Source organism: Phodopus roborovskii, unplaced genomic scaffold (assembly GCF_943737965.1).
Source record: "Phodopus roborovskii unplaced genomic scaffold, PHOROB, whole genome shotgun sequence".
Taxonomy (NCBI): domain Eukaryota; kingdom Metazoa; phylum Chordata; class Mammalia; order Rodentia; family Cricetidae; genus Phodopus; species Phodopus roborovskii.
In genome coordinates, this window is record NW_026126434.1 from 4,649,144 (window position 1) to 4,721,232 (window position 72,089).

General features: G+C 43.0%; 1 pseudogene; it reads right to left on the reverse strand.

The window, feature by feature from the left end:
* Positions 1 to 18,076: 18,076 nt before the first annotated feature.
* LOC127223887 (replication protein A 32 kDa subunit-like) lies at positions 18,077 to 55,550 on the reverse strand (annotated as a pseudogene).
* Between the last annotated feature and the right edge of the window lie 16,539 nt (positions 55,551 to 72,089).

Consider the following 72,089-nt stretch of genomic DNA (forward strand, 5'->3'; position numbering starts at 1 on the left):
TTTTTTTCCCAGTTCTTTGTGAACCCACAGCTGGAGTACACACCTGTTTATTCTGTTCTGTTGTTCTTTCAGACAAGAATATATATATCTTTTGTAAAGTAAAGAGCTCTAGGGAGAACTGCCCTGAGTTACCAGATGGCAAGGAGAACAGATTGGTTGAGCCAGGAACCTGTCACTTCAGCACTGGCTGGAGGGGAGCTGTTGGCTAAGTAGGTACTTAATGGATCCAGCCTCATCCAGTCCAGCTTCTTTAAGACAGCACATAGATCCTGCTCGATTGTTGCACCAATGTGATGAATGGCCCAGCTCTGCCCTGGGGGGCTCTTTTTCACTGCCCCACACAGCACAATAGCAATCCTGTCTATGTGGCATATCTGCCAGTGGATTTATAAATCCTAGCTAGGTGGGGCTGGGCTCTCTCTGGAGCCTGAAGCAGACTGGGAAGGACAATAGTGAAAAACAGGTGATAAGATGCAGGCACAGCCAGACAACTATAGAAGTGAAGAGAGGAGGGTGCCATGCTTTAAGTCCACAATGTTACCCCAGCATTCCAGGGGTGACATCTGACCATCTGGTCCCCGGGTGGTTCTGCTGTGCTGGATGGTTGGAGAACCTTTGGAAAGTGGGTTGCTGGGGTTGGTCTTTGAAGGTATAGCTTGGCTTCTTCTCACCCAACTCTCCATTTACTGCCTGCTTCTGTGTGAGTAAGCGGCCACCTCATGCTCTTGGCAGTGCACACTGGGCGTGGTCATCTCACCTTTCTGCCAAGTTGGGCTGAAAGCCCCTGAACTTGTGAGTCAAAATGACTCCCTCCACAAGTCACTTCAGTCAGTAGTTTTATCTCAGTAACGGAGAAAGGAGCACCGAGGGATGGAATTCCATGAATGGTGATCATGAAGGGGAACAGACTTGGGAAAGTATGAATTACTTGTGGTGGAGATTAGGCCAGATCCTTCTCTTTTTTGAAAAAGTGTTCTTTTTATTTATTCTTCGTGTCTTCACACCATGCAACTCAATCCCATTCATTTCCCATACCTGTGTATTGCCCTCTGCCCTTACAGCAACCCCCTCCCAAAAAAAAATTTAAGAGAAAAAAAGAAAAGAAAAAAGATGAATTTGTCATGGGAGTTGTAGTGTGACATTGTGAGCTGCACAGTAAACACCCCCCCCCTTTTTAAATCCATATATCTGTACTCCCATGTGTTCATTGCCCTGTGTTGTGGAGACCCTGCAGCTTTGGGTCTACAGGACTGGTCTCTTCCCCAGCTCCAGCAGATCACAGATGGAGTGGGTAGTGGGGTGGGCCAACCCACACCCTTGGTAGTGGCAGGGTTGGTCAGCCCACCAGCTCTCCCTTGTCTTCGTCAACAGGGTGAGCTCTCCTGCATTTAGATTTTTACACTGCAGTCAACAAACCTGACTAAAAGTTTGTAAGCATTTGTGGCACTGAAAGAAAGTGACATCATGATTTTGCATTTTGGGGGGACATAGGAACATGGCCTCCTGTCATCTCCCTTCTTCTTCCCTTCATTTTCTTCCTTTTTCATTTAGTTACTGATGATGAAATGTAACGGACACTTGAGCTTCAGCCATCCTCAGAGGTAAATCCAGAGATGCAGCTTCAAGGTGGCCAGCTAGTGAGAAAGCCTTATAATCTGTTTTATTCTCCATTCTTCACCTCATGGATCAGTATATGACCCAGGGGAGGGGGTTCACTCTGCTTGCCAAATAGTAAATCATAAAAAAAAAAAAGAAAGAAAGAAAGAAAGAAAGAAAGAAAGAAACAAAACAGAAACCATCTTGTTGTAGAGGAATGAGGAGATCAGGAGACAGAAAGGCCAAGTAGGTGACAACATAGGAAATCGACCGTGGCACTGTGTGCAGAAGACTTATTATATAGTCAGTACTCTCCCAGATTGCATGCACTACAAAACTATTTGACTAAGCGTGGGTGGAAAATATAGTATCATATCATGCCAGTGCTATGTGTGCTTTGCTTTCTATCACCATCACAAAACACTTAGGCCAAACAACTTGAAAGAAAAGTAGTTTATTTGGCTGGTATTCTCAAGCTCTAGTTCATGCTGGCAGTGACCGTATGGGGGAGCCATCAGCTCACATTGTTAATGTACATATCATCTTTCTGTTTGCTGCCCATGGGGTAAAGTGGCCAGAGAGGGTAGAATGTTAAAACAAAGTTTAATTGGAAAAGGGTAAGATGGAGGAAGGAGATGGAGTAACTCCCACATATTAGGCTGGACCAGCAGACAAAGGACCATGGAGGTTTATTTCTGTACAGCTTTCATACACATGAGTGAGCCAGAGTTGGGAGTAAGGAATATTTAGGTTTGGAGTGTGGCATGTGTACATATACTAGCTTTGAGAAATGAGCAGTCAGCTTATCCCAGGAGCTGCTGTATTTCCTCTTCTGACTCCCTACTCTATTCAAATTCCTGTCTTTGTGATAAAGATGGGTCCCTGCAGCCCTTGACAAAGTTCCTGAGAGGATGATGGTGGCAAACACACAGCTTTTTTTTTTTTTTTAAAGGGCTCAGTTTACTCACTATGGTATCCTTAATTTTGGTGACACTGAGGGAGAGGTATCCCAGCTCTACTGGCCCACCTGGACTTGAAACAAGTAAGATTGTGTAGGAGAGATGGGGAGGAAGGGACACATGTTAGTTTTAATAGCTACCAGTCTGCTGGCTAACATTGTATTGCTCAGGAAAGTGATATGATAAGGAAAGGCAGACCACCTTTTGTTTAAATGGCTCTGGTTTGAGGATTTGGTGTCTGTATCTGCTTTCCCTTGATGGGGGTCACTTTCTATCTCAGTATCATGGTGGCCAGAAAACAGAAAATAAATCCCTTGCTAGTTGTCTTTGCCCTTCCTCTCCAGCCTATGGAATAATGTCATGCATGCTCAGGGGGGTCTCACCCCCTTAGTTAATATTGGATACACCCTCCCAGATTCACTAAGAGCTGTGATTTTTCTAATCTCCTGGGAGCTTCTCAATCCATGGATGATCAAAATTAGCCATCACAATCTCACCCCTAAATTTCCTAAATCATTCCATTCCCCATTGGTACCCCAAAGTTCCTCTTCTTCTCAGGACAGAATGAGATTTAAGGTGATTTCTCACCTGTGAGCCACTGCAAAAGGAAAGCAAGCTAGTCTAGTGTGAACCTTCCCATTCTAAAAGTGAACCTTCCCATTCTAAAAAAAAAAAAATCAAGTCTAGGAGACCAAAGAAAGACTCAAATCCAGCAGAAATTAAAAAACAAATCCTTCAGTTCCATATCATGCATCTGGGGCACTGGGTCCTATCATGTGGGCTCCATTGGGTTTGGGCAGCTCTATCTACACAGTCCTTGCCAGTTATAGCCCATATGGCCTCTTTCTATTCAGCCAGCTCTGCAAACTGCCTGCAGCTTTCCTTGGCAGACAGTCCAGTCCCTGACTTAGTTCCCAAGTTTACTATTCCATCTCCAATGTCTCTGTCATACTTTACACATCAGCCTCTCAGGGGCTGTCTATGGAGTTCTGACCCTGCTATTCATTGCCTGGCCTCCAAAGCTTTCTTTGAAGCTTGAGTGGGAACTTCCAGGACCCAATGACTCATTCCTCATGTCTGCAAAACATGTACCTCCTGTATGGTATTATAGTCTGTTTCCAGACTGAGTTTCAGCCAGGGTGCCTTGGGCCTAGGTGGCTCATCAATGGGAGCACTGCTTAGGTGTCTCAGAGGTACCCAAAGCTTTTTTTTTTAACAAGTAAAGTCTTTGCATCCTTGATCCCATGATGAATGGAGTCTGGGCATTTATGCCCTCAGGCTGTCTTTCCCAAGGTATTCAAATTGTTTTGAGCATTCCTAACACTTTTCTTAGCTGTAATTTCCTTAGCCTCAACTTTTTTTTCCCCATTTCTGGACAAACTCCAAGTGGCCCAGACCCCTTTGCTCTGCTTTTGTTCACAAATTGTCATCAACATTGCTAAGCGTGGCTAGCAACAACCATGCCACAGTGACTGCTTGCTGGAATATATGTGAATATGGCCAAGCTGAGTTCCCATGCTCTTCTCATTCAACTTTATAGGAGCATTTGCACCCACATCTGGGCTCTCACTAGACCTGCCCATGAACTCTGCCTACAGCCCTGTAGCTATTGTCTAGTGCACAACTCCAGACTTTTCACAAATTCCTCTTGTGAGCCAATCCTGAAGGCACCTAGACCACATCATCGGGGACAGTGACAGGAATGACCCAGTTTCTCAGTCACGACTCACACCAAGCACCACTTCAAGGAGGAAGATTTGTTTTGGTTTACAGTTTCAGTCTGTCATAGGCAGGGATGATGTGTCAGAGAAGAACAGTTTCATCATGGTGGCTGGGATAGGATGAGGGCACAGAGAGGTACTAGCTGGCTTTCTCCTTTCCTACATTTTCTTCTTTTACTCCATTTATGCCTCTAGGCTGGAGGATAGTGGTACCCATGTAGGGTAGATATTCTCTCTGTTAATTTTCCCTGGAAATATCTTCACAGACACACCCATGAATTTCCTAGTGTTCCTCAAGCCATCAAGTTGTCAATCAGAGTTAACCATCACATACCCCAGACAATGTATGCAGATAACTTCTGGTTGGTGACTGTCTGGCCTGATCTTGTTCTCAGTTATACTTTCTCTTGGGATAGCAAGAGAGCCCCCAGCATTCCCTGCCTCAGACTCTGATGTCAGCAAAGGATTGGGGGAGCTTCTATTATACCCCCTTTCTGGACTTGCAGCCATATCAGAGGACAAGGTATGTTCCCTGTGTGAGAATTGGCTAGATGTTAGTCTTGGAACTGGGAGTGGGATCAACCCTACTCAAAGAACATAGTCTGAGAATGAGCAAGGACTGATTTTCCTCCGAAAAATGGGAATCTTATTTTCAGACTAGGAAAGATACTGGCAGGCAAAAACAACAGATGTCTACCTCAGGTGCCAACAAAAAGTCAAAATCATAAAAATTAACCAAGCATAGCTCTGCACTAGTTTCTGGAATGTGCCAGGAGTGGGTCACATCTACACAAGGAGGCATTGCTTAAAAGAGAACAGTTCAGACCACATTCTACAGGAGAATTCTTTCTGATAAATGGCTCTGGCCCTTGCTGGCTTTGCTGGCACCCTGAAAGAAACTGACCCTTCCTAGGCCTTGCCACAGGCACCCTGTTCCAGAAGGCAATTCCTCTTACATCAGTTTTAATATCCCAACTATCTTTTCCAGTCTCACAGACTCTGGTCATATGCTAACCCACACTACCTGGCTCCTGCCATTCCTATGTATTCTTCTCCTCTTGTGCTACAGAAGAGACCATTCATACTGATTTCTGATGAACATGTCCATCAAAACATCCTCACTTTGTAAAATGAGACATGAGAGTCTGGTGTGAGTGGGATGGGAACCCAGAAAGTGGCCCCGCGAGGTAGGGAGGAGGTTACAAGTAGAAGAAAGGGAAGAACTGAAATCTTGAAAATTAAGGAAGAAAAAGAACACTTGCTGATTACAAGAGCAAGCTTTATTACATGAGCTCACAGAGCTAGTGGCATCACCCACATGCCCAGGGCTGATGAAGAAAACACCAGAACAATCCTAAGAGCCAGAACAGAGCTGTGGGCTAATAATCAAAACCTCTCCATCCCCATGATAACAATCCTGGCAGGCCTTGGTGACTGCTGCCAGTGGAGAGAAAGAAATTACCCAGGTTGACACTTCTGAATAATTGATAATTTGCCTAAATGAACAAATCAAGTAAGATTTAACTGTTGGCTGGGACTGCCACCCCATATCAACAAAGTATCCAATCGCCTCGGCACCTCACATGGCTGTGCATGTGTGTCCTCCTCTCCACCCTCCCCCCTTTTTTCTCTAAACCAAGTATAATTGTTTAATGGCATTGATAGGGAATAGACTTGGACATTATAAATGACACTGTGACAGAACTGTCAGCTGGTGACAGCTCACTGACAGCCCCAGTGAGAAATTAATCATTTGAGATGCTTTGTGATTTGCTCATTTAATGGCGCAAATAAGATTGTGCTTTCTAATCACACACCGTCTTTTACTTACAAATTCTCCGCCTCTCCCTGGGGATAATTTGGTTGTTTTCCTGTCAGTGGGATGGGTGCTGGTTGGGGTTAAACTTTGGGACTGTTTGGTGGCAGTTCCCCCCCCCCCCCCGGCATGGAGCAAGGAGATGTTTTCCCTCAGGAAATTTTCACTGGAACAGAGTCTGAATTTAGTTTACTTCCCTTTCTACTTGTTTAAGAAGGCTTTCAAGGGGAAGACCTAACCTGTTGGGATGGATGCTAATGAATATAGAGAGGTAGGGAAGCGGCTGGGCTATTTTTAGCTAGGTAATGGGGAGTAAGCGGTACCACCCTGTGATACGCTAAGAGATGCCTCACTCATTTCTGCTGGAACTCCCACACTGTCTGCTGGGCAGACATCTGCTAATTGCTTTCTCTTGGACTTCATGCTGACATTTGGAGAAATAGAAGGAGACTGCCTAACCATTCCCCTTCCTGACACCCCTAAATGGTTTCTCTGTAGGGTTTTGGAGCCAGGCAGGAAAGGAGGCCAGGTAAGTTTGAAACCAGCTGTTTGCTGGGGTGTTTAGAACTTTGGACATGATGTGCCTAAGGCATTCTGACCTGGTTTGGTTGGGAGGCCTGTGTGGCTCCAGGCAGTCAGAGGCAAAAAAGTTCCTCCCAGCTGCATTTGGTCAGAACATGTGCTTAACCCTACACATCTGCAGATGTATACATATTAGCCTGGTGAATAGGATCTTAAGGCACATGGAGAAAACATGTTCAGTGTTAACAAAAATGACCTTATGTAACACAGTACCACATACAACAAATACATGCAATAGAAATTTAAGACAAAAACAGGAAATTTCCCATTTTGTACCAAAATGCCTTCTGCTAGTTGTGCTGCCATTGGTGCTTGCCTTAGGAATAGCTACTGCCCACCAATCAGGAGTCAAGGACTGATGGCTGTGGTTTCTTTTCAAAGTTTCTCCCAGCACTTAATTGCTGTATAGTGTGACCAATGACCACTGGGTGGCGACAAAGGCCCTTTTGGACTGGCCGCTGCCAGGCAGTGACTGATACAGGGGAAATGGGCCTGCCTTTTGGCATCACAACAAGGACAACTTAAGTGAAGCCTGGAAACACTGTCATAAGCACTGTGCACATGTTTATTCTTTTATCCATGTTTGCAATCATCCCGTGAACCTCACAGAAGTTTAGGAGCTGTCTCCCCAAGGGCACAAGCCTACAGTCATGGAGCTGAGATGTAACCACAGTTGTGACAATGAGGGAGGCTGAGTTCTAGATGCAACACTGCTTCATACCCTGAAGTCACTGCACTTCTAGTTCTGGGGAATAAAATGGTTAAAACTAATGTTTGTCCCTCCCCACCCGAGTTCTGAGGTTTTTCTCATCACAAGATGAAGAAAAAGGATGTGAAACAAAACAAAACAAAACAAAACAAAAAAAAAAAAAAAAAAAAAACCAAACCAAAACAACAACAACAAAAAACAAATTTACTAAGGTAAATAGAGTCTTCACATTGTAGAATTTATGAATATAGTATAGGCTTCTGTCCAGCCTCTCCCAGGCATGTCTCTGGAAATCATTTCATAGTCTCTGCTGGGCCACCTCTTACCTGTTTTTCCATAACTACCTTCTGTTCCAAGAAGGAATTCAGAGGGAAGTGAGCGGCCTGAGGATGTAGCTTAGTGGTGGAGTCCTTGCTTAGCATGCACAAGGCTGTGTTTAGCCTCTAATACTGCAACAAGAAAACAGAAGGGCCTTATAAGACCCAAAGAGGGAGAGGGTATAAACATACAAAGCTCTTGTCCATAAGAAGAGTTCTAGAGAACTCTATGCATTGCAAGTATGACTGGGCCATGGGGCCTGCACATTGGGCAAAATGGTGTGGTGCACAAGACTAACATTTGACTGAGACAGATGACATTTGGGACTCAACAAAACACTAAAAGACAGTTCCTTTTTTTATGTTTAAGAGACACTCCATTTCTGACCCCTCATAATCTGGGATACTGTCTTCACATGCAACATGAACTTTGGTCTTGAAAAATTCTGGTGTTTGCACTGGAACTGAGACCATTAATTCCCAGGCTCTCTAGAGGATTAGCTGTGTGAGTTTTATGACTAATCAGCCTCCATGGTTACACAAGACTCCTCCTTACAGTAGATCTGTTTATGTGTGTATGATGTCTTCCCATCCTGTTGATTATATATAGATGTGTACATATTCACATATGTACACATGCATAGATGGAGAGAGAGACAGAAACAGAAAGACAGAGGGAGACAGAGAGGGGGGGAAAGAGAGGTAGGGAGGATCCTCGTGGTTCTTTCTTTGGAAAATCCCTGACTAGTTCTGAGGTTGATGACTTTGACAAGGAGACCCCACATTAAGAAGCTCTCAGCTCTGCATCCTCATGTCTGGTTCTGTGGCTGTTGGCATCAGACCAATGAGCTTTTGTGTTGGCTCTGCTTCATCTTCATTGTTTGTGTTTTTTGTAAGTCTCAGTGTTCAAGTATTTGTAATGGGAATAATTATAAATAACCACAGTGAAGATAATTATGAGATGCATATGATGCAGACATATCTCTCAGCATAGTGTTTAGCAATCAGTTAAGTGTCTGTTGTCTTTGCTAGGAAGCCATTGGCTTCCCAGCAATCTGTTATCAACAATGTCAGTAAAGTAAGTTGCTCTGTCCTTTTCATAAATGGAAAAATTCTATGTAAGAAAGGAGGAATGACACACTTCTTACTAATAATATCTATCTATGTATCTTACTCGTCTATCGTCTATCATCTACCTATCTATCATCTATCATGTATCTATTATTTATGTATCTATCTATTATCTATTATCTATAATCCATCTACCTATCTGTCTGTCTATCTATCTGTCTATCATCAACCATCTATTCCCTTTCTGGAAGGGATGTGTGGTATCAGGATGAAGAAGTGAGAATGCCCTGTGTGTAAGCACCAAGGCTTGGGTATGCAGCAAATACTGCAGGGTGTGGCTACTGAGCTGGGTGAACAGGTGACAGCTAGGAGTAAAATTCCTGGGTAGCCTCCAGTACAAAGCCTCAGGAATTTGACCAGAAAACTACAGGAGCAGAAAAGAGGCTTTCCTAGGAGAGCCCAGCCAGTGACTATTTCTGGGGTGACAGTTCTTGGCCCCTTAAACAGAAATGCAGAGAGGTAGAGTACAGATATGCCAGGGAAAGGCTTTGTAGGAGGCAACAGATGGGGCTTGGCATCTTGATTCACTGGTTAGATTTTTAACCTCTCTTAGTCTTAAAGAGTCTTCCTTAAGAAGGAAAGAGGTCTGTCTGATGGACATACAGTTTGATGGTGGAGACTTGAACATCAGGGTCAGATGTTGCAGCAGCCAGTGTTCTCCCTGCCTGAGTTCTGACCCTTCTTATTTCTCTTACCCAGAGAGTGTGTGAAGCCTCTGTAGTCTCATGGCTTTGACACACACCACTCAGAAAACAACAACAGAATCTTATTCATACATACAATTCAATATTAAGACTGTAACACAAAAATTAAAACCCCAGAGATAGATATTGGTGTTCAAGCTGATGGTCAGATAAGCAAAGCAGCCAACCACTAGCTCTTATCTCTACCTCAAACTAACCCTTGAACTGAGAGTGTCTCCTGAGTCCTTAGATTTAATGGTGTGTGCCACCACTACCTGGCTCTATGGCATTCTGAACCCATTGGCAAGCTTTAATAAATCACAAATAATTTATCATTACATAAGATAGTTCCAGAACCCACATTTTATTTCTGCTTTGTTCTATTAACACACACTAATTGTCCAAATGAATGTGATTCACACTGTTATGTTCATATGCCTATACAGGTACACATATCACACACCTTTCTTCCCTCTTCTGTCTCATATTCCTTCCCTGAATACCCTCTCTAGTCCTTAATAATTATTCTTTCAGGTATGTTTTTCTTTTGTATAAAGAAGACATGTGATTTTTGTCTTCCTGTGTTGGTTTACTTTGTTTAACATAATGGTCTTCTGTTCTATTCATGTTCCTGCAGAATGCAGAAGACAGGAATTTATTCTTTATGGCTAAATAATACTCCACTATGTTTATCTCTATTCAGTCATCTTATGACAGGCACAGATGTCAACTCCACAGCTTGGCTATTATGAATATCATCATAACAGACACCAGACAGACATTCAGCATGCAGCTGTCTCTTTGGTGTGCATGACTTTATTTACTCCATGTTTATACCCAAGAATGAGATGGATGGGTCACATGGTAGAATTGTTTTTAGATTTTGAGAACCTGAAATACTGTTTTCAATAGTGGCTCCCCTAATTGACATTTCTTCAAGCAGTGTACAGAGGTTCATTTTATCCATACCCTCACCAGCATGTTTTCTTGCTGCATTTAAAGTTGATTTCTCTTGATTTTAATCCTTGGAGTAGCTTGCTGCCTATGTCTATGCTTCTGTCTGAGGTGTGGCTTCCATGGCTCTAAGGTCCTGATGCCCCAAGTTCGAGCCCCATTGGCCTTACCCTTCCTTAGCACTTCCAGGTATCTGAGGCTCATCTTTCTCCTCCAGTGTTCCCAGGGTAGGCATGTAATAGCAATACAGGTGTCCTTAGCCACCTTCCACAGTTTCCTTTTCTTTTTTCTTTTCTTTTCTTCCCTTTAACTTTTCCCTTTCCTTTCCTTCTCTCCCCTCCCCTTCCCCCTCCTCCCTCCCTCCTTTCTTTGTTTCTTCCTTTCTTTCTGCCTTTGTCACATAGCTCTGTTAAAAATCCTCTGAGGAATTTTGCACATGGCCACTGACCCCACAATGTACACATTTCTCACTGTCATTGGCACTCCAAATACAATTCTACTTCCTGCATTCTGAGTTATTCCCCTGTCTGCAGTTATGTGACTCCTCTGTCCTGTTTTTTGTATTTCCTCCAATCCTTTGCTCCTGTATTCAGCAGGCTGTAGTGAGTGTGCTTGTGTCTTAGGGTTTCTATTGCTGTGATAAAACACCATGATCAACAGTCAAGCTGGGGAGGAAAGGGTTTATTTTATTTCGCTTACACTTCAGCATTGCTGTTCAACACTGAAGGAAGTCAGGACAGGAACTCAAACAGGGCATGATTCTGGAGGCAGGAACTGATGCAGAGGCCATGAAGGAGTGCTGCTTACTGGCTTGCTCCTCATGGCTTGCTCAATCTGTTTTTTGTTTTGTTTTGTTTTGTTTTTTTTTATAGAATCTAGAATCAGCAGCCCAGGGATGGCACCTCCCACCATGGGCTTGGCCCTCCCCTATTGATCACTAAATGAGAAAATGCCTTAGAGCTGGGTCTGAAGGAGATATTTCCTCAGCTGAAGCTCCTTTCTCTGATGACTATAGCTTATGTCAAGTTGATGCATAAAACCACCCAGTACAGTCTGGTACCTCTCTCCTTCCTTGCTGGCCTTCCTACATCCCACAATTATCCCTTATCTATTTCATCACATATCTTTTCTGCAGTTTGAATTACGCAGGTGGCATGATGGAGTGAACTTTACAAACAAGGCTGAGGTGCTCAGGGAAGTCTGGCTTGATCCCTTCCTGGCTCAAATAGCCTGGTAAAGAGGTTAAGGGGTATACATGTATATCCAGACTTTTAAATGTCTGTATGTATACATACCATGTCTCTGTGTGTATGTATGTATGTGCTTGTGTTCTCTATGTGTTTCTATATATGTGAATACCCACAAACCCATGCAAAATATATCATATTTATCATATTTCCATTGAATGAGCCTATTTTTTTTTTTAACAAAGTGGCATTATGCCTGTCCTACTATTCTTTTGCTATAATAAAATGTCATACCCAGGGAACTTACAGAAGGAAAGTTTGCTCTGGCTTATAATTCCATGGGGAGAAGAGTCCATCATAGGGGAAGCATGGCAGCAAGCAGCAAGCAGGGGAACTGGAACTAGATGCTGAGAGCTCACATCTTGAATTGTAAGCACTGAAAACAGGACAAGTCTTTAAATGCCCAAAGCCTGCTTTTAAATTCCAGTGGCATACTTCCTCCAGCAAGGACACAAACCTATACCTCCCAAAACAGTGCCACCTATTGGGGACCAAGTCTTCAAATGCATGAACCTATGGGGGGCATTCTCATTCAAACTGCTGTCACACACTTGGCCATAACTGGATGGTGGTGGTGCATGCCTATAGTCCTGGCACTCAGAGAGGCAGAGGCAGGCAGATCTCTATGAGTTCAAGGCCAGCCTACTTTACAGATTGAGTTTCAGGACAGCCAGGGCTACACAGAGAAACCCTGTTTGGCCCCTGGATGAGGTTTTCTATCTAACCAGTGGAAGCTGATCTAGAGCAATCAAGACCAAAACTTTCAAGCTTTTGCAGTTGTATCCTCTTTCATGCAAGAAATTTCTATGCTACTCCAGATGTACGAAATAGGATTACAAATCAAACACTGACTGATTTTAAAAATTAATGAAATTTATATTAAAATAATTCTTTGATATACACATAATTTTACCATTTATCAAAGATTAAATTTGCATACTGATGAGATGGATATGCTTTTTGTTTTTACATAAAGGATTAAATCATTTCCAAATATCTGACACCATAGGCATATCGCATCCTCACTATTTCCAGAGATGACTGATGCTGTGATTTTATAATATTCAATGTTGAGAGCTTTGATTTTCATAAATACATAGTAAAAACTACCAGAAGTATGTTTAGGGCTGTTTCAGAAATGGTTGGAAATTCTATTTTAATCCAAAGACAAAGTTTAATTATTGATTTTTTTTATTTATAAAACTCAAGTCAGCAATTCAAATAGCACAGTTTCAAATCAAATAGTCCAACATAGTACAATCCAAAGATAAACTAATTTGTGTGCTGAGGAATGATGGTAGAAAAATATTAAAGTCTTTGGTGTCTATAATTGCACCATTCTGTTTCCATAAGGGAGAAACTTTTGCATGTTCAGTAAAATCCCTGCAAGTCTCAAGTTTGAGTTAAAAAGCCTTACAGACAGCATTGACTGGTGCTGTGTGATGGCCCATGTAGAGGGAAGAGTGCATGTGGCATGCTCAGAATGCCTGCGATGAGGTTGTGTGGTGTGGTGGTTCACATAGAGTGCATGTGCCCAGAACTATGCTTACAGTGTGGTTGTGTGATGCAAAATAGGTGAAAACCTCTAGAAACTCCTCAGATTTACTACAAATTGGACTTCAAATTAATTTCAGGCTGCCATGCATGTGACCATTATATTCAGATTCTTGACTCCATGTGGGACAGAGTCATGAACCATGGTTAGCTGATTTGGCCTTTACCTTTCTGATGATCATTACAAGGTTCTATGCTAAGGTTTAGCTACACAGCTTCACCGAACTCACAGGAAGGACTCCTCCATTTGTGCAGATGGTATTCACTGATCTGTCTTCTTAAGGCCACCAGTTTGTTGTTGCCTTGCTGAGGAGAGTAGCCTCAGCAATCCCTAGGCAGCCCAATCTTTGACAGGAACACTGAACAAAGTAGGTGTCCTGTTGCTCCTGTTTACAGAAGAAGCGAGACTGCAGAACTAAAGTGAGTCTGGGAGTGGCTTACCCCTTGCTTGTTTTGCTTGTTTGCTTTTCACAGTGCTAGAGGTAGAACTCAGGGCCTCACACTTGCTAGGCAAGTACTCCACCACTGAGCCCTGTCATCAGCTAATGAATGACCTTGTTAAATGAGATTAGCATACTTTCTCACCCCAGTTCCTCAGGCTCACCCTCTCCACTCACAATACCACCAACCCCAAGGTGGACGAAGCTGCAGGTCATAATTCTTTTTACCCACTAATATATCCTAGTCACACAATAAATCTTAACAAAGCATGATTAATTATTTGGAAGGCAAATTAAGGCTACTGTCTTAGAAGAGTATTTTATTTAGGTAGTTGAGCGACAATAAGAAGATGCTGGCATCCTAGATTAGCTGGTTAAAATATTATTAGAAGTTAATTCATATTTTAGCAGATAATTCCTAATTAATTTGCTGTAGTTATCTTGTTAAATGTCAATTAACTCTCTCCACATCCCTTACAGGTTTCTGCCATTCCTAAAATGTAATTATGCAGCTATTGCTTGTGTACCTTTACTGCCTGTACAATCTCCCAGTTAAATATAAGTCAAAAAGATTTATCTTCCAAGTACTTAATAACATCACTAAATGCTTTAATTAATAATCAATAATCCATTTGCATAATTAATTGTTGAAAGAATCCTAGTGGGATGGTGCTTGTGGCTAGCTTCTCTCATGCTGGAACTGCTATCTCCTGCAGCAGTCCTGGCCCAAATGGAGAGTTTATCTAAGCCACTCAGATTCCTCCAGGGCAAAGAGAGGGAGTGTGGTGTTTTGTGGGAAGTCTTTATTTATGCAGTTACTTAATGCTATGTAATATAAGTGTCTCTATGGCGCAGAACCTATTTGTTCGATATGAATTCTCACCGACATAGGCTCCAGTGAACAAAAATAAGTTAGTTCATTTTCCTAAATAGTGATTTAATTTTCTACATCTGAATTCTCATTGTGCTTGATACAGAAACTTAATACAGCCACATTCAGACAATGTAGCATCTGCTAAGGCAAATGAGGTGGAGATCAGTTATATTGAAAATGTCTCTTAGGAGGGGCAGAGTATGAGATCCCCACCACAGAGTTCTGGAGAGACCTGCCTTAGCCCTAGGCTGCCATCATGAGAGATGTGGTGGAAGTCTGGCCCTGCAGAGTCCCTTCACTCAGCTTTACCACAAGGTGCTCAGCCTCATTTCATTATGATTCCCCTTGGTGCCAACATCACTCTCTGAAGCTTATGGTTTTCTTCAGCTCACCAATCACCCTTCATTTACCTCATTTCCATTCTCAGATGCCTGTCTCTATCGGTCCTTCCCCACTATTCTTCCTTCTCAGACAGGCTTTCTGTGACCCTAGAAAGACCAGGGGGTGGTCAAGAGTCTTCCAACTCTTCCTCCTCTCCCTCCTGTTTAGGGATCACCACAGGACAGAGGTGATTCCACACAGGGAAGTCCCCTTTTGTACATTTCCTGGTCTGGCCAGAAATCCCTGTATTATGTTTTGGAAACTACCATTGTTGTTCTTTTTGCTGTGGGGAGAGATGATGGAACAAGGGTGGTTACAAGGAATAAAGGAAACAATAAGCTGGATGTCATCTCCAAGTGCCACTCAGCCACACCATTATCATGTCAGGACAGCCACACCATTATCATGTCAGGACCGAGACTGCAACACAAAGAGGATCAGATCAAACATGCTCCATTGAGACAGGGAGCCACACAAAGTCCTGAGGGTTCTGGGAGGTGAGATTCAGCTGTTAAGTCCACAAAGTGGGGTGGGTGAGTGGACCACAGTCCCCACAAGTCTTCTGTCTAACGGAGAGACAATGTTGATATAATTTGTTTTCCATCCTAATTCTCTGGCTCCACTTAAAACATAGATTTATTATATGCTTGGAGCTGAAAGCCAAGTGTCCTAATGTGTTCTAAAAGGCAGGAAAAAGTGTATTAACATACAAACCTGCTGTTGTTCATTGACCTACCAGTTGCAAGTGGTAGAAGAAATAATGTTTTAATTTGAAGTTGTGTATCCAAACACATCCATACCTGGATGCCATTGTCAGATGAGACTGCCAGGATAGTCTTACAGCAGGTCAGCAAGGCTTGTCACCCCACAGAAAGGGGATCAAACATCCAGGCTTCTCACAGGGAAGAGCTGTTCTTCATACCAAAAGAGCAAGAGTGAAACGAACCATGACTCTTGCCAAAGTTTCCAATGGTCTACCTGTTGTTTCAGCACCAGCATATTGAACAGCGGCTGGACACCCCTGCAAGGGCTCCCTCTTCTTCACCATGCCCTGCCACTCCACCAGGCCTTTAATGGCTTATCCACAAAATAGTGATGAAGTAAGTAAAAGTTGTGTGGGTGTCTTCTAGTCTTTCCTCCTTGATGTGTTCTCTGCTCTTCCCACCCTTGGGGTTTTCTGGTGATTAACTGCCAGAGAGGAAAGTATAAAGATCCTCTTTTCCCCCTGAAGATGTTGGACTCTTGTAAAATAAACCCTCCATCAGTAGAATGATATTAAATCCAAAATGTTGATAGGTCATCTTTTTAGGGAGTGGGGACAGCTGTCAGGGACTTCAGAAGAGGTGTAGGAGGCACTCCTTAGGAGTTGTGACACCTGGTTCACATCAAACCTCTGTGAGCCTTGTTTTCCCTGTTGGTAAATTGGGGGGCAACCAGTGAACTTAATAGCCTGCTTTGCAGATTCAACAATGGAATGGCATAGACAGTGTGTGCAAGATGCCCCCAAGGGACTGTCTTAATTCACACAGCTGTTATCACCTGTGGTTACTCTATGGATTCAATCAAAAGATTTTCAGATGGGTAGTAGAATACTAAAATGTGTCAGTGGGAGTAGTTACTCTTTCTACTGACCTGTCATATACAATAAATACCTGTTTCCCTCAGTTAGGCAAGTGCTGAGGAGAGAGGTTCTATGGAGTGGAGTGGGAGTGGCTGGCCAGTTAGTGTGTGAGGAGAGCTCTGTGCCCTCTGTCTGACTACACATTGCATGGCTTTCAATAACTAGTACCAGTGTCAGCAAGAGCTAAGAGCTGGGTTGAAGATGTACTCAGACCACATCTCCATATTTTATATTTCCCAAGACTGACCCATGTGCAGCATACCTTCATTCTGAGACAGGTTTGCATAGCATATAGCCAGGTACAGAGACACATTGTGAGTTGTTGAGACCTGGAAGAATTATGAACTCTAGCAGAAATAGCCAACTAAGGAATAGCTAAGGAGTGCTTTCCCTCCCTCCATCCCCCACCAGCATCACTGGGTGTGAGCATCTTCAAGCTCACAGGAACAATCATGCACTCCATATATTCTCTTTTTATGGTCCTTACTGATGTAGCAGCAGCATTACTCAGGCTTGGCTGTCCCATCTCCAAAGCTGATTTCTTTTGCATCTGTGTTTATATGGATATCATTTGAGCAACTACCCCCCCACTCCTGCTGCCAGCTCCCATTCTGCACTTCACGTATTAAGTTCACTTAAACAGAAATCTTTCTCTCTGGGTGTGTTTCTTTCCCATCTGCTTCCCCCCCCCCCACCTTATCCTAGCAAATTTTATTTTTTGTAGCAATCCTGTGATATCATTCACTGTTACTCCTTACTTCCTAAGTTGCTTCTATACCTTTCAGGATGGAAGTGGTTGGGGACACAGAACACTGTGGTTGACATTTGCAACAATTCTTCTTACCTCTAGTATTTCTAGAAGTGTTACATCAATATTTAAGAGCAAAGATCTCACCGATGACTGTATTTCATATGTGTAGGATGATTTACATCTGGTTTTGGAATGTACTTTAATTTTAGGGAGTTTGGGAGGCAGGAGGGAAAATGTGGCTTATTATGCAGCTTTCTCTAAATGTGCAGACTTCAGCTGCATATTGTGTTGGCACATGTGTGTCTTCTGAATGTTAGAGTCACAGTGAGGTAGGGATTGTGTAGAAATGGTTTTTATTTTACTAACTAGCCAAAATATGGTGAAGCAAGTCTGTCTCTGAACGTGAATATGTTTTTAGGTTAGTAATATTTTTCAGTGGTTTCTATTGGGTCAGAGACTGTGTTCTCTCTTGTGGATTCATGATAATCTGTTACAAACCCTCCAGTTCTGTCCAGTTCATATAAATGTGTCAGGACAAAGGAGAAGATCCATCTACTTGGGGTGAATGTTCCACCTTTCTACAGCAGCCTCATCCGATGAGAGGCCCAGAGTCTTCTGTGTGCTCTGGAAGCTTACATGAGGTTAGCTGACATGTATGAGGGAGAAGGGTAGGCAGATGCCACACTCTGGGGGCAGTTTCCCCAGGTCACTGCATCTGTATTATATGTGGTATTCCTGGCTCAGCTCTTGTGAACAGGCCACATTTTCACCTATAAAGAAGAGAATGGGTAAAAGATTATCCAGCAGAACAATGGACCCTGAGTTGAAAAACACCTTAATGATTACAAATCTTTTCAAGGGTCAACAGGCTGTATTAAGCCTGCGTCATCTCTAAAGAACATTAGACTAATACTGAGCTGGACTTTACAGCCCACACCATGTTGAGGCTCTTACTCCTTTTTTCCTGCCTTGAGAAAGTAAAGGGGTTCCAATAGCCCCCAGTAGAACTGTTTTATTAAACATAGGGACACATTTATTTTTGCAAAAATTGTAGTACAATTTCTTATGCATTCTGCCCTGTGATGCTACCACTTTGGAACTGTGTTCACATAAAACCACTTTAAGCCACAGGCAAGACAAGAAGGGAAGGAAAATGCAGTTTTGAAAGTAAAGCTGCAGACCCAGCATGGAAAGCAAAAGTGGGAGAGTCCTTTCCTGGCTCTCAGCCCACAGGACTTAGTATTATTGTTCATCATCCCAACAGGATGCCTTTCAAGAAGAGAAGCATTAAGCAGCCCTGTCTCACTCTCCTAGTACCATCCCTCCTTCAATCCTGTCCATCCAGGGGGTTCTAACTAGCTCATTTGGAACTTCTGTTATGAAATCGAAGGCTGGTTTACTCCTTGCCAACTGACTACCTTCTTTTGAACCATGAAACAACAAAACAGAGCAGCAGTAAGTTTCTAGAGGATGTCAGTTGAGACCTTTCTTCTATTTGAAACCTCCTCCTTAGAAGTCACCATCCAAACCTGCACAGCTGGAGACAACAGATGATGAAAACAGATCCAGTTGGAAATATGTCAGGTACCCAAAGAGCTACAGTTGCACTTTTGGAGTTAAAATGATTAACATCCACAGTAGAATAAAGATGTCCCTCACTGCTCAGAAAACATACTGCTTGCTGGCTTGCTTGAGGTCATAGGTGTGTACTGGAGCTGCCTCCTAAGATCCTTAATGTTCAATCCTTATGGTTTTGAGAAACCTTAATCAAATCCAGCACTTGTTTTGGGGCCATAGTGGGGACATTTCCTGGCATGAAGTTATCCCCATGCCTCTGACAAAGTTTCTGAGTTCATCACTCCTGGTCAGCTGCTAAACATCCTCCCTGCTGAGACTGGTTGTTGGAGTTGCTGATCATCACATGAGTGAGAGTTGATTGCCCCCAGAATATGTTTGGTGAACTCATTCATATCTTCCAGGGGAATAATCTTAAAGGTTACCAGACTCTTCTTATTCTGAGACCTGAAAGAGCCAACCACTTTCACATATGTTTCTGGAGGAACCATAATGTTTTCACCACTGGCAATATGTGGGTCAACCCACTGGTGAACACCCATGGGCACAGCCTTCATAGCATCTATTGTTGTATTAGTTGGAACTTTTTCTGTATATCTGATTATTCCCAGAAGAGTGACCTGTGAAATCTCAACATTCCCTATTTTGAACACTTCATCAGTCAAAGTAGCAGAGAGCAGCTGAGATATGGTACAGGCATGGTGTGCTGGCTTCCTGGGCTTTATTTCCTTTCTATCTTAGAAGGCATCAGTGACCTGAAGCTCCCAGACTGCATATGCAGGCTCCCCCATAGGTGGAGCTACTGTAGCTTTGGCATCTGCTGTTCCACACTGTAGTCTAGGCTCCCCTGAGAAAGTGGCTCAGAAAGCTCCAGTCCAACAGTCTTGGTGAATACCTTACTGTTTGCTACCCTGGTGTGGTGGTGTAACTACTTTGGCACCAATAGCTGTTTGTCTGTGATGGTTTCACAAGTGGGAATGAGCCCATGACTGTTTTCTATAGTTCATTATCACCCTGGGGAAACTTTTGAGGGCAGTGAGAGGCAGGCATATTTGTGTTGATGAAGAGGTCATTCATCACAGGTCATATAGCCAAGGCCTTTGTAGTCACCCACCCCATGCCTTTATTTCCAGAGTTTTCCTCTTCCTGGCCTCTGAGGTCTGACTGATAACCTCCATAGCAGATGCTACTTCTGTAGCCCTTCTTCATAGTACTCTTATACCAACTTCCCAACCTCCATGATCAACCCTTCTCACACAGAGGAAGGGCACTGTAGGATGTTTCATCCATGGGAAGGAGCCCATCAGTTTTAGTTATATAAATAGTAATGTTTATCACATGTATCAGAGGCAGGGCCTCTTGCAGAGTCCCAGAACTGTGTAGAGCCCATGACTGTCTTCTATGGTTCATTACTACACTGGGAAACGTCATCAAACCAAAGGAAACATATCAGAGGAAGGTCAGACTTGGCAAAGGGTAAAACCATTTCGAAGGGTAGAAAACACCTGAAGTATCCAGATCAGATACAAAGACTTTCAACTGATCACTTAGTCAGGATATACGCTTGCCTGTAATTTGAAGGGAAGTGAACAATTTTAGTTTTAGATAGCTTTCAACTCTGTCTTGAGCAGGTTCTTGTCATTTATTTACTAAGTTGATTTTGAGCCAAGGGATAGGTCCAGCAGCTTTTGGAGTTATTTTGAGCCGGGGGGGGGGGGAGGGGGAGATGGTATCAAGTTCTGTTTGGTGACTCCAGAGCAGACTTTCTCTTCTAGATACTTGTTTTCTGTTTGGTAAGCCATTCAGTAGCTTGGGTCATGTGGAAGTGGGTTTGAAGGACCTAGGAGGAAGTCAAATAGTTGATCAAGTGTAGCTCAGAGTCCTCAGAATACCTTGCCCATGTGGATCTGTGCTCACCCTGGCACATGCTCTCCAGTTGTCCTAAGAGAAGAACAGTTGACCACATGTGTTAACATGGCACTGGGTAATCCTGAGGGGCAGAGTTCTGCACTTCACTTTAAGAAACCCTGCAGGGGAGTGGGGAGACAGAATCACAGAGACACCCATTCTTGTGTCTACTATCTCATTGCTGGCACTCCAGATGTCCTTGTGGGGCACACAGGGAAGACTTCTGATGGAGCTGAGAGATGGAGTGAAAACTGTCACAGTAATGCATTGCCAACAGCCAGGAGTCCTTTCTTAATTATATCTTGATTGGAAGCAGAGTGCTGGAGGGCACTGAACAGCTCAAGGGAAATACCAAGGCAACTCAAAGACAAACTCCACCGACTGGAAGTGTTGGTGAGATCCAGTCTTTGGCTAGTAAAGAAGTCAATGAGGGTTAGAGGAACAGAAAGTAATTGTGAGACAGATTGGAAAGAAGTCTCCAGGAAATAAATGCATAGGAGCTTTGAAAGACAGACACATAGGTAAGGAGTGTGTGATTAAGAGGTGGCTTTGGTGGCATGTTTCCTAGGTGCCTATCTGCCCCCTAGGATACAGAATCATGTGACATCTATGGAGGATGTAATGGTAAAGTCAACACTAGAGTGTGTGTGTGTGTGTGTGTGTGTGTGTGTGTGTGTAGGGGAGAGGGAGAGTTGCTCATCATGTTCTGGGGAGAGAACAATTTTCCTGATTTTAGTTTAATGATGAGAACACTGTGACTGTGAAGACACTGCTGTTGTTCTGGAATCAGCCTTAAGTATTATTTGTTTGCTGTCATCTAAACTGATAATTCCCTCCCCCCCCCATTCCTCTCTCTCATTCCTGGCATGTCAAGTGCCTACCTCTAATCTATGCTGATAATGACTTAGGTAAACAAGTTGAAAATTTCTCACTCTTCCCTAAGGATGTACAAGAGGAAGGGAAGGAAAACAAGGCAGCCTTTTCATGGTTAATCAAGGAAGACAATTACACCATGGATTTATTCTTCTCATGTTCTCATTTTTCCTATCTTTTACAGCTTTGGAATCTTAACTGGGCTTGGAGAGGATAAGGGTAGAAGATGGAAACTTATTCTTGAAATTAAAAGTTCTGTTTTTCACAAGGCCTTGGTTGAACTGTCCAATGGCTGCATTTAACAAACATGAGTTAAAGGAAAGTCACATTGTTCAACCTTCACAGAGCCAGTCTATGAATAGCCATGCCTCTGTGAATCAAGTCTTACAGGCAGCATGGTGATATAAATTTTTTTCTTTTTCCTTAAATGCTTGATTCTTTCCCCAGATTTATTCTCATGGATATCAGGTCACTTTTGTAAGGATTCAGGCATTATGCTGGCCTGCCCCTATCACCTGGTAGAATGCACTCAGGAAGCACCCTGGTCAGCCCAGCATTTCATGGTTGTATAGTCTGCACACAGAAAGAGCCCTACCTGTTGTTCTTTTGCTGCAGCTATTGCCTATGAAACACACACACGAGACTCAGTGCCCACATGGAGTTTATTGGTAGAGGGGAGAGAAAGGTGGAGTAGCTGGTGGCCAACCGAAAGCTGGAGAGAGGGGGTAGAGAGGAAGGGCAAAAGAGAGCAAAAAAGGAGCACGCTTGGTGCCCTTGCTTTAAAAGGAAAACTTGCACATGTGTAACTGAGTTCCCTGCACAGCCAGGTAACTCCTGACATAGAGATGACATGGCCCATCATCAGGGGGCGGGGCAGCAGACTGCTGGTTTTCAATACCACCCACTCACACTCTCTTTCCTGTTTCTCTCTTTCTGCTCTCTTTTTCCCTCTTTCTTTCCTGCTGTTCCCCTGGGGGCAACAGGGCTTTTCCTGTCTCCCTCTTCTCTTCTGTCCCCTCTCTCTGTGTCTCTTTATCTCTTTTCTCTTTCTTCCCCCTCTCCCTCTGCTTGCCCTTTCTAATAAAACTTCTCACTAAACTCTGTCTGCCTGGCATGTTTGTCCCTCATCCTCAGTCACCCTTGCCTAACATGGAATCTGCCAAGGTCCCCCTCATGCTTTATCATAACAATTGTGACAACTGTTGAAATAACACATCTTCCTTGTGAAATTTCAACCACTCTCTGTCAACTCGTTCCATTGTATTTGGTCCTGTTACATTTTGTCTTGTTCTTCCCCTTCATTTTGGAAGGGATCTGAACCCTGCCTGGAAGACAGAGACCTCTGTGAATGTTCCAGGTCCCTCACCAAAGCTCTATTTTGGTGCTTTAGTCAAATCTTTGTAAGTGCTTATTTGCTTTTATCCTCCTACTACCAACCCTTTTCCCTAACCTCTAACATTTGCCAACCTGGAGTAAATTCAGTGCACCCTCTTAGAAGGCTAGGATATGGGTATGTTGATAGTATGGGACATTATCAGAGGGAAATAGTAAAAAGGAATGATGGTCAAGGAAAATTTCAAGTGCATGAATTATATTTATATTTCTCTCTTTACATCAACACTTCTCTCCCCTCTTGTGGGTCCTTATGTGAACAATTCCCCTTCTCTCTCTCTCTTTCATTTTTTTTTTTGAGTCACAGACCACACACATTAATTTACTGTGATATGCCTCCAAGTGTGTGTGTGTGTGTGTGTGTGTGTGTGTGTGTGCGCACGTGCACATGCTTCATGCTCTGTATAGCCTCATCCAGGAGGAAGCCTGAACTTCCTTCTCATTCAGATATTTCTGCCCAACTGGCTCTCATTTCCAAGGCAAACACTACTTAACTGATGAACTAAAATATTCTTGAAGGGGAAAAAAATAGTGTTCTCTTTCCTCTTCGAATCTTTGACATTTAAAAGGAGACTTCAGAAATTATTTTAACTCAAAGGAATGGTGGAAATCGTGATAGAAATATTTTTAACTAAGTGTTTCTATTGTTCAGTCCGAATATATATGTCACTCTGTTGTTGTTGTTTCTAAGAAAAGTCAGTATTGAGGTCAGTGAGAGAGAAATTTTGAATACATGTGCCTGGAGTGGATTAGCAACATCATTCATTTATAAAATCCTGCAAGTATTGGTCATTCATCAGGAGGCATTAACTGAACATCTACTGTTTTCCAGACTACGAGATATGCCTAGGATACAGATGATAAATAGAGCAATATGGCAGGTAGTAAAAAGTAATGACCAAAGCTCAAGTCCTGACTTCTAGGCCAGGAACACTTGCCAGCCCTATCCCATCCATCAAAATGGGGAACAAAAAGAAGGGGGAAGATGTAATAAAATGCATGCTTGAATGTAATTCATTCTACTCTCTGACTGTGACTACAGAAAAGGGTTGGAAAAGCAAGAACAATACTTCAGTCAGAGAAAGCTGATCAGCATATTTAAAAATCAATTTCCATTTTAATAGCATGTGTCTTTTACATATCAAATGACATGTCTGGCAAACACTAGAAGGCAACATTTTTGGAGGCTTTAAGCTTCTCAACAGTAGATGAAGTCATCTTACAGGGACCACAAAGTCACTTAGCATCTGGCATTCTTGTCTATCCTGATGGGGACAAGGGAAAGAGTGCTTCCAAGTAGCAGAGTGAACTTGGCTCTTGTCTTGATGGTGTGCAGGCAGGGAGACCTGTTCACCATCTGACCTTCTTACTGAGCCTGTATGAAGATTACTCCCCCCAAGCAAGAATAGTACAATTCGCCATTAGGCATACAAGAGTTTCCACAGAAATCACAGCAGAGCACAAAACAAAGAGTGGAAGGCATTCACAAAACCTAGGACAACCAGTATTTCAGTGTGTAGCTATCTGGTCTTTTAAAGTTCACTTGTATGCATGTGTAGTTGGTATTTTCTTTGGGCTGCCAACTAGCTCACAAATAAAGACATGGAGACTTATTATTAATTATGAATGCTCAGCTTTAAGCTTGTCCCATTTGCTCTTTTAACTCAGTTTAACCTGTTCCTATTCATCTACCTTTTGCCTCAAGGCTTTTATCTTTCTTTCATTCTGCATGTCCTACTTCCCTACTTCTGCTTCCTCCAAGTCTGTCTGTGTGGTCCCTAGTGTCTCCCTAGCATTTCTTCCATAGGCCAAATTCCTCCTTCTATTTATTCTCCCTATCCAAAAGTTGCACCTATAAGTCTTCCTTGTTATTGGCCATTCAGCTATTTATAGACCAACCAGGTGCAAGAATTTTGCTGACTGAGCTGTCTACCCTGCCCACCATCACAGAGTTCCCAGTTTTCTCTTTGGTCTTGTGCTTTGCAGATGAAGTTCAAAGAGGTGTATGTAAGAATCTGAGGTAGCACATGTAATGTGGGCATCTTATTCCTTCCATACTGCTTGCATACAGAACTCACATGGCCTCCCAAGCACAAAATTCTGATGGCTCCACAAGGCAAGGGCCCTTCTTGAAACCAAAAGTGAGTGTGTAAGGTATAGTGCTGGCAGTTGGAAGAGGTCACCGTCCCCTAAAGCCAGGACTTGTTTCTAACACAGAAAGAGAACAAGAAAGCTTTATAGAATATGAAGATCAGAAGACCTCACCATGTACTTCGTAACTCATGCCGTGGCCCCTGTCAGTCATCACCAGAAATGCCAAGGAAGGGAGAAGAGGGGGTGGTACTTCCTCTTTTCAGTCCTTCTTCCTGTTAGTGAGACAGAATTGGTAGATGGCCTTGGTCATGTAAAGATGATTGATTTTATTTTTTGTATCATTTCCTCCGTTCTGGCAAGAAAGTGATCTAAGGGCCCTGAAAATGAGTTAAATGACCTCATTTGTATTTAAAACCAGTACTGCACAGTAGAAAGATGACTGCTACTATCCAGGCTTACGATTCAAACATTAAGTTTTTCTTTACTTAGAACATTAGCAAATTTAAAAGATGCCACATTAAATCAGATGGATGACCACTGAAGATGGTCTTGCTCATGGATTCCATGTCAGACTCCATCAAACCAGCCAGTCTTGGCTGGATAATATATTGAGATCATTTGTACAAGTTATTCAATATAATGTATTATTTATCTATAGTTTTCAAAGGTCTTTTTTAAAAAACAGAACATATGCATGCCACAGAGTTTTCAGGCTTTCAGTGCCCTCACAGAGCTAGACATTCAAACCTAAACTGAGACCCCATTGCTACCCAAAGTTCAGTACACATTATATTCATTCTTTTTTTTAATTTTATTTAATTTTATATAACAGTCCAATTAAATGAAAACAAACATTTATACACAATATTTGGGAATTTGGGCGTCATTCTTTCCAAACTACTTCCTGTTGGTAAGGGGCGCTGTCTTGGGGGATTCGAAGAAGATTCAGATATCCTGGCTGTAGTCTGTAGGGCTGTTTTGTCCAGCTGTTTTGAATGTAGGATCAGCTTGTACTCTGTTTCAGGCGGTCTGGCGTGATCAAGCCACATTAGTCTGGAAGGAATCCACATCTTTTCATTTTCTGTGGAAACAAAAATAGAAATCTATTTCCCCAGTAACTTGTCCTTCAACTTAAATTTTGGAGTCAAAGCATTTTTTTTTTTTTTAGTTTGATATATTATTTTACATGTCGATCCCAGTTCCTTCTCCCTCCCTCCCTCCCTCCCTCCCTCCCTCCCTCCCTCCCTCCTTCCCTCCCTCCCCCCTGCCCTTCCTCACTCCTTCCCTCCCTTTTTACCCTCTCTGCCCTCTCACATGCACTCTAAACACCCTCCCCTCCCATCCCCCCACCCCAATTCCATATGTAGGGGAGTGCCATCCAGTTGGGGTCATGTAGATCTGACAGGTCCTGTGAAGTAGGGACTAGGGCTTCTCTCCTGTCTCTAGATTAAGGCAGTTATCCCTCCATGGGGGATATGTTCGCAAAGTCCTTTTGTGCACCAGGGATACATCCTGGCTCCACTGTCTGAGGTCTCTTTGACTGCTCAGTCCTTCTGGCTGAGACCCATAATCAGGGGGGGCCTGAGTCAGTCCCATGCTGGCTTCCCAGCTATCAGTCTAATGGCCATTAGCTCCTCCTTGTTTAGGTAAGCTGTCTCTATGTGTTTCTGCTGCCTGGTCTTGTCCTCTCCATCTGCATCTGGGTTCTAGTTCGACTCAGTGTTTATGTATGGGTGTTTGATCCTGTTTTCAACAGGCATTAGTTGAGGGCTCCATGGAGAAGTTAGTTGGTGATCTCACTCTCCTGGAAGGACATTTATGATAGCCTTTCCACGTAAGCTCAACTTGTTAGTTGGGAGCAGTCTTATAGTTCTCTAGACCTTTCTTTGTGTTCAATTTTATCTTCAAACCAATATTGGCTCCCTCTTTTATGTTCTCTCTCTCTGTCTCTGTCTCTCTCTCTTTCCTATCTTCTATTCCTAACCAGGCTCAATATTCCTGGTCGCACATGTTTTCCTTTCCTCCCCCTCATTTTCTCCTACTTCTCTCTCCATTCGCTGTCCTCCCCCACTTCACCTGAGCTCTGGGGGACTTGTCCCTTCCCAGTTCTGTGAGGGACTTTATATGAATCTCTTAGAATACACCTTGTATCCTAGTTCATCTGGTGATGTGAATTATAGGCTGGTGATCATTTGATCTAGGTCTAAAATCCATATATGAGTGAGTACATACTGTGTTCCTCTTTTTGTGACTGGGTTATCTCATTCAGGATGGTTTCTTCAAGTGCCATCCACTTGCCTGCAAATTTCAAGATACCGTTATTTTTTTTCTGCAGAGTAGTATTCCATTGTGTAGATGTGCCACATCTTCATTAACCACTCTTCAATTGAGGGGCATCTAGGTTGCTTCCAGGTTCTTGCTATTACAAATAGTGCTGCTATGAACATAGTTGAACAGATGTCTTTGTTGCATGGATGTGGATCATTTGGGTATATGCCTAAGAGTGGGATTGCCAGGTCCTGTGGTAAACTAATTCCCATTTTCCTGAGGAACCGCCATACTGATCTCCAAAGTGGCTGTATGAATTTGCACTCCCACCAGCAGTGGAGGAGTGTTCCACTTTCTCCACATATTCTCCAACATAAGTCATCATTGGTGTTTCTAATTTTAGCCATTCTGGCAGGGGTAAGATGGTATCTCAAAGTTGTTTTGATTTGCATTTCCCTGATAGCTAAGGATGTGGAGCATTTTCTTAAGTGTCTTTCAGACTTTTTTGATTTCCTCTATTGAGAATTCTTTCTTCAGTTCTGTACCCCATTTTTTAATAGGGATATTTGGTGTTTTGTTGACTAGTTTCTTGAGTTCTTTGTATATTTTGGAGATCAGCCCTTTGTCAGATATAGGATTGGTGAAAATCTTTTCCCAGTCTGTGGGCTGCCGTTTGGTTTTGTTGACTGTGTCCTTTGCCTTACAGAAGCTTCTAAGTTTGAAGAGGTCCCATTTATTAATTGTTTCTTTCAGTGTCTGTGCCCCTGGAGTTATATTCAAGAAGCGGTCTCCTATACCAATTTGTTCAAGGGTACCTCCTACTTTCTCTTCTAAGAGGTTCAATGTGGCTGGATTGATGTTGAGGTCTTTGATCCATTTGGTCTTGAGTTTTGTGCATGGCGACAGACATGGGTCTATCTGCAGTCTTCTACACACCCTCATCCAATTGTGCCAGCACCATTTGTTGAAGATGCTGTCCTCACCCCATTGTATAATTTTAGCTGTTTTGTCGAAAATCAGGTGTTCATAGGTGTGTGGATTAATATCAGGATTTTCAATTCGATTCCATTGGTCTACCTGTCTATTTTTATGCCAATACCAGGCTGTTTTCAGAACTATAGCTCTGTAGTAGAGCTTAAAGTCAGGAATGGTGATGCCTCCTGAAGTTCTTTTATTGTATAGGGTTGTTTTGGCTATCCTGGGTCTTTTGTTTTTCCATATAAAGTTGATTATTATCCTTTCAAGGTCGGTGAAGAATTGTGGTGGGATTTTAATGGGGATTGCATTGAATCTGTAGATTGATTTTGGTAAGATTGCCATTTTACATTATATTCATTCTTGTCTCTCTCTGTACATAGTAAATGGAGTGTGTTTGTATGATCATGTGTACATGTGTGTGGAGGCCAAAGATCAACCTTGAGTGTAATTTCTCTGGTACCATCCACCTTGCCTTTTGAGACAGACTATCTCACTGGCTGGGAACTTGCCACATATCCTAGGGTGATGGCCAGTGAGCCCAGGATTTTGACTGTCTTTACCTCCCCATCACTAAGATTATAAGCATGCCATCATGTTCAGAGTCCTTGTGACTGAACTTGGGAACCCCATGCTTGCAAAGAAAGCACTTTACTGACAGCCATCTTGGTGGTGTGATTTATTCACTACTGCAGGATGTTACAGAATAGTTCATTCTTTACCTACCAGTCCTCTGTGGCCTATAATCATGACTTTCCATTACTAACATCTGCACAGCAAATAGATTCAATAGATGAGTGTATTTAACTTATCTGCTATAGCTTTGGGGACATTCTGATAGTTACAATGTATTTACAATTAATTGTTTATTATGATAAAATGAAAATATTACAAAATTAAATTTCTATGTGCAGACATGGTTATTCCCTAAAGGAACATACTGGCAGGATTTCTAAGTCAATGTATTTTGAAGGGTGTGAGGGCTCCAGGCGATCTTGGGCCAACTTGTAATTTTCCTCTTAATATATCATTCATCCTTCCAGCTCTTGCTCACACCATCTCATTCTATCTCTGACAATTTCAATGCCTTATTTATTTACCAACAACATATTCTGTGTACCAGAAAGTGTATCAGAGTATCAGAAAGGCCCTGAGACACAATGGCAAGCAAAATCAGACTCACCTTTATGGGACTTTTAGTCATTTTACAAACTGTGCTGAGTCTTGTGAAGGAGAAGTAAGGAGAGTTCGTAGAGCACTGTAGAGCTGAGGGCTGGACTTACCTGCAGCATCAAGGGAGGTTCCCTCAAAGAACTCATATCCAGGTATGATTTGAGGGAGTGGGCAGAGAAACTGATGGGGTGTCACAAATTGGGGGTGACAGCCTGCTATATCCCAGGGCATAAGGGTCAAAGCAGGGTCATGGAACCTGAACAGCAGTGTGACAAAGCACAGAGACAATTAGGAGTGTGGAGGAGAGTGAGGTGGGAGAACCATCAGGCTATATGTAGTCTACTTTCTGTTTCTATCAATAAAGTTTTATTGGGAGACAGGTGTGCTTGTTTGTTTTGTATTGTCTATGGCTGACTTTGGATTCCAGAGCCAAGTGATTGTAAGAGAGTTTGAAAGGGTTCATGTAACCTAAAACACAGAAAACAGTGTTACTTACTGGGCAAGAGAACACCTGGCTGTGAAGCCTTTACCTCCACAGTGATGGGAATGATTGGAGTTGAAAGGAGATGGGCTGTAGGAGGCTCAGAATGCTGCAAGCAACCAGGAAAGACTATTGTGGTATTCCTGGTGAGAGTGGGGATGCCGTGGTGTGGTAGATGAGACACAGACCACTGAGAAATGAAATATAGAGAATAGGAATTGGTGGGTGAGCGAAGGAGGTGTTCCATATCACCTTAGGTATCTGTGTAGATCACAGGGCCTTACACACAGAGAAGGCAGAAAAGACCCACTGTCCCCCTGCTGGATACTAATAGATCCTGTGGCTTACTCTGAGCTAGCAGCTGGTAAAAGCCTCTGCATAATTTGGCCAAAACTTACTTTGAGTCACACTGTAAGTTTTCTGATTTGCATTTGTTGCTTCTGCTTCAACATGAGAGTCTCTCCAGTGCCTGTGATGTGCTCAGCCCTTTGACTTTCTTCAAGGGGATGCAGATAGAAGGCAAGCATTGGTGGAGAGCATTAGAACTGAGCTCCAAACCTGCTCCTGGAGTGAACAGCAGAACTGAAGCCTTCCATGACAACAGAAGCACCGCATGCTCTTTTGGGAAGTAGGACAAGGGCCTCAGGGTGGCACAGAAGCATGAAGCCAATGATCAGAGGCAAAGGGGTCAGCTACAACTCAGAAATGGCTGTGGAAGCCACCAGTGGGCTCTCCCATTTTCACTAAGCCAGGCAACCCATCCTCCTGAGCTTAGTGTGGTGCTAAGGTAACCATATTCTGCTTTGGCTGGCTCTGGGCTCTGTTTTCTGCCATGTGTTGGGTGCTTTACCACCTCTGTGGTAGAGAGATGGCTCCTTATTCCAACAATAGGTAGTGAATCACCCTCTCTGCTTTCTTACATTGCTATGTCTTATGTTCTTGTCACACAGCATTGCTGTTCAGTATTGTGGATCACTGTCAACCAGGCATGGGCATGGACATCTTAAGGATTGTGTCTCTGTCTTCTGCATCTTTGGGCTCCGAGTACCCAGGACTGTGTGTAACAACAATAACAGTGGCAGACCACCACAGGGCTGAGTTGAACAGAAGCCAGCAACTTCTGGCTCTGGTGATGGCAGGTTGAATGATCTGATGAAAAGTCTCAGGGTACATGCTGGTGAGGACTAGGAGTGAGAGAAGAAATTGAATTTGAATAATTGAATTTTAAGAAGCAGGCATATGCTTCTGCTGTAACCTCCCCACACCAGACAGTGTTGCCCAGATGCAAGTCAAAATGCATTATGTATTTAATGTGTCTCCTGGGGTTGGCAGCTGAGATAATAGGAAGAGAAGGCACGGATTAGAATCAAAGTAGCAACATCTGAAGACATTTAGTGGTGATGAGAGCTCAGGGCAGTCCTTAGATATTTAGTCAACCTTGTGCTAAGGAAGAGTGGAGACGATGGGGGGTTGTACCTGTGTGTGTGTGTCTACATGTGGGTGTGTGAAGTTTAGAGAAGATACAGGAAAGAAAATATTGGTCCTCTAGCCTCGAGGCAGACATTCCTGGGGGTTACAGTAGAAGAATATCAATTCTGGTTGTTTGTATTGATCTATGGACCGAGACTTGGGAAGAATAAAACTTTGTCTGGGAGACTGTGTCTTGCTTGTCAGTCTCCCTTGAAGTCAGGGCCAGCAGTAATGAGGTTTTTGGAAGTGAGAAGGAATTTGTATAAGTAGGAAGAGGCGATGTTTAACACCCGCCTCTGCCAAGAATTTATACTTAAACATTACCCCATCAAAGCTGTGAGTAATCTCCATCTTCAGTCAGAGTGGAGGGTCCAGTCCAGGAGACTATAAGGCATCCTCAACACCCCACCCCCACAGGCAGAGTCAGGGTTCAGAGCTAGGTTTAAGCAAGCCACAAACTCCTGTTGTTATTTCGCCTTCATAGGTTCTGAGATCTGGAAAGATGTTGTAAAACTCTGCTGAAAAACCATTTTATACAAATTCTTGAGGGATGGGTAAAAAGGGAATACATACAGATATTGGCATGATATGGACACGTGGTTAGAGAGGCCAGGAAAGACCTGGAGAAGGCCTTCTTTATACCTGTGGTATCCCTAGAAGAAGGCCCCCAGTTCAGTCTTGATGCCCATTGCGCTGGGGGAGCTGCCATTTTAACTTGGAGGCCAGCAGATCCCAAGTAAACAGACAACAGGATGTGTGGCAGGGTAAAGGTGTTCAAGGAACGTGGTGACACTTGGCCACAGGAGGCTGAGGAAACTTGTTTAGCTGTATCACTATCTAAACTATCTCCCCATCATCATTATAGCATTCATTTTACAGATAGGCTGAAGTCCAGGGATCCACTCAAAAACTATTTATTTATTTATTGCTGCCGCAGGTTGAACTCAGAGCCTCTTCCATATGAGTGCCCATGGGGTGCTTACCAAGTCTTTAGAATACTGAATTTCCAGCTGTGAGCTTGTCCTGTGGGTCTTCTGGAGACCCGCTCTTACCAGGCTGTCACAATGTCTCCATTCCCTCAGGAGCATGAGAGGCTCAACACATTTATGGAGCCTTTCTTTCAGTTTCTCAAATCCTAGACAGTTGCCAAGGGCTTAGCAGGATATCTGTTATATTGTATATGTTAAAAAGAAGGCGTGGTGGGGGTTTAAACTGGCTGGGGCTGAAACTGAAAGACTGAACTCTTAACACATGGAAAAACCTGGATCCCATTCTATGCACTGAACCCCATGCCCCAAGCTAACGAGCAACTGCCCACAAGTATTTCCTATAAAAAGGTAATTATTATTATCGTAAAAACATTAGAACAAACATAAAATTAGTAGAAAGATATTTTCCATTATTCTATCCATATAATTTTTCAGAGTACTTATGTAAGAATTTCCAGTTGTTTTTTTTTTTTTTTTCAGGTTGCACTGTCTAGCAATATGAGTGGAGGGTTGGAGATTATGAGCTGAATTTTTGGCCTGATGGGCCTGTGTGCATGTACACTCAACTCGAGGATTATGTATGTAAATATACATATAGTACATGCATGTACACATATGTATATGAAAGGAGAGATTGATGTACTAGCCCAGTACCTGTGAAATCTATGGCAAAGGTAGTCACAGTAAATCTGAGACTTGGGATCTGCTTTCGCCTAAAGACCAGTGTAGCAGTTCCACATGTCATCAACAGCTCATTGTTTTTGGATGTCACTCATATGGGGCCCTGTAATCAAACCGTGGCCAGAAACATCACAGCATCTATTTCTATGGTTCCCAGTCAAAATTTCCAGGAAAGGAGAAGCATGAAAACAAAAAAAGAAGAACATGTCTCCCAAGGGAGTGGGACTCCCCTGGGAACTCATCAGTGCTTGTCACCATCAGAGAGTGGCTGTGTGGTAAGCCCTTCTATCCAGGAGGAAGGTCCAGCCTGAAGCACAGGATTCCCTGGGTGGTACAGGGCCACTCAGTGTTTCTTGCTGCCCCTGCTGTATGTGTGCTTATACTTCTGTCATCTGGATACAGCCAGCTGCGTCCCTGCCAACCCCAGCACTGCTGGCTCTGTCACGCTTAGCTTTTCATTATCCAAGATCCCTGTTAACCAGAAGCCTTGACGGTGCTGTGAGGTCCTGGTGGCTAGCTCCTGCTGGCCAAAGCTGCCAGTGGCTTTCTGGGGCTCCAGACATTTTAAGATCAAAATCATGGAGGAAAAAAAAAATCAAACCACTACCTTTTGAAGCTGTCCCTCAGCTTTCTTTGGAGTGCAGAGAGCCTCCTTACTACCCACCACCCCAGGCTCTGTCTGACCCAGCCTTTTATGTACTTTTGTGCCAGAATGTTTCTAAAAATATACATCAGCTTAAACAACAACAAAAAAAAAAAGAAGAAGAAGAAGAAAGAGAAAAAGAGAAAAGAAAAGCCGTGGAAGCCACTGTGCGACTCCATCTTTTCTTGGAGGATGGGAATCTGGGAGGGGAAGACCAGTGGCTTCATGAATCATAGTTTTGTCCTCATGTACCCTGGGAAGAATGACACTTTCTGGAGATAGTGGTGTAATTTGGATGGAATGTCACCCCATGGGTACAGTGACACACTCTTGGAGGAGTGGCACCATATGGGTACAGTAGTACATTCTGGGTAGAAGAGAGCTCTCCGTGTGGAATGTCCCTGTCTGGCAGAACTTTTATCCAAGGACTTTCATGGACATAGTCTGCAACAAAGACCCCAGGAGTTCTAGGTGACAGGCAGGTAGCAATTCTAACACACCACTCACTGGTTCAAGTGACCCTGGGCAAATTATTTAACCCTTCTGAGCCTGAGCTTCTTCATTTATGAGTGGGGGATAATGTTACCCATCCGTTGGACTTTGAGAACTAGGTTTGAACATACACCAAAGGCTTGAGACTGCTTGCAGGGACAAAGAAGCTTTGCAGTCGTACTTACTGTGCCTGTGTTGATCCTGACTTCCTTCATCTGGATTGCCTTCCTTGTTGAGAATTCTGTATCAGTCACTCAGCTTTGCTGCAGGCAGGGATCTGTAGATTGACATGTGTAGGAGCAAATATACAGTCAATGAGTTCCAAACCTGGTACTTAAGAGATGTCAAGAAACAGACCCAGGGCTGCAGAACTGGCTTACTGATTAAGAGCACTTGTTGCTCTTGTGAAGGACCAGGGTCAAATCCCAGCACACACATGGTGGCTCACAATCATCTGTCACTCCAGTCCCAGGAGAGCCTATGCCAATCCTGATCTCTTTGGACATCAGGTAGGCACAGGCACAGACGTGGGACACCAAGATACATGCAGGCAAAACACTCATATGCATAAAGTCATAAAATGGAAAGCCTTTAAACTTAAGAAAATAATAACAACAACAAAAGGACCAGACATAATCCCGATACTTATCAGGGAAGAAGGTAGGGACCTTAGAAAGACTTCATGCCCCTGAAGATTCCTTACCTCCCAGGACTAAGGAGTCATACTTTCTCAAAGGAAGCACTATTTTTTTTTTTAATTGAGGAAAGATTTCCCAGAGGGAGGGCACCATAACAGTAACAGGTGTTTGCCTCTGTGTGTGTCTTGGAAGGATACTGACTGACAGGCAGAGATATAGAATAAAAAAAAAGTAAAAATCTCTGGTTATTTGGAGGTCACAAGAGAAAGGAGTACCCAGATCATGAACATCATTCTGTTTCTCTTGATTTTGAGTGGAAGTTTCAGATTCACCTCATCTCTCTGGAATTGTGGGGGAAATAATCCAAATGCCAACTGTACGAACAGAATTGAAATTCTGTATTATTCTAGAATGTTATTAGGCTGTTCTACCATGGGCCAGTCCTTCCTCTGCCCATCAGAGGTGTGGTTCTGGAATGGAATCTGTTCCTCTCATAGCCAGACCTTTTGGCCACACAGCTGACCATCTGGGAGTATCAGGCGTGCGGCACAGAGATCACCCTGACTGCTACTACTGGTCAGAGTGATGCTGACTACTAAATGCTCATTTTCTCTCATGCAGGTCTGCAAGACAAGTGCTAGAAAATAGGAGTTGTAAACAGCAGCAGACCTCATGTGTCTGCTCTGACAAGAACCTGAGCTCTCCAGCATGCTCCTCCTTTGTTCTTCTTCCCAGGCCTCTCTATAGGTACACAAAAGGATACCAGATTAGGTCACCATAGACGGGGAAGATCCGTTCCAACTTGGCCCTCTGTTGTCCACTTGTATATACCCTGACTCCAGTGCATGGCAGAGTGAGGTACTTGGAAAATTCCCTAGGAACTAGCTATGGTGTTATCCAGAGAAGGGGGTCATCAACCAGGCAGAATGTCTTGAGCACCAGCCATGTGCCTGGTACTATGCTAGATGCCAGGCATTGGCCTAAGTGAGGCTGCCTTATACTGTGTAATTGTGGTGAGATACAGTTAACAACTTTAAAAAGGAAGGTTGAAAGAGAAGCAGAGTCCCTGGATGCAGGAACCTCACTCTTGTGGCAGAAAAGGTAACATGACTTGAGAAGTATGTGACACAAAGAGAGAACTATATTGGAATGGAGGAGTGTGGGTGATGAACAGGAGGGAATTAAATAAAGAACAAATAAAGATGGTTGAAGAAGGAGGCATGCGACTAATGTATGGGTGTCAGGATGGGGGAATCCTACCTAAGGTCAGAATTACACTGGTCCTGTGGGCAGCATGAGGTGCCCAGCCCTGAGTTAGAGGTGTGAACAGAGACTGGGAGGGGAGGTAGAAAGTTGCTTAGAGCTGAGTAGAGCAACTTGTACATAACATAGTAGGTAAGGTTAAGATTGCTTGATAATACTATAGGCACAGGCAGAAGCCACATTTGGAGACAGTTCACCTGGTTCTGTTTGCAGGAGGTTTCTGTCCCTCTCACACAGGAACTATACCTAATAGAGGCTCTCAGTGGAATATTTGGAGAGATGTCTCCTTGTTCCTTCCTAAAGTTCCTGCTAGTGAGCAGGCAAGAGAGTTGGCAGGGTAGGTGGGCAGTAGCCCCAGCTCCCTTCTTTTCTGGGGGAGGGTCCATCTTAGACACCCCAGATCCTGCTCTGACTTGAGTTCCTATCAGGCACCTTGGCTCCATGGAGGAGACAAGCACTATATAAATGCTAAGTAGACACGGCTGTGCCTGTCTCCAGGATAAATAGACCATTAGTTCCTGCTGTCAGCTCTGCACCAAAGAAGAGCATGCTGGTAGCATTCACTCCCCCCCCCCCTCTCTTTCTCTCCAGTTTCTCTCAGTCTTGATAACAGGACATTGGTCTGCTTTGCCAGCACTGGACACCCTGTCTCCATCCCAACACATACCTCCGTGTGGCCTTTGGTTCATGATTTGGCCTCTCTGAGCCATGACTGTTTCGTCTGCCTAGTGGTCATCTTGCAGATCTGTTCTTCTTACCAAGGACTGAGTAGGATAATTTATAGGAAAACTTAGAGAAATTGATTTTCAGATGAGCAGTCTGTGGCACTGAGAGGCCACATGGTTTCTTACACTGTAGGTTATCAACAGCAGACACTCTGAATAAACACAAGACTCCTGACAGCTGGCGATCTATCTGTTCACAGCTCTGAATGCCCTGAGATGCTGATATGATGAGGGTGGACATGAAAAGGATGTCACATGATACACTAACCAAGTCTCTTGACACTGGTCACTGCTAAGACCCTTCCTATGTGAACTCGTTTGGTTCTTCCTTGGTAATCCCCAAGCCCACCACTGTTACCATGACAGACATTGCATTGTTTCTCAGCACCACTCACTGCAGGGCTGCCTCCCTTCCCGCCATTCTGCCATGTTCAGGTCACATCAGGTACAGGATCATGGAGGTTAGAAACGACCTTTGCCTAAGCCAGCTGCAGGATTGGTTGTGTCATTGTTCATCTCTTGGAGACTTACAAAGGAACAGGGGCTGAGGTGGAGTCCACCAGACTTCCTTTTTGAAGCTTACCCTTCACCATGTTTTCTGGAGCTCAAATCTCTAGAAGGGCTGCATCAGACTCTCTTGGAGGGCTTTTTATAGCACCAGACCCTGGCATCCCTCAGTCCAGAAATTCCCATATGTTAGGTCCAGTGCTGGAGGGAGCTTACATTTTAAACACATTCTCAGGTGATGTGATCTTGCATCCCGGGACAACATTTTTGAGAATCAGGAGCCTAGAAAGTAAGAGAGGTACAGCACCAGGAATCTGTCCCTGCCCCTCCTGCTTCAAACTTATCTGTACTGAATAAGAGAGACACTTAAAGTTACGTCCGGGGTCTCTGTGGACATATGCAGTGTCCTCATGGGGCCAGAGGCTCATGATGCTCCTGTGAGCTAAAGACTGTGTGGCTCAGCATTGTGGGTGAGCTACTCACTGGAGGCTGAGTAAATAAACCCCGGCAGTGGCCAAAGGATGGCCCCCAGCCTCGCAGGCAGACCTTCTCTTCACTTCTGTTGTTTTGTTCGGCTGTGTTCTCATTGCCTTGTACTGACAATAGTCGTAAATAACGGCAGTGCTGTAGAGAAATCATTTTAACAGCAGAGAGTCAAATAAATACATTAGACCTGACAGCTTAACTACGCACAATCCATTTGGATGTGGTGGCCAGCTGCTCCCAAGGATTGCACTTCCAGGAGCAACCACAAGAGGGGGCAAAGAGTTCACCCGCTGGGTTTGAAATAGTTTGTTAGGTGTGGAAAGATACCAGAACACAGCCAGGCGCTTGGGGTTGCAATTGGGGTGTTGGTGCTGAGAGTTGTGTTTCCTGGACCTGTGTGGGTCACCTCATGGGTGGCAGTAGCCACGTGTGCTACCCTTGTGCCTTCCAGCCCCTTGAAGACATCCAGGACTGGTGTCTAATTCCCACGGGTCTGTGTCTCCCTCTTTCCTTTTCTGTATTTCTTACTTCTGGTATTCCGGTAGATGCCATGTATTCATGTAGTCTACCCTCTCCAGAGAGAGCAGTGTGCTTTGGAGCACATGTTTCCTCGGGGCCAAACACAGCCCTGAGTTTCATCCACGGCGCTCATGAGCCCTAGGGTCCCATTTCTAGGAGCTACAATTCTGGAGCCAGAGTAGTATGAAAAATAAATGACCCAGAGACAGATGTTGGGGTTCAACCTGAAGATCAGGGAATTCTCAACGTAGCTGGAGAATGAATGTTCCTGTCCTCTTGAGGTTGGAGAATGAATGCCTGGTACTGAGAACTTGCTCCTGTCTTATATACATCCCTAGTGCTGGGATTCAAAGCATGCTATCCCCAGGCGCTGAGATCATCTTTGTATGAGCTCTTTCTCTTTAGAACTGGATCAATCTTGTGTAGATCTGGGTTCCCTTGGATTCACAGAGATCCATCTATCTCTTAATTTTGAGTACTAGGATTAAAGATATGTACCACTACATCCTAGCTTCTGGCTGCTGGGATTAAAGGTGTGTGCCTGGCTTCTATGGCTTGTGGCTGATTTTGCTTTCTGAATCCCCAGGCAAGCTTTAATAAGTCATAAATAATATATCACTACAAACCATCTTGGATCAGATGCTGATTCACCAACCAATACAAAGATAGGGTGGGAGGAGCAGACTGTTACAACATAGTTTTTTTGCAGTCTCAAGACTACAAAATAGAAGCAGGCAGGTCTGTGTGTGGCTGTGTTGTTGTGGATTCTATTTGAAGCCTAGAAAAATATGGGCAGCATGAAGAGGCAAGATACAACTGATGGGAGGGGCTTCTCAGCCCAGCTCAAGTCCTCTATGTAGCTAGCACAGTGGGGCTGGGACAAGGAGGCTGTGTGATCTTCTGCTGGTGTGTCCAGGGTTTGAAGTTCAGAAGCAGTTAGCTCAATATCTCTGAGCTCTGATGCTGGTACGGGGTTGCTTTCTCCTTACTCATCTTCATGTATTCTAGGTGTCAAACTCTTATGTATTTAAATTTGGTTTTATTCCCCTTAGAAACGTCAGAGTGGTTGCTATACTGACATGGGATGTCCTTCTGTATGCTGTGAATATGTGTTGCTTTTACTGATTGATAAATAAAGCTGATTTGGCCAATGGCCAAGCAGAATAGAGTCAGGCAAGAAATCCAAACAGAGTTATGGAGAAAAAGAAGGAGGAGTTATGGAGATAACATGTGACTACTGGAGAGGCAAGATGTGAGGTAACAAGCCATGAGCCTCATGGTAAAATATAGAATAATAGAAATAGATTAAGTTAATTGTAAGAGCTAGTTAGTAATATGCTTGAGCCATCATTGGCCAAACAATTTTAATTAATGTTAAGCCTTAGAGTGGTTATTTGGGAACTAGTGGGTAGGATGAGAAACCTCCAACTACTGTATATAGCTATCTTTTCTTCAGAGCTTGATTAAAGGGGACACATTTTAGGAACACTTAGTAGCTGTCTTTGGATCCATGGTCATGAGGAGACTCATATTCTCTAAAGGGAGTTTAGATGACAGCAGGTCAGACACTTTCTGACATAGAAGTTATTAGATGCTGTGATGAATTCCATGCCTATCTCTTGCCTTTCTCTGAGGAACCATATGGCATTACACCATGTCCTTGCCTCCTAAGAGCTGGAAATATTTTTTTCTACCACCATAATAGAGCCCAGGATGGAGGAGTTCTCCATGGGACTGACTACTCTTTACTTGCCCGGTGGGTGTTAGCCATTTATGTGCAGGCTGCAGGGAGTTAGCCACGTTAAAAAAATCACTCTCCCTATTGCCTGCTATATTATATGGACTGAGGAATCAGCTTCTGACTCAAGCTGATTCTAGTACTGTACTGCCCCATGGCTGTAGTAGAGTGTCCCAGAGTGGACACTACATGCATAGCCCCATGGCCACAGTGGAACGTTCCAGGTGGACATTGCATGAAACATGTGTTCATTCACCAGGCATTTATTTTGTCAATGAAATCGGAATCCTGGGTAGTCAAATTGTTTTGGCAACTATGTTTCTGAGAGTATAAATGAGAAAAGCATAGGAGAATGTCTTGGAAGAGGAGGAGAAAAGGAAAACTTACATCTAAAGCAGGAGAAGTCAGTTCTATGGCTCCTGAATTGCTGACTTTGGACAACTCCCAGCTTCTGGTTGTCTTAACTCTTGCTTTAACTCTGACTTTGAGTTCTCTGAGATGCTTTCCTGCTTCTAGAGTAAGTGTCCTTGAACCCTTCCCCCCTTCAACCCAAGGTCAAACAGGTTATGATAACATGAGATGAAAAGGCAGGCTAATTAAGATATAACTAACAACTCTGAGAGCCCCCTTCTGCTATGTATGTATCGGAACAGGTTAGCACCATCAACAGTTTGGCCTCTTGCATCTGTGTGTGTGTGTGTGTGTGTGTGTGTGTGTGTGTGTGTGTGCGTGCTCTTTGCCTTCCTTTCAGCCTCCTGTGAGCTGTCCCTGTCTGTGAAGCTGTCCACTCTGTTCAGGGTAGATGCCTGTGCCCATAGCCTATGCTCCGTCCTCTTAGGATAAGTACCAGTCATCCTTGCATGCTAGACTCTCAACACACTTTAAGGTCCTTAAGAATAGAAGTGAGATCTGTGGAAGGAATGTGAGGCTTTCAGCCCTACCCAAAGCAGTGAAGTCGATCCTGAAAGAGTCCTTGTGGCCAAGGGCTCCCAAAGGACAGGTTGGTGACAAGGCCATAGACAAAAGAATGTTTTGAATACAACCTGGGGAGTATCATTTCCTTTTCTTTCTTATTCCCTTAACCTCTGCCCCTTATTCCAGCATGTGCATGCCCCCACTTGAGCCCCTACACACACACACACACACACTCTCTCTCTCTCTCTCTCTCTCTCTCTCTCTCTGTCATTCTCCTGCAGCCCAAGCCCTTTCCTAGTCTTTGGCACTGGCTTGCACCTCAGCCTCTCATGAACTATTGCATTCAGAGCCTCCTCCCAGACCTTATGGCCAGAAAGAAACTTTTACTCCAAGAAAAAGAAAAAAAAAAAAAAAAAAAAAAAAAAAAGGAAAAGAATTAAAGAGGGAGAGGATAGAAAAGGTGAGAGGAAAAGCAATATCCAGTTTCAGCATTTTGTTCCTAGTCACTGGTACGATTTGTGTGTTTTGTGCCGTGTCTGCTTCCTTGTGGGAGTTTCATAAATTGATGATGATAACAGCATATTTCTCTTAAGTCCTTAGACATTCCGTCTTTATTGCTTTCTAAAGTCTGCTTGGGGCACAGATGAAATGAGGCTGCTGAGATTTTGCTGTCTGTTGTGTGAGCCTCCTTGCAGAATTCGCACCCACTAGGCAGCTTGTGTTCTGAGGTAGGAAGTCATGCTGCTGCAAGTGCCTGAGGCTGGTACTGCAAGGTCCAGGACACATGGTCCAGGGAGACAGAGCAGATTCACCTTGGTGGCTGGACAGAATGGGAGGGAACCTGATTAAAGATTGTTTGGGGAAAGCATTCATAGCTTTAGTAAAATCTCCACCTGCACTTAGAATTGCCTTTGAAAATTATATGAAATTCATTTCCTTCCAGTCTGATGATAAAGTGTAAAGTAACACAAATAGCAGGGTTTTGAATGCAAATGTCATAACATTCACCTGATCTGCTTAATTACTGACACAATGGCTCCCGCCACCCCTCGTAGCCCGGAACCAGTGCCAACAGAACAGTGCACTGATGGACACTTACTCCCCGAGCCAATACATTTTTGGCTTTAATGTTGATTTCATGAAATAGAAATGTGTGTATTTTGGAGTTCACATCGGAAAACAATGAATTCTATGGTATGTAATTACCTGCCTACGGGAGGCAGGCACTGAACTACATCCAGGCTATTAAAAGCAACCAGTTCTTTTCAGACAGAGCTCTAGCACCAGGAGGCGATTGAAAATAATCCCAGACAAGTGGATTTTCAGCTCCTCTCACCAGCTTCAACCCACCCAAGTCCTCATTTATAGCCTCACATACCTTTCTCTTCTTTAAGAATGACTTGGGGTACACTGGCTGTGCACAAGTGGCCAGATTGTTGTTTGTTCTTTGTATTGTTTTGTTTGCTTGCTTATTTGTTTGTTTAGGCAGAACAGTCTAGACTGTGTGTGCCACTCACAACAAATCTGTGCCCATGGTGCAAGCACCATAGCTTTGGCCTTCAAGCTTTAGCAGCATCTGATCTCAAGGAACCTGAGCTGGGACTATGCCTGTCCTTTGTTGAATATCTTAAAATACTGCTCTTGCTAAGAGGCTCATGTGCTCTGCTTTCATAAACAGTAGATGCAAGGAGGCCGTTAGGACAAGACTTGGCATGCAAGGCTTAGTTTAAGTGAGATCATGTGTGCAAGAGAGCCCTTCCCCTAACATGCTGGAGACACCAGGTTTGCACAATCAACAAAGCCATTATGAATCCCCCAAAGGGCAGGCATTTGAGCAGACACACCCTTGTGCTAGCAGATGGCACAAGCTGGACTTGAAATCAGGAATGAGCTGCAGATTTACAGATTTTATTATCGCCACGAACACTCAGAGACAGAGGGGACCTTTTACTACCATTGTTGGTATCTTATTTTGAAATCGGGGTTTCAGTGCATGCCATCTGGTGGTAGGAGAGAGAACGTACAAGTCCCTTAAGTCTTGAATGACTAGAGATTGAGGTGGCTGTCAGGGGAACAGGAGCTGTTCTTGAGTCCCAGGATGTAGGGGTAGATTAATGCAAGCTTGCCAGCCAGCCCAAGGCCTTGACTCAAGGCCCTATCTCAGCTGGAACTGGCACTGCTCTTGTGAAAATCCCACACCATGTGGGCCACACTGACATTAAAATTAACAGAGGTGACCTGGGTGATGATTGACAGCTGTGATCAGAATGCTAGATTGTTCCCTTGCTTCTTTTCTGGCTCTGATTAGTAAACACCAGAGGGTGGAGGAGAGAGGAGGATGCCTAGGCTGCAAACATCTTGACTCCTTGCTACTGTGCCTTCCCAGACTGTAACCCCCTACGGATGGCCACCCCAGCGGTTCCTCCAGGATCCAGGTTGGCTTCAGGCTATCCAGTGCTGTTAGCTCTCTGAGACAGGGCCACCCTACTGGTCTCTCCCAGGATTCAAACCCACACAGGTTTACCTGTGGGCTATCTTATGCTGTCTGCTATCAGGTTTTCCATTTCCTCTCTGCTTGGTACCCAATATTAGCTTCTAAGAAATGTCTGAATAACTAGTTGTGACCCAGGAAGAAGTATTTGGTGCTTGTACATGGTCCCTACCAAAAACTTGTAATTTCTAAGGGATAAAAAGAAATCAGTTCCTGCCAACTTCCTGGCTCTGGTAGTGAGGTTACTATTGGGGGCTATCCTCCAACTTCCATGGAGGGGAAAGGGGCAGGAGATTGGGTTTAGTCACAGTGGCCCATGATCCAATGGGTTATGGTTACCTAGCCACATCAACAAGGAAACCTCAGATATGGGTCAGCATGTTCAGGCTGCTGAACCGTTCACTTGATAGGTGGGTGCCACAGCTAGGTTGTGTGGGGCAAGAGGTCTTGGCTCATCTGGGATAACTGTAGGTTTATTTTTATTACATCCTTTATGCTTCCCTTCGTTGCAAAGACTATTATAAGTACAAATTTCACTGAGCTTAGTGAGCCACTTCTACCAAATTGGTGAAACTACAGAGTGGTTGGAGCACCTGTTTCCACATCTGATTAGTAGTCAGAAATACAGGTACCCATGGGGCTGCTGGTGGCATCTCATGTGGGAGGGATGTAAAATCACAGGGCAGATCTGAAGTGGGGTTCAACCCCTAACCAGTAGTATTGACACTGACTTGGAATTGACCTCTAGGCTGCAATAAGTAGAATGCCATTTAGCTAGAGTCGGGAGATTTAGAGAGAACTGATTGGCTTGAGATAAAAGCCCTGTTGGTTTACATCAGACATGTTGTGAGTGAAAGGAGCTGACTAACTGGAAGAAGAAAACAACAAAAAGAATCCATGCAGATATGGATTTGGTAAAATATTTAAAATCTGCTTAAACTGTCCAGACAGAGCATAGCTCTTGCTCCAGTGGGAGTAAGAGACAGTTTGTTTGAACCAAATACATTGATTGTGACCATGGTCCCAGAACATGCATTCCTGATGTTCTGAGTGGTTTACTTTAGAGTGAAAGAGCTTGCATGAACTCTTTAGTCACAGAACTAGAAGAAGCCAGAAGTTAGTGCATTTATAAGCTCTATGGTGAGGGCGCCAGGCAGGCTGGTGACAGCAGAGCCTTGTCTTCTCTAGGCTCCTTGCTGTCTGTAGCACTCTTGTCTTCAGTCATCAAAAAGGGGAGTCAATACTGAAGCTGATAATGGCACAAGGTGACTTCATCTCTCCAGGGTCGCCTAGTTTTGACAGTAGACAGGACATCCCCAGGTGTGGCTTTGAAGAACTTCCTCTTACAAACTCAACAGTTCCAACTGTGTATTCAGAAACCAAAGTCTAAGAACTAGCTGTTACTACCTCCAGGCAGAACTCAAAGACCTCATACAACCCTGTCAGGTCAGAGTGAATTTCACTGTTTTTTATTTATTCTTCTCTCATACAGGGCATCATTCTGCACCTGCTCCCTCCCCGACTCTGAGGATTTGTTGAAGGGGGTGGAGCAGGAGGATCACAATGATTGTTGTAACCACTTTATTCTTGGGGAGACTGAGGATCTGGGGGGGTGGGGCTGATAAAGTAGTGATAAAAACAAAATATAGCCTCCCTCTCTCCTCCCCTTTGTCCTATCTCTGTCTAACTCTCTGTACTCCCTCTGTTCTCTTCTGTCTCCTCTCTTCCTCTTCTGTATTCTTTCCAACCCCTGTGTCCTTCCCTGTGTTCTTCCGCTGTCTTCCTGTTTTGTCCTATCCCTTGTACCCTCCTCCTTATGCTTCACCAGGTTTACTTTCTTTCTGTCTGTGCTCTTACCCTCATCCCAGCTTTCTTACCTCACTTTGTCTCTCTCACCAATTACTGATCGGTACTTTAGTACAGAGAACTTTAAAACTACTTCACTTAATTGCTGGCCACTTTTCACTGGTTGTTTTAAAACCATTGAAAGAAAAAAAAAATCAAACTGAAACCAAAACAAGTCTCCCCCCGACCCTGTCTTTCTCTGTCTGTCTGTCTGTCTGTCTGTCTGTCTGTCTGTCTGTCTGTCTGTCTGTCTGTCTCTCTCTCTCTCTCTCTCTCTCTCACACACACACACACACACACATACACACACACACAGGGGGTGGTATGGAATGTTCTGTGTCTGCTTATGGTGTGAGGTCTGGTTTTATACTGAAAAGCTTTCTCTGAGGTTCACAGGCTAGGCTGTCCATGATGCCTAGCATCTCAGTGGTACCCAGGAGGAGGGAAGGGTGATCAAGGACATGGGCAGAGAGACAAAGGATCATTCATGGCTGACATTGCTTGGAGGTTTGGAGGGGGAAGGGAAGCCAGTACAGGGCTGTGCTCCAGAGTGGTGTTCACAAACTATCAGTCCATCTTCCGAGGGAGTACAGAACACAGGCAACTATGTTTTGTGGAACATCAAGCCAAGATGCTCCTGGGCAGGTCTTGTTTCTCCCTTGCTTGTGGCCTAAGAAAATCAGCTTATTAGTTGGTCCAAAACTCAGAGAAGTCCCGGTGATTTTAAGCATCACTTTTTAATTGATAATGGGCAGGATGAGAGTGAGGCAGGCTGTGGCCATTTATGGCTGTGGAGTTCAGTACTTGCTAATTTCATAGGCCTGGGGCTGCAGCTGCTTCTGGAAACCTGGATGGAATATTTAAGAAATGTCTGAAGCTGTAGGAATGCTCGGCTGTGAGCAGCTTTCTCATGGTGGCTGGGAGGCAGAGCTCAAATGTTTGTTCTCTCCAGAATTCACCAGCAGGGATGGGGGCTTCAGAGCTGAGGCCATACCACCCACAGAGAAAGAGCCCAGCACACCTCCCTGTGGCTGGAAGGAACACTGTCTCTCTGCTGGATCTCTGTTCTTCAGGGGGTGAAGTTGTGGTGCTAGCAGACCAGGTACCTGTGGGTATATCATTGCTTCCCATTAGAATGAGAACATTTATCTGGCCAAATGAAGCAGCTCTATACTATTCAAAAAAGCAAATGTCCTTTAGGTATTCTTGTCTGATATTTGTCTTCCTGTGTATTCTCTCTTATCTGGGGACTTTGTGGATTTTCTTAAAAAATCAATATAAGAGGCTAAAAGGAAGCTACCAAGAGTTAGCTGTAAAACTACATTGGGGGGGGGGTAGAGAAAAGAGAAGTCACCCATTAGTCAGTGAACATTTGTGCACCTAGCCAAGTGTTAGGTGTCACAGCAACACAGGAAAATAAAGGCTATCAGCCCTTGTTGTACTTGGTGGTATTCTAGAAGGGATCACAGCAAAGATGCTGAACACTTGGATAGCAGTCAAATGATATGTCTCAAGTGTCAGCTCTGCCCCCCCATCATTACTGAAGTAAGTTCTACACTCTGGACCCCAGCTTTTATATTTGAGAACTGAGGTAGGAAATACCTTTCCTCTTCAAGAAAGTAAGGTGATGTTGCAGGAGCTTGCTAGAATAACCAGTAGCAAGCCCAAAGCAGCTAATGGTTAGGAGTGTGGATGCTTCAGGGAAATGAACATGGAGCATATCATGAACTAAACAAGAAGTGCCTTGTTCCCCACATGGCTAAAGAATTTAATAACAGTTATAAGTAGTTCAACTCCATATAAAATTGTGCTAAGGATATGAATATGAAATTTACATACAAAGAGAAAGAAATGTAAATGGCTTCCTTGCTCATTGGAAACAATATCTAACAATAAAACAAACCCAAGTTAACACTAAGCTGGCATTTGTTTCAGATATCATTGGGGGTCTACTGGGCTAGTAGGGTGTTGGGAGCATTTTTACATTGTTGCTAAGCAACTTGGCAGAAGGATAGTGAAGTCATGGATATAGGTGGTAGAAGCCAAGTCTGCCGTTATGAGTGACTCTACAATTGTAGTCAAACAAACGTAGATTTAAGCTGCAGTGCTGTCCATAGGAGATTGGGAGTCCCCTGGGTTCTCTTGAGTAAAGTGAATTAGATGAGTCTCTGCACACTGACCTTGACAAGTTAAGTGAAAGCATTAAGGGTCATGTATGCACATATGCTTACAGGTGAATGCTAAGTATGTACCTGTATATAGCACATGCAGTTGGCCCTTGGTTTCCACAGGTTTCTGCCATTCAACCAACCATGGATTGAAAATATTCAGATAAAAACTACAAAGTTTCAAAAGCTCAAAGTTGGCGTGATTCTCAGCACCACAGCTGGCCAGGAGGCCTGCTTGCTTTTCTCCTTTGGCTGCTTGCATAGTCCTACAAGGTACTGTGAAAGCCAGTCTTCAGGGAGGGAGAACATAGGTCAATCGCTCTGTCCCAAGTATGTATCTGTAGGCATCTGGTCTGTGAACCTGTAATGGTGGCCGCACCACTTTGGGTGTGGCTTCAGGCGGATGCATGCAGAAAGAGGGAAGCCTAAGTCATGGTTTCACTTGCAAGGCCTTCATACATCTTCAGCAACAGGGACTTTAACTTCCAGGAGACAATCAAGGATAGCAGCAATACCTTCTTCCATTGTTTTAGAAATTTTTTAGATTCCTCTGACCAAAAATTCAAAAGAAGGTTTCTCATGCCTGGAGGTTTTGTTAGGTAGTCTATGAATGTTGAAGGGAACCCTAAGTAACATATCTTCATTCAAACCATATATATGTATGTATGTATATATATATATACACACTTAATATATTGTATGTAATTTTAGGTCAACTAAATAATATTATTTCCTATGGGGATTTTTTAGGCATTTTTAATTTTATTTATACCTTCTGTGACTATGAAAAGTTCATGTAACCTCTTATACAGTAGAACATGTCACTTGGGTAGAACAACCCAAATCCATTGTCTCAAATCAGGTTCACATGTTTGTATTAGAATGAAATATCTCTTATTTCCATGGAGACAAGGGACACATTTGTCATAAATGCCTTTTTTGTAACCTACCACAAACCTGTGAGTGTTGTACTTGAGGGTCTCATTGTCTGCACTCCAATAGTAAACAAAGTCTCAGTATTCATGGAGCTGATTTCCAGCTAGAGAAGGTGGTAGGTGTCATGTAAATAAATGGGATTGCAGTGTGTAAAAGGCAGAAAACACAAGTGTGACCTGGGAGAATACCAGAGAATTTCTATAGTGAAGATGCCTGCATGTTTTCTGGAGCTATTTGACTGTGGAATCTATAAACTTAATCTAACATTTTCCATTGCATACTTGCCATCCTGCAGGATAAAGCCTAAGATACTTACTGTGGGAACATAACTAAATGAATTTCTTACATGAACAGGGTTTTAAGGGCAAAAGTGTGAGCTCTGGCAGCCCCAACAAGCTCGTTTCAGTCACTGGTCCAAATATACTAATTAAAAAGATGAGAGATCAAATTTACATGGCATGTTGGGAAGAGGAGCAGATAAGGGGTTCATCCTTGGAGCTTGCCATGAGTTTAGGCTTAAATAGAGGAAAGCAGGATAGAGGACAAGAGGTCTATATAGAAAAGAAGCCTTAATGATGTGGTCTGTCCATCAGTTCGCAGAGTTCTGCAAAGTGATCCCAACAGGCCCTTACTGCTTGAGGGGACAAGGTAGTTCTCAAGATCTTGATGATTCCTTCTATCCTGGGGTATAGCTTCCTTCTCATGGATGAGATGGTCATGTCTGTGACATGCTGCTCTTCCAGGAACCCAAGATGAATTGAAAGTAAAAATTAAGGGAATGGTTTATCCTTGTGTCTTCAACTAAAGTAAGGGTGACATTTGCAGACAAACACATTGAAGAAGGTAGGCTTTCACCCTGCTTTGAGTTGCTGTGTGGCTGAGGAAAGATTCAGCATTTTACAGCCAAAGCATCATCTCAGTGAGTTTCATTTGTGAACTGCAGTTCCAGAAAGAAAAACTGATTTTTAATGATCCATCAAGGCTAATTGACTTATTAGGACTCTGTGACTGGAGAGTTGGAATGTTGCAGGTCCAGAGATAAGTTATTTTGGGCTATCCTTAGCCCTCCTAATAGCCATCCCTTGTCCATCTATGTATATGGCCTACTATCCTTGTGACTGTTAGATGATTTCTTTTGAAACATGCAAGCAAACTCCTACTGTTCCTCAAGCCAAATCCTGACAATGTCATAAAATCAATAAATGACTGCAGTCTGTAACAAAGTTTTCTACTTTGATATAACCTGATCACATGATGATCCCATCAATATATCTGAAAAATGCTTTGATCAATGGCCTTGTTCTGTTCCTGTAAAACCTCATAAAACTGTTTTCATGTTGGAACAAGGTATTGGGGTAACCTGAATCCATGTTCCTGGGCCAGAGTCATTCATAATTGGCTCCAGAACAGACTATCTTTCATTTCGTTGAAATGAAAGCCATATAGCTGTATGAAGTATCACCTAGAGAGGAAAAGGGAAAGGCCATAGTCATTATCACTTAGGCTGCTGGTGGGTGCCAAGATCAGCTTTATGTTCCAAAATCTCCTCCACTATGGTCTCTTATATACCAAAAGTAACAAAGGCATCAATAATTTGCCCCACAGGTATTTACATATTTCAGCTGTAGAGAGAACCTGGTAGAGTTCAGCTCTCTTAGATTGTCCATGTTTTTTTACTCATGGTCCAATAATTGATGAACATTTTTTTAACATTTGGTGTCTTAGTTTTTTTCCTTTTGCTATGATGAAATAACCCTGACAAATCAACTTAAGAGAGAAAGGGTGTATTCTGGCTTATAGTTTGAGGTAATCTTTCATCATAGTGGAGTGGACATGGCTTCAGGGGTAGGCTTTAGGTAATAGCAGAAAGCTAGCCTGTCACATTATATTATCAGTCAGGAATCAGAGAAGGAACAGTAAGTAGGACCTGGATATAAAACCTTAAGGCCTGCCCCTCATATTCTACTTCCTTTGACAAAGTTCCACCTTCTGAATATTCTACAACATTCCAAAAATAGCAGGCCTACTGGAGACCAAGTGTTCATGTGCCTGTGAGGAATGTTTCACATTCAAACAACCACAATATCTGGTATAAGCCTTTGGTTTTAAAAAGCTTTGTTCCTCATATCACCATTTTTCTGTTTTCTATTCTAGTCACACTTGTTTTCTGAATGTAGGTCAGTGTTCCACTCGATGCCCTCTGAAGAACTGAAGGATTGGCTTCCAAAATAATAGCTTCCATTTAGTAAGAAAAGAGGTCAGTCTCTGCACTGGATTCAACCAACCTTGTTTTGTTTTGTTGGTATCTTGGGGTAGAGAACAGAAACTCAGGTGAGCAACTGCAGAATGCTGAATTCATTCACTGTTAGGACACACATAAGCTCTTTAGGTTGTTAAGACAGCGACACTTTCAAAGCATTAATCTTAGATTTTTGCTTAAATAGAAGCCTTCAGAACTTTCCAGACTTTGTTGCCCCTGGTTAAAGAGGTGGACTTCAGGCTCTTATTTCATTCAGTCAACTTTTGGACTGAAGCAATGTCTTCTCTTAAGTTTGTTTTCTAGATGTCTCTGTTTGCATTGACCACCCCAACCTGCTGTTTTGGATTCACTGAACTCAGTGTCAAAGTGCTGATGCAGCTGAAGAATTGTAGAAATTAATTTTTCAAGTGGTAGTAAAAGGGATAAGACCCTAATCCTGAATCCGTGCTTGGTAGCCTAAAACTGATAAATTTCCCAGACCCTAATTAAAACAAGCCACCAAACACAACAGCAGCAGAAAATCCAGTGCCTTTTTAAATGATGGATGTAACCAGCCTGCAAATTCCTCCTTGCTGGGAATAGAGATTTCCTGTATAAAAGCAGTTAAACACAAAGCTTCCTGGCAATTTATACTTGGTAATATGCATGCCCCCACCACTGCTCAGATCCCCTTTCCCCAAGCAGCAGCCCCCACTGAAATCAAATTCAGAGAAGGAGCTTCCTTCTCTGCACATGTTTGTCTTTGAATGCAGTCATTGCTGCTATTGAAGGGGTAAACAAATATGGCAGGATATTGACTCTTCTATAATTTGAGTTGTGAAAAATCTGTGGTAAGCCATCTGCTTTTAAATCTCATCCTTGCCTTCTGTCAATTAGCACTATAATTTCAGATGTGATATAGGTTAACTTCTGATTGATCTTTAATTACCACTGGTTCTTATCTATTTGCTTTATTTTTTAATTCGCTTTCTCTCCCAGATACACAAGGAAGTTGTAGAATGACCTTCCTATGTTTGAAATGCTGATTGCTCTTGAGTGTGAAAGAATCTGCATTTCTTATGCTCTTCATCCCTGACTTAATCAGAACCCAGGTAACAAACAGTCAGTAGAACAATATTTGCTAAAAGAGCATTAAGAAAGCTGCAAAGACTCAACAAACATGAATATAATCCATTTTTCCCCTTTCTGTCTTTATGTGAAATTTAGGGTTGGGAATTTTCACCAAAAACCCTACAAATGATTCTGGTAAGGTTTTAAGGGATTTTGCAGTATGCAAAATCACAGCTTCTTAGGACAGCAGCTCTCAGGTCAAAAGTCCTCCTCCCATGCTCCCCCTGGGAGACAAGTCATCGAAGTCTCCTATCAAATCTCCTATAAAGTGACCAAAGCCACCATCAGGCAAAACAGCAGAATCTCTCTAACATGAGGATGTATTTCCTGTGATGTTTTGGCACCTGACTCATGCTTACTGAATGACATAGTTCAGTTACTTCTCAAGCAATCTTGGATGAGGTATCACATTCCTGATAATTTCTATATGTATTGAGGCAGCTTAGCATTCTGAGAAGCCATTTGATTCATGGGCTGGGAATATGCCTACAATACAAGAAACCCTGGGTTCCATCACCAGCATTGCAAGAACCAGAGATGATGGTATATATCTGTAATGCTAGCACTTGGGAGGTTGAAATGGAAGACTCAGAAGAAGTTTAAGGTCATCTTTAGTTATATAGTGAGTTCAAGACCAGTTTGAGATGCATGAGACTTTGTCAAAATAAATGAATAAATAATAAAATTGACTTGTGAAGATGTATTATCTCTTTATTTCATTTATGATGCTGTGATAAAACAGCAACTTATAGGAAAAAGGATTACTTGGTTTACAATTTCAGGCCATAGTCCCTTATTGAGAAGAAGTCAAAACAGATTCTGACAGCTAATCACATCACACCCACTGCTAAAAACAGAGACAAATGAATGTTCCCTTGCTTCCTGCTTGTTCTTATCTAGCTTCTTCCTGTCAGGATCCCATGTGGGATATGTCTTCCTGCATCAGCTTATAGTCAAGATGGTGTCCCACAGAGACACCATCCTCATCTAGACAACTTCTCATAAAGGTCCCCTTTCCCAGTGATTTTAGGTTGTGTCAAATAGAAACACAAACCTAGTTTTACAATGGCTATCATTATCTTTAAAATCATTTGTCTATGATCGGCTTACTGGAAGCTCCTTGTATCATTAAGGAATAGGTTTTATGGATAAAATCATGCAAGCCAGTGAACACACTTCCCCAGATTATAGTTCCATAGTCCTTATGGGTCTTGAAGTCTTCATTCAACAAGCATCAGAGGAGGGGGAAAAGCAAAAAGGAATGGAGATAAAGTGAGGGAGTCTTGTAGCCTAAAAGACAATGCTCAGGGTCCCTTTATCAGGTCAGAACTTAGTCATGGCTCACACCTAACTAACGCAAAGCTATCAGAAAACATAAGTTTGCATCAGTTCAGGAAGAAGACACTCGTTTTGAGCTCTATGCAGTTCCTGGTACAAGGATGTTACTACCTTTTGATTTTATAACAGGGAACAGGGACATAGATTGGTTTTTGCAATTTCTATTCAATATATGCTTGAACTTGCCTGCATAACAAATGAAGAGAGATGTTAAGCTCTTGTTAAGTGTCCAAGACCTCAGGGTATAAGCATTGATGTATAGAGGTACTATGTGGTTGACTCATTTCTCCATCAAAATGTACCATCAGGAAAATCACCTTGAGTGCTGGGCCTGCTTTCCTTCACCTTGTAGAACTGCACCAGATCTTGCTGTTAGAGTACACAGCTGGCACAGTGATTCTGTCACTAGATGTGCCAATAACAGAATGAGGGGTGCAAAAGACACCCCAGAGGTCCCTTAGGGATCAATGTTCCTGATAAACCTTGTCTCCCTGTGAATGATCAATGCCACTTAAAAATATGATAAATGTTTTATATATATAACAAACAAAAACAAACACTATTGCTTTAAAATAATAACAATTAAAAAAAGCCTTGAAAATCTACTGCAGGTTAGTAGCTCCAGGCTCAAACATGGGGTTCAATGAAGAGTTATCACTGGGCAAGATGGCTGATGTTATATAGTATTCTTCTTATTATTATTAATTATTACAGTTTTTCATTTATTTTAGTTCCTAAATGTAGTTTCCCTTCCCTTTTCACCTTCTGTTCCCCTCTCCCCACCCACTCCTCCTCTGTTTCTGTTCAGAAAATGTCAGGCCTCCCGTGGGTGCCAACAAAACATGACATATCAATTTGAGGTAGGATTAAGCTCCTCACTTTGTATTAAGGCTGGGTGAAGCAACCCAGTAAGAGGAATAGGTTCACAAAAGCCAGCTCAAGTGTTAGGCCCTGGTCGCACTGCTAGGAATCCCACAAATAGACCAAGGTACACAACTGTCAACACATGTAGAGGGCCTGGGTCAATTCTATGCAGGCTCCCTAGCTGTTGGTCACGAGTCTGTGAACTCCTTCCTCTGAGCCCAGGTTAGTTGTTTCTGTGAGTTTCCTCCTGCAGCTCATACAATCCTCCCTCTCCTTCAACAGGATTCCTATAGCTCAGCCCAGAATTTGCCTGAGGATCTCTGCATTTGTTTCCATAAGTTACAGGATGAAGCCTCTCTGATGGCAATCAGGACAGGCACCAATCTGATCATAGGAGGTGGCTAGTTCATACTATGTGTCCACTATTGCTAGGAGTCTTAAGTGGAATTATCCTTGTGGATACCTAGGAGTTTCCCAGGCACCAAGTTTCTCCCTAACCCTGAAATGCTCCCCTCATCGAGACAGCTCCATCCATTTGCCTGCAAATTTCATGATGTCATTGTTTTTTACAGCTCAATAATACTTCATTGTGTAAATGTACCACATTTTCTTTATCCATTCTTTGGTTGAGGGACTATCTGGGCTGTTTCCAGAGTCTGGCTATTATAAATAACACTGCTATGAACATAGTTGAGTAAGTGTCCTTGATAGGTACCACAGACCAAAATTAAATCAAGACCAAATGACCTTTATGAAGATGATAGAGACCCTTAAAGAGGAAGTGAAAAATTCCCTAAAAGAAATTGAGGAAAAAAAATCAATAAACCCCTTTAAAAATCCAAGAAAAACAATCATCTTTATAAAGTTATTTGTTCTTGTGCTTTAGCTGCATTGGAATGCTCAGATCTTGTCATAGGATTGCTGGGTTCTGGTTGTGCCATATTGCCCTTTCTGATACTGAATATGTTCTTACAATGGGGTTCCCACATACAGATTTGGGATGATTATAGGGCTAGGTGTTGATTCTTTCTTTGTCTTTGTCTCTTTATTATCTGTATCCTTTATTGTCTTCTGTCCTGAATGGCCATGAGTTCTGGTGACTAGGATGTCTTCAGGTCCAGTAGGGTGTCTCACCTGGGCCTTGTGGGGGTTTTGTGCCTATATCCAGTATTTGTTCCTGTTTTTCTGACTGGTGTGGGCTATACCTGTGCCTGTGGAGTCTGCTGAAGTTGTGGGGAAGGGAGGATGATGAGGTTGATGGGTCTTGTGGGGAACAGAATCCAGTGGGTGGCCACAGTGGTAGTCCAGCCTGCAGACAGATCTCTTACCTGCTGGCCAACTGATGAGGACTGCTCATAGTCTATTTCTTGTATGATCTTGATAAACTGTGGAGACATCTTCTTTCCTAGCTGCTACTTTTTCATCCTTTACATATGTAAAGGCCTTCCTGTAGCCTGGATGGCAGTCTACCATGTTTGGAAGCCAGTCATGGTGGTCATATCTATAATACCAACATGTGTGTGGCTAAGGCAGAGAGTTGCCGTTGAGTTCTGAGTCAACGCAGTGAGTACCAGACCAGCTTGTGAGACTCTGGGAAAGAGCATGGCAGGGTGAGGAAGGGGGTAGAATATGAATGAGTCTGACATGACTCAAGACAGCTTCCTTTTCTCCAACTCATACTGTTCCATAGATGTACGTTTCTGATGTTGTAGCTCACTAGTTGGAGATGAGTGGTTTTATTTTTCCATTGTAATAAAATAAACATAGAACAGATCACATTACTATGACTACTTGTGGGTTAAGTTTGCTGTTACTTGCTGTGGAGGAGGCATGACTACTTCTGTCCAGATTTATTCTGACAATGGGATCCTAAAATGTGGGGCTGAGGGTTGGTTTAGGCTCACCGTGGTGGAGAAGGCACAGCTGCAGTAGTGTGAGTCCTCTGGTCACATTGCATCTGCAGTTAGGAAACTGTGGTGGGAAATGAAGTGGCCAGGATGTAGTACCTCAAGTCCTGCCCCGAGTTACCTACTTCCCTCAGCTAAGCTCTAATCCCTAAATGTTTCACAACTTTCCAAGACAGTATCATCAGCTGGAGACCAAGTGTTCAAACATGAACACGCAAAGACACTATATTAATAATAAAACTGTTTGCCCATGGTCAAAGCTTATTATTGGCTAGCTCTGTCTTAATTATTAACCAATTTCTATTAATCTAAGTAGTTCCATGTGGTCCTAACTTACCGGAGAATGTCCAGACCTGTTTGTCCTTTGGTGGCTACAAATGAGAGGGGTCTCATTTGCAATCTCCCTCTGCCTACTTTTTCCAGAACTCTCCTCATCTCTTAGTCCTGCCTATCTTCCTGCCTCTATTGGCCAAACAGTGTTTTATTCATCAACCAATAAGAGAAACACATATACAGAAGGACATCGCCCATCACATGAGCCTAATGGGTACATACCACACTGAATCCATAATAAGTTCCCGCCTCTTGGACCTCAAGTTGCCCCTTGTAAGGCCATGCTCACTTATTTTAACTGCTAGAGGAGGACCAAACTCTAATGGTCTCTTTGGTCTCATATCTGTCCAGGAGGTGGCCCACAGAGCTGATGGCCTTTCCTGACTCAAAGAGGCATCAGCATTTTTTTCACAAGTGTTAGTTTTCCAGAATATTTCTCACCCATCTCTACTCTCAGCATCATCTGCTTTCTGCTTCAATTTGTAAGAGCTATAACTTTGAACACAGGACCCTCTGATCTGCAACAAGATAGGGACAATACTGAGTGAGGCTTACTTGTCAACTTGCTTGAAATGAGAAGCACCTGTGAGATAGTGAAGCAGGCATCTGGGTTTCCAGAAAGGATTAACTAAGGGGAGGACCAGACCATCTCTGAATAGAGGCAGCATCACTCCATAGACTGGGAGCCTCCCAAGGGGTAAAAAGGAGCAAGTGCCCAGCACAACAGTCTCCTGGCTGGGGTGATGTGATATATCTATTATACCCTTCATGGTGGCCTGAGAAGCCTGAAAGCATGAGCCAAATACATTCCTGCTCCCAGGAGAAGTTTTTTTGGGTATTTTGTCAATGATGGCAAATAGAATAACTACTCCCTGTGAGCCACACTGGGCATGCCAATGAGCCTCCTGGGAAATGACCATCTGGTTGGGAAGTCCCTTCTCTTAATGGTCCACTGCCCTTTGCCTACTAGTCTTTAATAGGACCAAATAAATTATTGCTCAACAATAAGTTACCCTGATATGTAGCTGGGAATGAAAATAGAGGAGAGCATCATCCAGCAGAGAGGCCACCAACATGTTCATCACTAAGAAGGAAGACAGCAGACTGAACACAGGCTACCCCAGAAAAGATGGCAGGTCTCAGGTACCTAGCACTCTCTCTGGCACAAGCACTCCGGAGTCAATGATACTTCTTTTTCTAGGGTAACAGGAGCACCAAAGAGGGTCGTGCTTGTTTTCCTTGCTCATGGACAGAGACCAGCACCTTTAACACTGTTTAAGGTGTTTCAATGCTGCTGACTGGTTGGCTCTTCTGGGAAGATTGTGAAACTGGCAGAGGGTAGACTTGTCATTCCGACACTCTGCTTTAGAGGCCAAGACTGGAGAGACCAGCAGAGCTTAGCCCTTCTCTAGCAGCTGTTAGCACAGTCATCCCCTGCACCCACATGCCTCCACTTTACTCTGTTCAATTGTTTTCTCTTGCAGATGAGTGTATGCTCACTCTGAGCTCAAACAGTTTTTATTTCCTCTGTTCTAAGAAGCAGCCAAACACAGAGAAATGAGCAAATTCATGAGGATTAATAGTGCTGCCATTTTCAACGAGTTGGGTTAGAATTAAACACTTCTCAATCAGAAGCTGTAAAGGAATGTTTACCCTTACTGTCTGGACATGTCACAGCAGATCTGGTGGGTTGGATACCAGCTACATGGTGAAGAGCATAAACTTCAGCAAGAGCTGGTCATTCACAGTCAAAGTGCCTAGTTGGATCCCTTGTACATTGGAACAGTAAAGGAAGAGCAGACAGGAGTAAAAAGGGTCATACCTCACACACATACACAGTGCCCTGATGCTGATGACTGAGTCCAGCACAGTGCTCTGGTGCTGATGGGAACAATGATCCCTTCCTGCTTCCCCCACCCCCATGCACTGAGCCTAGCATAATGTCCAGGCACTGATGGGAGCATCACCCCCAAGTGAGTCCAGCACAGTGCTCAGGTGCTGGTGGGAAAATCACCCCCCATACACAAAACCCAGAGCAGTGCCTAGGTGCTGATGGGGGGATCATCCCTTCCACCTACTGAGCCCAGAGCAATGCTGCCTAGGTGCTGATGGGGACATTACCCCTTCCCACACTGAGCCCAGAACAGTGCCAGGTGCTGATGGGACATCAGTCCTGACTGAGCCCCAGCTCAGTGCCCAGGAGCTGATAGGATTAGGCCAGCATGTATGCAGGAGTGTCCTTTCGTTGAAGATGCTAAGATGCTGGGGGTGGAGCTGGGTGCATTGCTGAGGAGGTGAAACAGCCTCTTTAGATGAGAGAGGACTGACTGAAAGAGTATGATGACCTACAAAGGACTTTGCTAGGAAGCACTGAGGGTTGGCTCCCTCTAATCCCATTAGTAGACAATGAGGGCATTTTCACAGCCACAGCTGTTCAAAAGCGAGCAGTAAGCCTGGATTGTTCTTTTCTTGACTCCACTCTTCCATGGGGCTGAGTGTGAGTGAGTTAGTTGTAATGAGACTTCTCTTGGCACTGGTTCATCTTTTAGCAGAGAGGGGAAGCTGTCAGGTGTCCATTGTGCCTGTGATGACTCCTCTCAACAATGGCTCTGATGAAGCAGCCAGAAAGTTCTTATGAGCCAGAAAAAGAGTCCCAGCCCTGGAAGCGGAAGGGGGAGGAAGGACATAAAGGGCTGCATACCTCCAAATCACCCTTCAGGCTCCACAAAGTGAAGGCAGAAAGGGGGAAGCATGCTGCCTGCATACCAAGTACATGGCTGGTCAGCCTAAATGAGTCTCTGGAGAGAGAGAGATTAAGGGAGGGGTGGGGTGGGGGAGTTCTGCTAGGCAGCCTCTGGCATGCAGGGCCAGGCCAGCAGGATTAAGCTGTGGAGCTGTGAGTTTCTCACGCTCAGATAAATAGCCAGTGGTGCAGAGCCTGTGGTCTCCAACTGGGCCAGTTTCTAGACCCAGCTTGGAGTGCCTTTACTGGCTACAGAATAACTGCCTTTTACTGGATCCCTGGGAGGACAAAGAGACTCATAGATCCACTATGAACAGAGTCCTGATAGGACTCCAGGCCATTCAGCAGGTAACTGACCACCACCACCCCCCTGCCCCCATTCAGAACAATGCAATTTGTGAGTGGGAGAGAAAGGAAAAGAGATAATTAATTTTGCATCTAGTCAGCTGAGCTCAGGGCTGTACTCATTTGTATTCATCACCTCCCAGGGCATGCTGTTATTTCCCACTTGAATGTTGGAACCTGATCAAGACTCTCAAGACATTGCCAGTATCAAAATGATTCCTTCCTTGGCAGTTCTTATTTAGAAACAGTTAGCCTCTGCCTTTCTCCAGGTCAGCCTCAGGCTTTCATACACTCACTTGTCCCCCAAGTCATCCCAGACACCTCCAATGCATACTTCCCTACGTCAGTGTTCCTGAAACAAACCTTGACATACAACTATCACTCTCTTTTCCTCCTACTTTGTCCGATGCTACTCCACTCATCTAGAACAGTCTTTTAATACCTCCCTCTTGCTCCACTTCTTTTACTTGTTAAAATCATCTCCATGTGAAATCCCCAGGGTTCTCTTTTCGAATTAGTTCTCCATCAAAATGCAAGTATCTTTTCTCTCCATGGAATGCTCCTAGGAACTTTTGTGTCTCTTGCAGTCCTTCCCAACCGTGTCTTTTGTTATAACCCTTTGAGGTTTTATCCAGTCCTCTGGAGTGATGGAATGACAGATATGCAAAGCAATTCTGGGCTTCTTGTGTTCTCTGGAGCTATTTCATTAACGATCTTTCCTTAGAACTCTGGTATCACCTAAATTGACAGTTCCCTGACCTCCTAATCCTAAACTTAGATGACTGCCTTTGCAGGTGTCCCTGAACACCCTCTGCTCATGCCTGGCTTCACTCTGCTTCACTCTACAGGTGAGTCTTACCAACATTGTTCACGGTGGAGCTGGGGAGGTGATGCCATAACCATTGATGGAAATGTAAAACTTCCTAGTAACTCAGGAGACCCTGTAACTTTGTGAGTGGCAGAAAGGGAGCAGATCCCATAATTTAGGCTGAAATATGGTAGTTCATGGAAGAGATGACCATCCAGAGGTAGCTGAGATAGATCTCCTTATTCTGGTGTTCTTGAATGTGTGTTCTCAGTGCCATGTTAACAGCTAAAGCAGAAACTCCAAGATTAAACTACACCAGTCATCACTCACCATTCTTCCAGGCCATTATAGTAGCTGTCAAAGGTTTCAGAACCAACATCTGACCTGACCCTTTCTAAATGACTTAGAAGTGGCATTTTAATGAGAGGAAGGCAGTGTGTGTGTGTGTGTGTGTGTGTGTGTCTGACTGACCAGATATTTTATGGAGAAATTGACAGTTTTCCTGTCTTTATTGGCTGCAGATTCTTACACAGAACAGAGATGAGTATGACACCCTGGTTGTGTGTAATGATCTAGAATGTTTTGGGGCAACTCATTTATTAATTCCAATCTTTTTTTTTTTTTAAATCTCAGCATGGTCAAGAGGAATCTTTTGAATGCTGAAGTGGCCTTTAGTGTATTAGTAAAGTTGTGCCTCTTTCACCCCCTAAGTCTGTGTTCAGCACTCAAGAGGCAAAGCTGTACCTTCTGGCAGCTACTGTCTATTCCCTCCCTACTCAGGCCCTGACAATAACTAGTCACTTTTTGTGTCTATTTGCCTATCCTCTATATTCTGCACAAATTGAGTATTGTGTGTATCTGGCTTCCTCTAGCATATTTCCAAGATGAGACATTAGAGAGGACAGTTTGTGAGACAACCTTTGCTTCCAATACTAGTTTTAAGTTTAGAGGCTCTAAGACAATCAAATTTGAGAATCATTAGAAGTACTTATAAAACACACTGATATACATTATGCTCATGGTTTTAGCTTGTTATCATCTTACTGTCAATATGTGGTGGTACACACAAATCACAGCTAACCAGGAAAGATGCCTAGAGCTTTGATTTTGTTTATGTTGTCACAGGAATTTGATTGTGTAAACCTGGTTAGGTTCCAGTCTCTTTGGAAGTCACTGGTAGCCATATGCCCCAAAGTCTCCACATTAAACTCTGCTAACATAGGGCTAACCAAGGCTCCATGATTATGATATTCCAAGAATCTAAATTTTGACTACCAGGACTGAACAGCAAACTATTTAGGTGGAGTTAAATTCTTTGCTCAATAACTAGTTCATTCATAATGTAGATAGCATCATTATTAATTTCCTTGTCAAATGAGACTCGTTGTAGGGATTTACCATGCTTTATTCATCCATTCATTAGTAGACCTTGGATTGTCCCTACTTTTCAGATATTGTGACCACAGTTTTCTCTCCAGATCCCCCCCAAGATACTCAAGTCCCTGAAATAAAATGAAACTAGCATATAACCATACATGTCCTTCTGTGTACCTTAAAACTATCTCTAGTATTTATATATGTATGTATGTGTGTGTACATACATATGCATACACACACACACATACACACACACACACACATATATATATATATATGTATGTATATATATATATATATATATATATATATATATATAGTCTGGTATAATGTAGATGTACTATCAGTAGCCAGCACTGTTTACAAAAGAAGGAAGTCTGTTCATATTCAATGTGCATGTCACCTTCATCAGTAGTACAGGAATGAGATTCAAGGCTGATCACAGTGACTGAATATGGATGAGGAGAAAGAGAGCCTGTGTCAGGATGTCACAGGGCAGGAAGCTAAGGCAGGGTATGACTATGTATCACTTCATTCATGTGAGTTCCTTTTTGTACCTGGTACATCTAAAATTCTAGTTTTTGCTTTTTTTCCAAATATTTTTGATCAGTGTTATTTTTTTTTCTGAATTTCCAACTTGTAGTTGGAAGGGAAGGCTGACTTGTGTTATTATGAGTATGTCTATAGTTTCAGTTCTATTGGATATATTCTGGATTATATGGTCACTTTAATTCAATAACTACTGGTCTGTTTTCAAAAAGGCTCACATGGTTTAATATCACATTATTATTATCATTATTACTTATAATTGTCCTTAGGGAATGTTGGAGAATCCCATGGCTGTTTTATTTCCCTAATCGTAAATGATATTGAGCAGTGTTTCATGTTGTTGTCTATTTATATATCTTTTTGGAGAGATGTCTCTTCAATTCATTTTTCCCTTTTAAAGTGGAGTTATTTACCTTTGTTTTGAATTGTGAGAGTTCTTCATGTATCCTGACTATAAGATTCTTGTCAGACAATGTCAACATTTCCTCTTATTCTCTAGGCTGTTTTCCCACTTTCTTGATAGTATTCATCAAAACACTCAGTTTCAGCATTTCAACTTAATTGTTCTTGTATATTTATTTCCTTTTGTTTTAGCATATTTAAGAAACCATGGCCCAACCCAGAGTTAGGAAGGTTTATGCCTACATTGCCCTCCAATGAGTTTAGCCTTTGACACGACTGAGGTTTTAATCCAGTTCAGATAAGTTTTGGATGTGGTATGAGGTAGGGGTCTGACTTCATGCTTGTGCATGTCACAATGCAGTTTCTGTCTTAGGGCCATTTGTTGAAAATACTGCTTTCCTTTTGTCGAATTGTTTCTTAGCTTCTTTGTTAAATTACTTCACCATAAATTTAAAGCTACAGTTCTGAACTCTAAATTTTATTCCATTGATCCACACATTTTTTTTTTGTTATAATAATGTCTGTCATACTGTCTTAATTTTTGTAGCTTTACTTTATTTTGTGAGTTTGTTTGTAGGGGTGAAATTAAGAAGTTTTTGTTTTTCTTTTTCAATATTGTTTTGCCTATTCTGAATTTCTTGCAATTTTTTTATAATCATATGTTAATTTTTAGAAAAAAGGGGAATAAATGGGACGTTTTGGTAGGGATTGCCTTGAATCTGTATACTAATTTGATTATACTGCCATATTGACAATAGCAAGTCTGTAGTCAATGAATACAAGCGGTTTTTCCATTTGTTTGGGTCTATCTTAATTTCTCTCAATAGAAATTTCTGTTAGCTAATTTACAAATCTTTTATGTCTTTTGTTAATTTATTCCTTAGTAACTTATTCTTTTGATGCTATTGTCAATGGAATTGTTTTCTTGATTTCATATTTGAATTGTTCACTATGTCTCTGTAGATCTTATGTTAATTATGTTAAGTTATCTCCTGTCTTGCAATGTGGTTACTTGAATCAGGAACAGGTTTACCCAAAGCCAGAACTGAAGGAGTGGAGAAGACACATCCCTGTTTCAGGGTATTCATGGCACAGGTAGCTTTAATGAGAGAAGAGAGTGGTGTTCAAAAGGACAGTGTTCAGGAAGTCCATGGCTGGCAGATAGAATGGCACAGTCATGACCCATGTCATCCCCAGGTGGGTCTTTTTTCTTCTTATGGAGTCTGAAGAGATGTGTATGTGGGGGAGTTGAATGGGACCTAGTTATAAAATTGCTGAAACTGTCTAGATACTGTATATATCCCTTAATATTTTCTGTAAAAGATCATTTACTTCTTATGGGTATAACTTTTACAACTTTTTCTTGTTTAATTTTTCTGGCTATAAACTCTAGTATGGTGTTGAATAGAAGTGGAAAGAGTGGGATTCTTCACCTTATTCATGACATCAGGGTAAAACACCCAGTCTTCAGCTGTTAAGTACAACAGGGCTCTTGTGTTTTACTTGGATGATTCCCATCAGGTTGAGAAAATTCTCTTCTAGTGTTTGCCAAGTCGTTTCATTTTCCTCAATGTGAAAAGGTATTGAATATTGTCGAATTATGTTTGTTACTATTATGATGATCATGTGGTATATTTCTTGCATTCCATTAACACACTGTGTTAAATTGGTTTTCATATGGTGAGCTAACTTTGTAACTGAGACAGATACAATCTGGTCATGGCACAAAGTCATGGAGATACTCTTGGAACTCTTCAACCATTGGCTCCTGTTACAGAGGGATAGAAACCTTGGGATAGTGAAGGTGTCAGCTTCTCTCTCTCTCTCTCTCTCTCTCTCTCTCTCTCTGTTGGTACTCATCTATGCATGTGTATGGGGGTTAGATATCACTTTTAGGTGTCTTCCTCTATTGTTCTCTACCTTATTTTTTTTTCTTATTTTATATATGATCCCAGTTCCCTCTCCTTCCTTTCCTCCCTCCCTTCCTCCCTCCTTCTATCCTTCCCTCTCTTCCTCCCTCCCTCCCATGCCCCCCACCTTCCCATCATATCCACCCCCCACTCCACAGAGAGGGTGATGCCTTCCAGGAGGGATCAACAAAATCTGTCAAGTCATTTGGAGTAGGGACTAGGCCCTCTCTCCTGCCTCCTGGTTAGGGGAGTGTCTATCTTATTTTTTGAGACAGGGTTTTTTTGCTGGACCTGGAGCTTGCTGCTTTGTCCAGGGATCCCCTGTTGGCTTTTTTATCCCTGGTTCATGCTGCCACACCTGGGCTGATATGTCTGCTAGGGACTTGGACACAGTCCTCAAGCCTGTTTAGCAAGCACCTTGCTGGTAAGCCATCTCTCCAATCCTAGGGTGTTCTAGGTGTAAAGTCACTACTTCACTCACTGGGTCTGTTCAACTTAAAATGCCTCCATCTGAGCCATGTGGGTGTAAGGATGCAGTGACCTTGTCCCTTTGTGTATCCCAGGACTGAGCATCATGTAGTATATAGTAGATATCCATCCTATGTCTTACAATGATCTAATTAATACACACACAGAGATGTATAAAATAAATGCTACCTCTTTGGGTGTGATTTCTCTAGCTCTGGGTTCTGGAAGATGGTTAGGTGAGGCCCCAAAGAGGCAGCTGTCCCACATAAACAATGGGGCTTCACTGTGCAAGGTGATGAAATTCTTCCTCCTGTTTGTTCAGATTGATCTGGAGCAAAAAACAGCAACTGAGTTCAGTGAGCAGCAGTTTTCTTTAAGGATACTTAATCTGGTGCCTCTCTGTATGTATCTGAAATGCTAGATCGAAAGCAATCATTATTATTCCATTATGTGGCTTTTAATGGATTTTCTCAGCTCTGCATTTGTAAGAATGATGTCAACCCTGACTATATTATTCCTCAATGACTCGTGCTGCCCACAGACCATGGCAAAGGTCTAATTAATATGTGTCAAATAAATAAATCAACTAGCAACAGAGAATTTTTTTTTTTACTCTATAGTCCAGAATGGCTTGGAATTTACTATGTAGCCATGACTAGCTTTGAACACTTAGCAATCCACCTGCCTCTGTCTCCTGAGTGCTCAGATTGTAGGAATATACCACTGTACTTGTCTTTAGAGATAGAGTTTGAAAGACAAATAATTTAAAAGGGAACCATGGATCAGGCCTTTCTCTAAGGATAATCAAAATATTATATCTTGAGTAAATCCTGTCTCCTCTTTCAATTCTTTACCAGAATTATCCCACCCTCTCTTTTGCTCATTCTGAGTTCCATCCATGCACTCTAGAATCTTTGCCTTATAGAACCTAAGATAGATCTGGAGCAGCTAGTCTTGCCATATGAGCATGGGAAGCTGAGTTTGGATTACCAGGACTCATGTCAAAAGACAGACAAAGCAGCATACTCCCTGCCTAACCAGTCTAGCAACATCAGTGAGCTCCAGGTTCAGGGAGCTGTCTTAAAACATAAGGTAGAGAGAGTTGACCTTTGACCTTCATACACACACACACACACACACACACACACAGGCACGCACTCATGCACACATGCACAGACACTCACAGCATGTCCATATACTGATATGTAGACTCATGCACTAACATTCTTAGACCAACCCCTTTCAGAGACAAATTGGGTGTTAAGGCCCAGGTATTGTAGTTTGAATGTATTTTGTGCTGTCAAGGTTCACGCCCCACAAGCTTGGCCCTGCTGTAACATTGCTAAAAGATGGCTGTAAAGAGTACGGTTTTTTCCTCCCACCACCTGGTCTTGTCCTGCCGCCATGCCAGCCCCAATTAACACACAGAGACTCTGTATTTGATATTATACTGTTGGCCAGTTACTACTTTCTTATCGGCTAGCTCTGTCTTAAGTATTGACACATTTGTGTTAATTTATGCATTTCTACGTGGTCTTCTTACCCAGAGCCAGCAGGCCCTGAAGTTATAATATCCAGTTGCAAGACAAGAGTGTCTCAGTTCCAGAAGGCAGTTGGAACTCACCTTTCCTCTGTCTCAGCCTTATCAATCAGGCCATTGTCTGACTGGATGGTGTTGTCCATATTGGATATGAATAGGTATTTCTTATTCAGTCTACTGATGATCACAAACTTCTTCCTGGGACACACCAGAAATAATGTTCCCCAGGTTTTCTGGGTACCCTTTAGCCCATCAAGTTGAGCTCTAAAACTAACCATCACACCAGGGTTGCTAGAGTAGCAGAAGCACACTTACCTACAGTCCAGAGTAACAGTCATTTATTACTGAGAAATGCAGTTTTACTTATCTAACCTGGTCTTGATTTTTGTCCACAAGAAATACCTCGGGGTCTCTTGTTATAGGACAGTGGTAACAATGGAATAAGACAAGCTTTCCTGTCCAATTCCTTTGCAAAGAGAGATTGACAGAAAGCAATGGGAACATCTTCCTGGCACAGATGAGCAGTGCACCTTGCTTCAGGTAACTCCATCCGACTTAGTGCATTGGAGACAGTTCCAAGAACCACTTCAGAAATGTGTTAGGGAGTTGGCTGAGAAGAGGAGATGGCATATGGACTGGCTGGCTAAACAGCTCTCAAGGGGAAAATCAGGCAGTATGCTGGTGATCTTATGGACAAAACACAAAGGGCAGTTGGTCCAGCTGGGGCGACATGAAACAAATGGGAATTGATGGAGGATTCACTAGAGGGTGTCACACCAGGAAATTTGCAGGGGACTGGCACTGCACTCTCACATTCTTTTTTTCTCATTTTCCTTCCCTATACATTAAGCATCCTTCATCTTTGTTGGTGTGCACATTTCTAGTGTAAGGAATACAAAAAGACAACTTGAAAATTGCCTGAAGAAAGACCACATTGTGTGTGCAAATCAAAGCAGATGACAGAATGGAATGGGAAGGCACCATCCAGCCTGCTCCCAAGTTACCATGCCTGGAATGGGCAGACACTGCCTGGAGAGGACTTAATATTCCCCCACCCCAATAAACAATAAATATCACTAAACCCAAGAGAGACCCTCAAAACCTAAAACCACTAAACAACCCATACACCCTCTCATAATCAGTGATCTATAGGGAAGGGCCTTGACTTTTTTGCTCATTTGACATGTGTATACTGAGAGAAGTACAATATAATAACAGAAGAGATTTCTGTACTTTTACCTAGATAAGGAATTGTGAAGATGATAATGTGTTTAAATGGTCTTTCTTTTCTCTTCTTCAATAGATCCGAGCTGACAGTGAGTAATATCTTAAGCACAGTCCTTTTGTACCCTCCCCTACTTCTGTTTTATTTGCTTTGGCTATTCTAACAAAGCAGCACCCTGGGTGATTTAAGGGTTCTGGAAACTGAAGTGGCTAAGTTGGTTAACTTTAGGCCCCTCTGCTGGGTGGCACTGCTTATCTCTCTTGGCAGAAGGAGGATGTATGGCCCATGATGGCTTCTGGAGGGCAGAACCCTTGTGACCTAATCTCTTGTGTTCATTATTTCAACATCAGGGTCTGGAGGAGACACAGACCTTCAACCTACATTTGGGGACCACCCTTAGATCCCATCACTACCAGTGAGAAGTGGCAATTCCTGGATCTATTGAAATTTGAAGGCATTAACTTCTGCTTTAAGCATCTATTTAAAAACCTTTACCTAACTGGCTCTGAGGACTAATGCTTCTCAGTCTATGATTTAGGCCACTTGTTTCCTGGTTTCCTGCCCTTTCTGTTTGACTTTAGAGTCTTGTCCTTAGCCATCCCCTTCCAGGACGAGAGGACATAGGAAGGTAGAGAGGGCTGACTGTTTTTCCCCAGTACCTACTCTGTGCACAGGGCTTTCCTCTGGTGCAGGGAGCTACCCTTGGCTTTGTGAAAGGGACCTGAGATCACCCAGCAGGAAAAAGAGGCTAAGGAACACATACCAGCCACAGATGCATTAATTTAATTTCACAGCCTGGCATCAGCTGCTCTCCTGCACTTAAAAGGGACATTTGCACCCATCTGTCATCTCTTCCTTTCATTTTAGAATCTCTTTGCTCTTCTTTCTTTCCTTTCACTCCTCCCCCACCACAACTTGATGAAATAATGGGACACATTTAAAACCCAAGCCTGCAATTCAAATTCTGAAGCAATGTGATTTTGTTCCACTCCAAGTCAACCAAAAGGTGTCTTGGGAGTAGAAATCAAGGGGGCCAAACAAAAGCCAGCCAGAGAGGGAAGATTTGAATGCAAATGAACCTCTTCAACCTATTTGAAACAACCTGCTGTGAACCGGGCCCATTATCACCTTGTTAGGTTGTCAGCTGGAGTGGCCTGGTGGGGCTGTAATGGGGAGAAAGTGGCTGGGACCCTTTCCCAGGCTCAGCTCCTAGGTGTTTACCCCTCTATATCCACTTCTAGGACCCATGGGACAGGGTAAGAGTAGTTCAAAAGAAAAGGAAGGTAGGAGAAACAACTTAATTAAACTTCTTAAATTATGGGGAGAAGAGAGCTCCCAGCACACTCTTCTGACTAAAGTAGCACAGATTTTAAATTATGCATGGTCTGGCAATAGATTTGGGGAACACACCCATGTGCTTGCATCTCCTGCTTCAGGATACAGCTATTTGGAATTAGTGAAAGCATAAAGCATATGGAGGACTGCATGAGAGAATCTCAACCCACATGAAACAATCTTTATTCACAAAAGGTATGGCTGACACAGGGATTCACTTGCAAATGCCTTTGAAAATGCACTGTTTGGGGGCTGGGAGACAGCTTGACAGGTAAAGCACTTGCTGTACAAGTGTGAGGATTTTGGTTGGGATCCTCAGAACCCACAGAAAGCCAACACCTGTAGCCCTAATCCTTCAGTGGAAAGATGGGAGGGGGAGACAGGAGAATCCCTAGACACTCCTGGGCCAGCTGGTCTGGGTTACCCAGCAGTGAACTGTAAAAGAAGATAGAAGGGGAGGGCAGAGCCTTCAAAGTTGTCCTCTGACCTTCATAAAAGCTCCGCGACATGACTATGCTTGAAAACACATGTACATATGCACACTCCCCATACATACACACTCATGTATGCACACACAAAGGTTTGAAAGAAAGGAAGGAAGGGAGGGAGGGAGGAAGGAAGAGAGGGAGGGAGAGAGGAAGAAAGGAAGGAACAAAGGAAGGGAGGGAGGGAGGAAGGAAATGCATTATTTGAGAATTTGAACAGGGAGAAACTTCTAGAATATGTTTAATTTCTTTTCTCTGTGGTGCCCAGGCTCAGAGTTAGTGACATGCAGCCAGATACCTCACAAGCAAGTTACAGAGAGGTGGTTCTGGTGATAGTATTTATTCTTAGATCATAATGATTTCACAAACCTATTCTTAGGCACTCTTTGCTTTCTGTCCTAAAAATGAAACAAATATTATGTACTTCTCTATAAGTATAGGGAGGAAACTTACTAACTTTAATTAGAGATGCCAGTAAGATAACATTGGGGTAAAGGGCTGTCACAAGAGTAGATCAGATTTATTGAGGCTGAACTAATTTAGGGTCAGTGACTTTACTAACTTAAGAGCCTGCACAGATAAATAACACAGCAAGAAAAACAGAAAATAAATAATACTAACTGTGGGAGTTAGTACAGAGGCTGGGAAAGACAGCTACCAGCTCATCCCTGTTTGTCACGAGGCATCCTGCCAATTCCCAGCCATGCTTCTTTGAAAGCATCTCAGTTATCCTGTCACGTTACCCACACAGGTTTAAGTGGTTTTGTTCCTGGTAGGATGATAGATTCATGATCTGTTAAGTTTGCTGGAAAGTTTCTGAGCTCTAGGTCTGCTTAAATCCAAGAAGAGATAAATAAACCAAGGGTATTTGTTGTGGCTCTTATTTTGGACTGGAAGTGGGGGCCAAGATTTACAAAACAAGAACAGTTGCTTTGTCTTTCTGTCAGGATGAAAAATATGTAACAAATAACCACATTTTACTTAATTTTATAAAAGTGCAAAGTGAGTACACAATTTTATTCATGTTTAAATAGTACAATGAAAGTGCTAACCAAGATGGTCTCTGCACTCACTTCCCAGGGAGCTTTTCTCCCACTGCTCTTTGTTGGCAGGGCCCCCAGTGCTGATTCCATACCCAGCTTTTCTTAAGGAATATAGAGATTTCCCAGCGACAGCTGTGCTCTGCTGCTAGCAAAGGAACTTGCAAGGTTAATGAACATCCACAAAGACTGAGGAGAGCAGGCACTCTGCACTCATGATGAGGACTCTACATTCTCTCTTTAGAGGCGGGGTGGTGAGAAAGGTGCCTGGTGATTCAGGGGCAGATGAGGGCTTCAGCTTCTCCTGCCTCAAATGCTTATTAAAATTCATTTCCATTCAAATAGCCAAACTCCAACTCTCATCATCAAACAAGCACACTCTGTACATATTTAACAGGCAGGAGACCTGTGCCGAGTTCATGCCTTTTTGAAGTGAAGGCCTGATCTCTAATGAGCATCCACACTTACCTCTGTATGGAAATTTCTCCCCCTTTCCCCATCCTCCCTCCATTCACTACTGCCCCAGTTCTGGGATCTTTGATGAGCAGCCTGGATGCTTGTTATAATGATAATTCATATGGAACAGAATGCAGTCTCCTCCTCTAGTCTAGCTCATTATAAAGGTGAAGCCTCCAGGAGGGCAGGCCGAGAAGGAACAGGTTTATAGTGTATTTTATTGTTTGCTTGTTCCCCCCCTCTAAATGAGGAGAGACAGGGTGTAACTGGCTTCCTTGCTTCTCTAGGCTTTGGGTGTCTTTCCATCTGAAATCAGATTCTATTCTCAGAACTGGTGGCTGTCCTTTAGGACCCTGTAACCCAGACCAAGCAACTCCTACACAGTTATGAGGTTCTACTGTTGTCACAGAGGAACGAAGTGATAAATGCTAGAGAGATGTACTTACATGAACTGAGACTTTAGAATTGTTACAATAGCATTAAAGACCCATTACAAGAAAGCTGTTGTCTTCTTGCCAAAAGAATGGAATCTACCTCTGGATGGAGACCTGCCATACCATCTCCCTTTAAAAATCAATACAGCTTAGTTAGCCAATCACCTAGTTAAGGAACTACCCCTCAGGCAGGTAGGTTTTCCTTAAGCCATGTTGAAGAAATGGGAGGAATAATTATCCCTTTACTGAGATGATGTAATTTTGCTTCCCAGACTCCCCCCATCCAGTGCAATCCCTATGTGACACCATAAAGGTTTTTTAGATCTGTTCACCTTTCTGAGTACTGACTCAGAGAGACATAGATATTCTTGTTTCTTCTCCCATCTTTAGTGTTTGTTTTTTTTTTGTTGTTTGTTTTTTTTGTAAATGCTGACCTAAGTATGTGTTTTCCTGTATTTTGTTTGGGCTTTATCATTGTTTCTTTGAAGTTCTCCTCTCTACCTTGTGGCTTTTTTGTCAAAAATATGACTGACCTATTTGCCTAACTCGAACAACATGGCTCTCTTTCTTCTTTCTAAG